The sequence below is a fragment of the Manis javanica genome, chromosome 1 (genome assembly GCF_040802235.1).
Source record: "Manis javanica isolate MJ-LG chromosome 1, MJ_LKY, whole genome shotgun sequence".
NCBI classification, from domain to species: domain Eukaryota; kingdom Metazoa; phylum Chordata; class Mammalia; order Pholidota; family Manidae; genus Manis; species Manis javanica.
In genome coordinates this window covers 3,658,502-3,730,590 of record NC_133156.1, presented here as the reverse complement: position 1 = coordinate 3,730,590, position 72,089 = coordinate 3,658,502, and positions in this window count along the sequence as shown.

Sequence of the window (72,089 nt, the reverse complement as noted above, 5' to 3'; positions counted from 1 at the left end):
ACATACATACATACATACGTAAAATATGAATAATGAAATGCAGCAGCCCAGTTTAGAAAAGACATGTGCACCCATATGTTTGACACTATTTACAAGAGCCAAGCTAAGTGTCTATCAGAGGATGACCAGTGCAATATTATTCAGCCAAAACAAGAGAAAACATCCTACTATTTACAACAACAGGGATGGAGCTACAGGGTAATAAGCGCAGTGAACTAACCCAGGAGCAGAAAGACAAGTATCAAATGATTTCACTATCCTCTCAGAGGGAGAACCAAGAGAAAATGAGTGAGCAGAACAGCACCAGATTCATCGAAGCCAAGAATGGACCTACAGTTACCAAAGGGAAAGGGACTGGAGTGGATCGTTGGGACTGGAAGGGATAAGGGGAGAGGGAAAGAAAGCGTGCATTACGATTAGCATGTACAATGAGGGAGGGCGGTCACACAGAGGGCTGTACATCAAAGAGAAGACAAAGAGTGATTTTACAGCATCTTACTATGCTGATGGACAGTGGCTGTGAAGGGGAATGTGGGGAGATCTTGGTGAACGGGCCAGCCTAGTAAACATAATATCCTTCATGTAACTGCAGATGAATGATACCAAAATAGGAAAACATTGTAAATTGAATTAAGAAATGCAGAAAAGCGAAGAGACGTTTCATAAAAGAAGAGGTACAACTGGCCAATGAGTCCATGGAAAAACATTCAGCAACATTAGTCATCAAGTAAAAGCAAATTGAAATCACATTGTGACATCACAATTACGTTAGAATGATGAAAATAAAAAAAAAAACTGACACTGCCAGACCTCAACTTGGATCAAACTCGTGGGCATGTAAAATGGTATGCCATTTTGGGAAAACGATCTGCCAGTTTGGAGAACCTTAAAAACATACTGAGCTTCTGGCCCAGCAATTCCACTTGTAGGCTTTTCCTCAAATGGAAATGGGTGCTTATGCTTACAAAAAAAAAAGACCTATACACAAACATTCTCAGAGACTTTATTCATAGCAGGCAAAACTAAAAACAGACCTATTAAAAAATCTGTGGTTTATTCATACAAAGAAATACTACTCATCAAAAGAAAGGGCTGAATCAGCAATACAAGATGATTGAATGTCACAGACATACTGTCTCAAAAACCTTGCGCAAACAAAAAAACCTGACAATTGCAGGCGCGCCCGTCCGGCGTAGGCCATGTGCGTGGGGCACGGGCGGGGCCGAGGGCGCCCAGGGGCGGAGCCACTTGGCGGCGAGGGGTGGGCGCGCCGGGCGCGGGGAGCTGTCAGCGGCCGCTCTCACAGGGCCGCCTCGCTGGCTGCACCCTTCCTCCAGGCGAAGGCCTTCAGGGAACATGGGCGGCGGCGGAGGCGGTGGCGGCGCCGGCGGGGCTGGCGGCGCTTCACTGCTTCCTGGGGAGGGAGGAGCGTTCGTCTGAGCGAGGCCAGGCACGAGGCCTACACTCGAGTGCCTCCCGAGCCCGCGCCCACACCCGCACCCGCTGGTCCCCAGCCCGGAGGTTCCTCGAGTTCGCCTCGGAGGCGGGCGGCGGCGGCGGCGGCGGGCCGTGGCGGAAGCGGCTCAGCAGCCAAGCGGCCTCAGGTTGCCCGGGGCCCCTGGGGCCGCCGCGCAGGTGCCCTGGGAAAATGACCCCGTGGTCACCGCGGCGCGCTGCCTGATGGGGAAGGCCGGGGAACCCCTGCGGACCAACCGAGAGAGCTCAGCAGCTTGCAGGGACCTGCGGGATGCCCGCCGGGAGCCCAAGCGGCTGCAACCCACGCCTCCCTTTTTTTTTTTTCCAGGGTTTCACCATTATCTAGTAAGGAATACGCAGGGTTTTTTTCACTATCAATCATCAACAAGTGTAAGAGCAATATTATACTTAGTAGGCTCCCCAGATCATCAAGTTCCCTCCGTACCACATACCCTATTAGAGTCACTATCCATCAGCATAGTACGATTCTATAGATTCACTACCTAAATTCTCTGCACTACACTGACTTCCACGTGGAAACCCTCCCACACTATGGGAGCTAATCTTAATGCCCCTTTTCCACCTTGCGCCTTCCCTTCCCAACCAGCCTTCCTAGAAGCTAACCTTTGCAAAACTGGTGATGGGGGCAGTCTAGGAAACATAATGTTACTCATGTAATTGGAGATTAAGGACAAGTAAGTAAATAAATAAATGATAGAATGGTGTGTGTGCAGGCATCCTCCTAATGGAGGAGGCTAGTAAACATAATGGTACTCATATAATTCTATATTAATGCCAGAAAGATAGACAGAAAGACAGGCAGATAGATGGAGACACAGATAAATGAATGAATGCATGCATGAATAGATAAGTATATAAATACGTACATATAATGGAAGACAAAAAGGAAGTCACATAGAACGAAAGACAGATAGATAATGAATGAATGAATCAATAAGTAAATAAATACATGCATTCACACAGAAATATTAAATAAATAACTTAAAAACGATTAAAAATGATTAAATAAATAAATATATTGATAAATAAACAAACAAAAAACTAAAAAATGAAAGAAAGTAAGGAAGAAAGAAAGCACCAGCCCAGCTGTAAAAAGACACGTGCACCCATACATTTACCACAGCACTATTCATGATAAGCAATCTACAACTATGTGAGCTACATTAGAGTGACTACACGCCCCAGACCATGTCCACTCCACATACCCCGGTACAGTCACTGTCCATCAGCGTAGCAGGATGCTATAGAATCACTACTTGAACTCTCTGTACTATACTGTCTTCCGCGTGGGACCTCCCCATACATTATATCAGCTCATGGTAATGACCCCTGTACACCCTTCTCCGTCCCTTCCCAACCAGCCTTCCTAGTCCCTTACCTTTGGTAACTTGGTGATGGGGGGAGTGTAGTAAACATAATGTTACTCATGTGGTTGTAGAGTAAGGATAAATGAATGGATAACAATTAAGGAAGTATGTAAATGAATACATACATACATATGTACATACATACATACGTAAAATATGAATAATGAAATGCAGCAGCCCAGTTTAGAAAAGACATGTGCACCCATATGTTTGACACTATTTACAAGAGCCAAGCTAAGTGTCCATCAGAGGATGACCAGTGCAATATTATTCAGCCAAAACAAGAGAAAACATCCTACCATTTACAACAACAGGGATGGAGCTACAGGGTAATATGCGTAGTGAACTAACCAGGCGCAGAAAGACAAGTATCAAATGATTTCACTATCCTCTCAGAGGGAGAACCAAGAGAAAATGAGTGAGCAGAACAGCACCAGATATATCGAAGCCAAGAATGGACGAAGAGTTACCAAATGGAAAGGGACTGGTGTGGATAGTTGGGACTGGGAGGGATAAGGGGAGAGGGAAAGAAAGCGTGCATTACGATTAGCATGTACAATGTGGGAGGGGGGTCACAGAGAGGGCTGTACATCACAGAGAAGACAAAGAGTGATTTTACAGCATCTTACTATGCTGATGGACAGTGGCTGTGAAGGGGAATGTGGGGAGATCTTGGTGAAAGGGCGAGCCTAGTAAACATAATATCCTTCATGTAACTGCAGATGAATGATACCATAATAGGAAAACATTGTAAATTGAATTAAGAAATGCAGAAAAGCGAAGAGATGTTTCATAAAAGAAGAGGTACAAATGGCCAATGAGTCCATGGAAAAACATTCAGCAACGTTAGTCATCAAATAGAAGCAAATTGAAATCACATTGTGACATCACAATTACGTTAGAATGATGAAAATAAAAAAAAAAACTGACACTGCCAGACCTCAACTTGGATCAAACTCGTGGGCATGTAAAATGGTATGCCATTTTGGGAAAACGATCTGCCAGTTTGGAGAACCTTAAAAACATACTGAGCTTATGGCCCAGCAATTCCACGTGTAGGCTTTTCCTCAAATGGAAATGGGTGCTTAGGCTTACAAAAAAAAAAGACCTATACACAAACATTCTCAGAGACTTTATTCATAGCAGGCAAAACTAAAAACAGACCTTTTAAAAAATCTGTGGTTTATTCATACAAAGAAATACTACTCATCAAAAGAAAGAGCTGAATCAGCATTACAAGATGATTGAATGTCACAGACATACTGACTCAAAAACCTTACGCAAACAAAAAAAACCTGACAATTGCAGGCGCGCCCTTCCGGCGTAGGCCATGTGCGTGGGGCACGGGCGGGGCCGAGGGCGCCCAGGGGCGGAGCCATTTGGCGGCGAGGGGTGGGCGCGCCGGGCGCGGGGAGCTGTCAGCGGCCGCTGTCACAGGGCCGCCTCGCTGGCTGCACCCTTCCTCCAGGCGAAGGCCTTCAGGGTACATGGGCGGCGGCGGCGGCGGCGGCAGCGCTGGCCGCGGCGGCGGCGCTTCACTGCTTCCTGGGGAGGGAGGAGCGTTCGTCTGAGCGAGGCCAGGCACGAGGACTACACTCGAGTGCCTCCCGAGCCCGCGCCCACACCCGCACCCGCTGGTCCCCAGCCCGGAGGTTCCTCGAGTTCGCCTCGGAGGCGGGCGGCGGCGGCGGCGGCGGGCCCTGGCGGAAGCGGCTCAGCAGCCAAGCGGCCTCAGGTTGCCCGGGGCCCGCGGGGCCGCCGCGCAGGTGCCCTGGGAAAATGACCCCGGGGTCACCGCGGCGCGCTGCCTGATGGGGAAGGCCAGGGAACCCCTGCGGACCAACCGAGAGAGCTCAGCAGCTTGCAGGGACCTGCGGGATGCCCGCCGGGAGCCCAAGCGGCTGCAACCCACGCCTCCCTTTTTTTTTTTTTCCTGGGTTTCATCATTATCTAGTCAGGAATACCCGGGTTTTTTTCACTATCAATTATCAACAAGTGTAAGAGCAATATTAAAGTTAGTAGGCTCCCCAGATCATCAAGTTCCCTCCGTACCACATACCCTATTAGAGTCACTATCCATCAGCATAGTACGATTCTATAGAATCACTACTTGACTTCTCTGCACTACACTGACTTCCACGTGGAAACCCTCCCACACTATGGGAGCTAATCTTAATGCCCTTTTTACACCCTGCCCCTTCCCTTCCTAACCAGCCTTCCTAGACGCTTACCTTTGCAAAACTGGTGATGGGGGGAGTCTAGTAAACATAATGTTACCCATGTAATTGGAGATTAAGGACAAGTAAGTAAATAAATAAATGATAGAATGGAGTGTGTGCACGCATCCTCCTAATGGTGGAGGCTAGTAAACATAATGTGACCCATATAATTCTCTATTAATGACAGAAAGATAGACAGAAAGACAGGCAGATAGATGGAAAGACAGATAAATGAATGAATGCATGCATGAATAAATAAGTATATAAATACGTACATATAATGGAAGACAAAAAGAAAGTTACATAGAACGAAAGACAGATAGATAGATAATGAATGAATGAATGAAAGAGTAAGTAAATAAATACATACATTCACACAGAAATATTAAATAGATAACTTAAAAACGATTAAAAATGATTAAAAAAAATATATATTCATAAATAAACAAAAAACTAAAAAATGAAAGAAAGTAAGGAAGAAAGAAAGCACCAGCCCAGCTGTAAAAAGACACGTGCACCCGTACGTTTACCACACACTATTCATGATAAGCAATCTACAACTATGTGAGCTACATTAGAGTGACAACACGCCCCAGACCATGTCCACTCCACATACCCCGGTACAGTCACTGTCCATCAGCGTAGCAGGATGCTATAGAATCACTACTTGAACTCTCTGTACTATACTGTCTTCCCCGTGGGACCTCCCCATACATTATATCAGCTAAAGGTAATGCCCCCTGTACACCCTTCTCCGTCCCTTCCCAACCAGCCTTCCTAGTCCCTTACCTTTGGTAACTTGCTGATGGGGGGAGTGTAGTAAACATAATGTTACTCATGTGGTTGTAGAGTAAGGATAAATGAATAGATAACAATTAAGGAAGTATGTAAATGAATACATACATACATACATACATACATACATACGTAAAATATGAATAATGAAATGCAGCAGCCCAGTTTAGAAAAGACATGTGCACCCATATGTTTGACACTATTTACAAGAGCCAAGCTAAGTGTCTATCAGAGGATGACCAGTGCAATATTATTCAGCCAAAACAAGAGAAAACATCCTACTATTTACAACAACAGGGATGGAGCTACAGGGTAATAAGCGCAGTGAACTAACCCAGGAGCAGAAAGACAAGTATCAAATGATTTCACTATCCTCTCAGAGGGAGAACCAAGAGAAAATGAGTGAGCAGAACAGCACCAGATTCATCGAAGCCAAGAATGGACCTACAGTTACCAAAGGGAAAGGGACTGGAGTGGATCGTTGGGACTGGAAGGGATAAGGGGAGAGGGAAAGAAAGCGTGCATTACGATTAGCATGTACAATGAGGGAGGGCGGTCACAGAGAGGGCTGTACATCAAAGAGAAGACAAAGAGTGATTTTACAGCATCTTACTATGCTGATGGACAGTGGCTGTGAAGGGGAATGTGGGGAGATCTTGGTGAACGGGCCAGCCTAGTAAACATAATATCCTTCATGTAACTGCAGATGAATGATACCAAAATAGGAAAACATTGTAAATTGAATTAAGAAATGCAGAAAAGCGAAGAGACGTTTCATAAAAGAAGAGGTACAACTGGCCAATGAGTCCATGGAAAAACATTCAGCAACATTAGTCATCAAGTAAAAGCAAATTGAAATCACATTGTGACATCACAATTACGTTAGAATGATGAAAATAAAAAAAAAAACTGACACTGCCAGACCTCAACTTGGATCAAACTCGTGGGCATGTAAAATGGTATGCCATTTTGGGAAAACGATCTGCCAGTTTGGAGAACCTTAAAAACATACTGAGCTTCTGGCCCAGCAATTCCACTTGTAGGCTTTTCCTCAAATGGAAATGGGTGCTTATGCTTACAAAAAAAAAAGACCTATACACAAACATTCTCAGAGACTTTATTCATAGCAGGCAAAACTAAAAACAGACCTATTAAAAAATCTGTGGTTTATTCATACAAAGAAATACTACTCATCAAAAGAAAGGGCTGAATCAGCAATACAAGATGATTGAATGTCACAGACATACTGTCTCAAAAACCTTGCGCAAACAAAAAAACCTGACAATTGCAGGCGCGCCCGTCCGGCGTAGGCCATGTGCGTGGGGCACGGGCGGGGCCGAGGGCGCCCAGGGGCGGAGCCACTTGGCGGCGAGGGGTGGGCGCGCCGGGCGCGGGGAGCTGTCAGCGGCCGCTCTCACAGGGCCGCCTCGCTGGCTGCACCCTTCCTCCAGGCGAAGGCCTTCAGGGAACATGGGCGGCGGCGGAGGCGGTGGCGGCGCCGGCGGGGCTGGCGGCGCTTCACTGCTTCCTGGGGAGGGAGGAGCGTTCGTCTGAGCGAGGCCAGGCACGAGGCCTACACTCGAGTGCCTCCCGAGCCCGCGCCCACACCCGCACCCGCTGGTCCCCAGCCCGGAGGTTCCTCGAGTTCGCCTCGGAGGCGGGCGGCGGCGGCGGCGGCGGGCCGTGGCGGAAGCGGCTCAGCAGCCAAGCGGCCTCAGGTTGCCCGGGGCCCCTGGGGCCGCCGCGCAGGTGCCCTGGGAAAATGACCCCGTGGTCACCGCGGCGCGCTGCCTGATGGGGAAGGCCGGGGAACCCCTGCGGACCAACCGAGAGAGCTCAGCAGCTTGCAGGGACCTGCGGGATGCCCGCCGGGAGCCCAAGCGGCTGCAACCCACGCCTCCCTTTTTTTTTTTTCCAGGGTTTCACCATTATCTAGTAAGGAATACGCAGGGTTTTTTTCACTATCAATCATCAACAAGTGTAAGAGCAATATTATACTTAGTAGGCTCCCCAGATCATCAAGTTCCCTCCGTACCACATACCCTATTAGAGTCACTATCCATCAGCATAGTACGATTCTATAGATTCACTACCTAAATTCTCTGCACTACACTGACTTCCACGTGGAAACCCTCCCACACTATGGGAGCTAATCTTAATGCCCCTTTTCCACCTTGCGCCTTCCCTTCCCAACCAGCCTTCCTAGAAGCTAACCTTTGCAAAACTGGTGATGGGGGCAGTCTAGGAAACATAATGTTACTCATGTAATTGGAGATTAAGGACAAGTAAGTAAATAAATAAATGATAGAATGGTGTGTGTGCAGGCATCCTCCTAATGGAGGAGGCTAGTAAACATAATGGTACTCATATAATTCTATATTAATGCCAGAAAGATAGACAGAAAGACAGGCAGATAGATGGAGACACAGATAAATGAATGAATGCATGCATGAATAGATAAGTATATAAATACGTACATATAATGGAAGACAAAAAGGAAGTCACATAGAACGAAAGACAGATAGATAATGAATGAATGAATCAATAAGTAAATAAATACATGCATTCACACAGAAATATTAAATAAATAACTTAAAAACGATTAAAAATGATTAAATAAATAAATATATTGATAAATAAACAAACAAAAAACTAAAAAATGAAAGAAAGTAAGGAAGAAAGAAAGCACCAGCCCAGCTGTAAAAAGACACGTGCACCCATACATTTACCACAGCACTATTCATGATAAGCAATCTACAACTATGTGAGCTACATTAGAGTGACTACACGCCCCAGACCATGTCCACTCCACATACCCCGGTACAGTCACTGTCCATCAGCGTAGCAGGATGCTATAGAATCACTACTTGAACTCTCTGTACTATACTGTCTTCCGCGTGGGACCTCCCCATACATTATATCAGCTCATGGTAATGACCCCTGTACACCCTTCTCCGTCCCTTCCCAACCAGCCTTCCTAGTCCCTTACCTTTGGTAACTTGGTGATGGGGGGAGTGTAGTAAACATAATGTTACTCATGTGGTTGTAGAGTAAGGATAAATGAATAGATAACAATTAAGGAAGTATGTAAATGAATACATACATACATATGTACATACATACATACGTAAAATATGAATAATGAAATGCAGCAGCCCAGTTTAGAAAAGACATGTGCACCCATATGTTTGACACTATTTACAAGAGCCAAGCTAAGTGTCCATCAGAGGATGACCAGTGCAATATTATTCAGCCAAAACAAGAGAAAACATCCTACCATTTACAACAACAGGGATGGAGCTACAGGGTAATATGCGTAGTGAACTAACCAGGCGCAGAAAGACAAGTATCAAATGATTTCACTATCCTCTCAGAGGGAGAACCAAGAGAAAATGAGTGAGCAGAACAGCACCAGATATATCGAAGCCAAGAATGGACGAACAGTTACCAAATGGAAAGGGACTGGTGTGGATAGTTGGGACTGGGAGGGATAAGGGGAGAGGGAAAGAAAGCGTGCATTACGATTAGCATGTACAATGTGGGAGGGGGGTCACAGAGAGGGCTGTACATCACAGAGAAGACAAAGAGTGATTTTACAGCATCTTACTATGCTGATGGACAGTGGCTGTGAAGGGGAATGTGGGGAGATCTTGGTGAAAGGGCGAGCCTAGTAAACATAATATCCTTCATGTAACTGCAGATGAATGATACCATAATAGGAAAACATTGTAAATTGAATTAAGAAATGCAGAAAAGCGAAGAGATGTTTCATAAAAGAAGAGGTACAAATGGCCAATGAGTCCATGGAAAAACATTCAGCAACGTTAGTCATCAAATAGAAGCAAATTGAAATCACATTGTGACATCACAATTACGTTAGAATGATGAAAATAAAAAAAAAAACTGACACTGCCAGACCTCAACTTGGATCAAACTCGTGGGCATGTAAAATGGTATGCCATTTTGGGAAAACGATCTGCCAGTTTGGAGAACCTTAAAAACATACTGAGCTTATGGCCCAGCAATTCCACGTGTAGGCTTTTCCTCAAATGGAAATGGGTGCTTAGGCTTACAAAAAAAAAAGACCTATACACAAACATTCTCAGAGACTTTATTCATAGCAGGCAAAACTAAAAACAGACCTTTTAAAAAATCTGTGGTTTATTCATACAAAGAAATACTACTCATCAAAAGAAAGAGCTGAATCAGCATTACAAGATGATTGAATGTCACAGACATACTGACTCAAAAACCTTACGCAAACAAAAAAAACCTGACAATTGCAGGCGCGCCCTTCCGGCGTAGGCCATGTGCGTGGGGCACGGGCGGGGCCGAGGGCGCCCAGGGGCGGAGCCATTTGGCGGCGAGGGGTGGGCGCGCCGGGCGCGGGGAGCTGTCAGCGGCCGCTGTCACAGGGCCGCCTCGCTGGCTGCACCCTTCCTCCAGGCGAAGGCCTTCAGGGTACATGGGCGGCGGCGGCGGCGGCGGCAGCGCTGGCCGCGGCGGCGGCGCTTCACTGCTTCCTGGGGAGGGAGGAGCGTTCGTCTGAGCGAGGCCAGGCACGAGGACTACACTCGAGTGCCTCCCGAGCCCGCGCCCACACCCGCACCCGCTGGTCCCCAGCCCGGAGGTTCCTCGAGTTCGCCTCGGAGGCGGGCGGCGGCGGCGGCGGCGGGCCCTGGCGGAAGCGGCTCAGCAGCCAAGCGGCCTCAGGTTGCCCGGGGCCCGCGGGGCCGCCGCGCAGGTGCCCTGGGAAAATGACCCCGGGGTCACCGCGGCGCGCTGCCTGATGGGGAAGGCCAGGGAACCCCTGCGGACCAACCGAGAGAGCTCAGCAGCTTGCAGGGACCTGCGGGATGCCCGCCGGGAGCCCAAGCGGCTGCAACCCACGCCTCCCTTTTTTTTTTTTCCTGGGTTTCATCATTATCTAGTCAGGAATACCCGGGTTTTTTTCACTATCAATTATCAACAAGTGTAAGAGCAATATTAAAGTTAGTAGGCTCCCCAGATCATCAAGTTCCCTCCGTACCACATACCCTATTAGAGTCACTATCCATCAGCATAGTACGATTCTATAGAATCACTACTTGACTTCTCTGCACTACACTGACTTCCACGTGGAAACCCTCCCACACTATGGGAGCTAATCTTAATGCCCTTTTTACACCCTGCCCCTTCCCTTCCTAACCAGCCTTCCTAGACGCTTACCTTTGCAAAACTGGTGATGGGGGGAGTCTAGTAAACATAATGTTACCCATGTAATTGGAGATTAAGGACAAGTAAGTAAATAAATAAATGATAGAATGGAGTGTGTGCACGCATCCTCCTAATGGTGGAGGCTAGTAAACATAATGTGACCCATATAATTCTCTATTAATGACAGAAAGATAGACAGAAAGACAGGCAGATAGATGGAAAGACAGATAAATGAATGAATGCATGCATGAATAAATAAGTATATAAATACGTACATATAATGGAAGACAAAAAGAAAGTTACATAGAACGAAAGACAGATAGATAGATAATGAATGAATGAATGAAAGAGTAAGTAAATAAATACATACATTCACACAGAAATATTAAATAGATAACTTAAAAACGATTAAAAATGATTAAAAAAATATATATTCATAAATAAACAAAAAACTAAAAAATGAAAGAAAGTAAGGAAGAAAGAAAGCACCAGCCCAGCTGTAAAAAGACACGTGCACCCGTACGTTTACCACACACTATTCATGATAAGCAATCTACAACTATGTGAGCTACATTAGAGTGACAACACGCCCCAGACCATGTCCACTCCACATACCCCGGTACAGTCACTGTCCATCAGCGTAGCAGGATGCTATAGAATCACTACTTGAACTCTCTGTACTATACTGTCTTCCCCGTGGGACCTCCCCATACATTATATCAGCTAAAGGTAATGCCCCCTGTACACCCTTCTCCGTCCCTTCCCAACCAGCCTTCCTAGTCCCTTACCTTTGGAAACTTGCTGATGGGGGGAGTGTAGTAAACATAATGTTACTCATGTGGTTGTAGAGTAAGGATAAATGAATAGATAACAATTAAGGAAGTATGTAAATGAATACATACATACATATGTACATACATACATACGTAAAATATGAATAATGAAATGCAGCAGCCCAGTTTAGAAAAGACATGTGCACCCATATGTTTGACACTATTTACAAGAGCCAAGCTAAGTGTCTATCAGAGGATGACCAGTGCAATATTATTCAGCCAAAACAAGAGAAAACATCCTACTATTTACAACAACAGGGATGGAGCTACAGGGTAATAAGCGCAGTGAACTAACCCAGGAGCAGAAAGACAAGTATCAAATGATTTCACTATCCTCTCAGAGGGAGAACCAAGAGAAAATGAGTGAGCAGAACAGCACCAGATTCATCGAAGCCAAGAATGGACCTACAGTTACCAAAGGGAAAGGGACTGGAGTGGATCGTTGGGACTGGAAGGGATAAGGGGAGAGGGAAAGAAAGCGTGCATTACGATTAGCATGTACAATGAGGGAGGGCGGTCACAGAGAGGGCTGTACATCAAAGAGAAGACAAAGAGTGATTTTACAGCATCTTACTATGCTGATGGACAGTGGCTGTGAAGGGGAATGTGGGGAGATCTTGGTGAACGGGCCAGCCTAGTAAACATAATATCCTTCATGTAACTGCAGATGAATGATACCAAAATAGGAAAACATTGTAAATTGAATTAAGAAATGCAGAAAAGCGAAGAGACGTTTCATAAAAGAAGAGGTACAACTGGCCAATGAGTCCATGGAAAAACATTCAGCAACATTAGTCATCAAGTAAAAGCAAATTGAAATCACATTGTGACATCACAATTACGTTAGAATGATGAAAATAAAAAAAAAAAACTGACACTGCCAGACCTCAACTTGGATCAAACTCGTGGGCATGTAAAATGGTATGCCATTTTGGGAAAACGATCTGCCAGTTTGGAGAACCTTAAAAACATACTGAGCTTCTGGCCCAGCAATTCCACTTGTAGGCTTTTCCTCAAATGGAAATGGGTGCTTATGCTTACAAAAAAAAAAGACCTATACACAAACATTCTCAGAGACTTTATTCATAGCAGGCAAAACTAAAAACAGACCTATTAAAAAATCTGTGGTTTATTCATACAAAGAAATACTACTCATCAAAAGAAAGGGCTGAATCAGCAATACAAGATGATTGAATGTCACAGACATACTGTCTCAAAAACCTTGCGCAAACAAAAAAACCTGACAATTGCAGGCGCGCCCGTCCGGCGTAGGCCATGTGCGTGGGGCACGGGCGGGGCCGAGGGCGCCCAGGGGCGGAGCCACTTGGCGGCGAGGGGTGGGCGCGCCGGGCGCGGGGAGCTGTCAGCGGCCGCTCTCACAGGGCCGCCTCGCTGGCTGCACCCTTCCTCCAGGCGAAGGCCTTCAGGGAACATGGGCGGCGGCGGAGGCGGTGGCGGCGCCGGCGGGGCTGGCGGCGCTTCACTGCTTCCTGGGGAGGGAGGAGCGTTCGTCTGAGCGAGGCCAGGCACGAGGCCTACACTCGAGTGCCTCCCGAGCCCGCGCCCACACCCGCACCCGCTGGTCCCCAGCCCGGAGGTTCCTCGAGTTCGCCTCGGAGGCGGGCGGCGGCGGCGGCGGCGGGCCGTGGCGGAAGCGGCTCAGCAGCCAAGCGGCCTCAGGTTGCCCGGGGCCCCTGGGGCCGCCGCGCAGGTGCCCTGGGAAAATGACCCCGTGGTCACCGCGGCGCGCTGCCTGATGGGGAAGGCCGGGGAACCCCTGCGGACCAACCGAGAGAGCTCAGCAGCTTGCAGGGACCTGCGGGATGCCCGCCGGGAGCCCAAGCGGCTGCAACCCACGCCTCCCTTTTTTTTTTTTCCAGGGTTTCACCATTATCTAGTAAGGAATACGCAGGGTTTTTTTCACTATCAATCATCAACAAGTGTAAGAGCAATATTATACTTAGTAGGCTCCCCAGATCATCAAGTTCCCTCCGTACCACATACCCTATTAGAGTCACTATCCATCAGCATAGTACGATTCTATAGATTCACTACCTAAATTCTCTGCACTACACTGACTTCCACGTGGAAACCCTCCCACACTATGGGAGCTAATCTTAATGCCCCTTTTCCACCTTGCGCCTTCCCTTCCCAACCAGCCTTCCTAGAAGCTAACCTTTGCAAAACTGGTGATGGGGGCAGTCTAGGAAACATAATGTTACTCATGTAATTGGAGATTAAGGACAAGTAAGTAAATAAATAAATGATAGAATGGTGTGTGTGCAGGCATCCTCCTAATGGAGGAGGCTAGTAAACATAATGGTACTCATATAATTCTATATTAATGACAGAAAGATAGACAGAAAGACAGGCAGATAGATGGAGACACAGATAAATGAATGAATGCATGCATGAATAGATAAGTATATAAATACGTACATATAATGGAAGACAAAAAGGAAGTCACATAGAACGAAAGACAGATAGATAATGAATGAATGAATCAATAAGTAAATAAATACATGCATTCACACAGAAATATTAAATAAATAACTTAAAAACGATTAAAAATGATTAAATAAATAAATATATTGATAAATAAACAAACAAAAAACTAAAAAATGAAAGAAAGTAAGGAAGAAAGAAAGCACCAGCCCAGCTGTAAAAAGACACGTGCACCCATACATTTACCACAGCACTATTCATGATAAGCAATCTACAACTATGTGAGCTACATTAGAGTGACTACACGCCCCAGACCATGTCCACTCCACATACCCCGGTACAGTCACTGTCCATCAGCGTAGCAGGATGCTATAGAATCACTACTTGAACTCTCTGTACTATACTGTCTTCCGCGTGGGACCTCCCCATACATTATATCAGCTCATGGTAATGACCCCTGTACACCCTTCTCCGTCCCTTCCCAACCAGCCTTCCTAGTCCCTTACCTTTGGTAACTTGCTGATGGGGGGAGTGTAGTAAACATAATGTTACTCATGTGGTTGTAGAGTAAGGATAAATGAATAGATAACAATTAAGGAAGTATGTAAATGAATACATACATACATACATACATACATACATACATACGTAAAATATGAATAATGAAATGCAGCAGCCCAGTTTAGAAAAGACATGTGCACCCATATGTTTGACACTATTTACAAGAGCCAAGCTAAGTGTCTATCAGAGGATGACCAGTGCAATATTATTCAGCCAAAACAAGAGAAAACATCCTACTATTTACAACAACAGGGATGGAGCTACAGGGTAATAAGCGCAGTGAACTAACCCAGGAGCAGAAAGACAAGTATCAAATGATTTCACTATCCTCTCAGAGGGAGAACCAAGAGAAAATGAGTGAGCAGAACAGCACCAGATTCATCGAAGCCAAGAATGGACCTACAGTTACCAAAGGGAAAGGGACTGGAGTGGATCGTTGGGACTGGAAGGGATAAGGGGAGAGGGAAAGAAAGCGTGCATTACGATTAGCATGTACAATGAGGGAGGGCGGTCACAGAGAGGGCTGTACATCAAAGAGAAGACAAAGAGTGATTTTACAGCATCTTACTATGCTGATGGACAGTGGCTGTGAAGGGGAATGTGGGGAGATCTTGGTGAACGGGCCAGCCTAGTAAACATAATATCCTTCATGTAACTGCAGATGAATGATACCAAAATAGGAAAACATTGTAAATTGAATTAAGAAATGCAGAAAAGCGAAGAGACGTTTCATAAAAGAAGAGGTACAACTGGCCAATGAGTCCATGGAAAAACATTCAGCAACATTAGTCATCAAGTAAAAGCAAATTGAAATCACATTGTGACATCACAATTACGTTAGAATGATGAAAATAAAAAAAAAAATGACACTGCCAGACCTCAACTTGGATCAAACTCGTGGGCATGTAAAATGGTATGCCATTTTGGGAAAACGATCTGCCAGTTTGGAGAACCTTAAAAACATACTGAGCTTCTGGCCCAGCAATTCCACTTGTAGGCTTTTCCTCAAATGGAAATGGGTGCTTATGCTTACAAAAAAAAAAGACCTATACACAAACATTCTCAGAGACTTTATTCATAGCAGGCAAAACTAAAAACAGACCTATTAAAAAATCTGTGGTTTATTCATACAAAGAAATACTACTCATCAAAAGAAAGGGCTGAATCAGCAATACAAGATGATTGAATGTCACAGACATACTGTCTCAAAAACCTTGCGCAAACAAAAAAACCTGACAATTGCAGGCGCGCCCGTCCGGCGTAGGCCATGTGCGTGGGGCACGGGCGGGGCCGAGGGCGCCCAGGGGCGGAGCCACTTGGCGGCGAGGGGTGGGCGCGCCGGGCGCGGGGAGCTGTCAGCGGCCGCTCTCACAGGGCCGCCTCGCTGGCTGCACCCTTCCTCCAGGCGAAGGCCTTCAGGGAACATGGGCGGCGGCGGAGGCGGTGGCGGCGCCGGCGGGGCTGGCGGCGCTTCACTGCTTCCTGGGGAGGGAGCAGCGTTCGTCTGAGCGAGGCCAGGCACGAGGCCTACACTCGAGTGCCTCCCGAGCCCGCGCCCACACCCGCACCCGCTGGTCCCCAGCCCGGAGGTTCCTCGAGTTCGCCTCGGAGGCGGGCGGCGGCGGCGGCGGCGGGCCGTGGCGGAAGCGGCTCAGCAGCCAAGCGGCCTCAGGTTGCCCGGGGCCCCTGGGGCCGCCGCGCAGGTGCCCTGGGAAAATGACCCCGTGGTCACCGCGGCGCGCTGCCTGATGGGGAAGGCCGGGGAACCCCTGCGGACCAACCGAGAGAGCTCAGCAGCTTGCAGGGACCTGCGGGATGCCCGCCGGGAGCCCAAGCGGCTGCAACCCACGCCTCCCTTTTTTTTTTTTCCAGGGTTTCACCATTATCTAGTAAGGAATACGCAGGGTTTTTTTCACTATCAATCATCAACAAGTGTAAGAGCAATATTATACTTAGTAGGCTCCCCAGATCATCAAGTTCCCTCCGTACCACATACCCTATTAGTGTCACTATCCATCAGCATAGTACGATTCTATAGATTCACTACCTAAATTCTCTGCACTACACTGACTTCCACGTGGAAACCCTCCCACACTATGGGAGCTTATCTTAATGCCCCTTTTCCACCTTGCGCCTTCCCTTCCCAAGCAGCCTTCCTAGAAGCTAACCTTTGCAAAACTGGTGATGGGGGCAGTCTAGGAAACATAATGTTACTCATGTAATTGGAGATTAAGGACAAGTAAGTAAATAAATAAATGATAGAATGGTGTGTGTGCAGGCATCCTCCTAATGGTGGAGGCTAGTAAACATAATGTGACCCATATAATTCTCTATTAATGACAGAAAGATAGACAGAAAGACAGGCAGATAGATGGAAAGACAGATAAATGAATGAATGCATGCATGAATAAATAAGTATATAAATACGTACATATAATGGAAGACAAAAAGAAAGTTACATAGAACGAAAGACAGATAGATAGATAATGAATGAATGAATGAAAGAGTAAGTAAATAAATACATACATTCACAGAGAAATATTAAATAGATAACTTAAAAACGATTAAAAATGATTAAAAAAATATATATACATAAATAAACAAAAAACTAAAAGATGAAAGATAGTAAGGAAGAAAGAAAGCACCAGCCCAGCTGTAAAAAGACACGTGCACCCGTACGTTTACCACAGCACTATTCATGATAAGCAATCTACAACTATGTGAGCTACATTAGAGTGACTACACGCCCCAGACCATGTCCACTCCACATACCCCGGTACAGTCACTGTCCATCAGCGTAGCAGGATGCTATAGAATCACTACTTGAACTCTCTGTACTATACTGTCTTCCCCGTGGGACCTCCCCATACATTATATCAGCTAAAGGTAATGCCCCCTGTACACCCTTCTCCGTCCCTTCCCAACCAGCCTTCCTAGTCCCTTACCTTTGGAAACTTGCTGATGGGGGGAGTGTAGTAAACATAATGTTACTCATGTGGTTGTAGAGTAAGGATAAATGAATAGATAACAATTAAGGAAGTATGTAAATGAATACATACATACAGACATACATGTATACATACATACGTAAAATATGAATAATGAAATGCAGCAGCCCAGTTTAGAAAAGACATGTGCACCCATATGTTTGACACTATTTACAAGAGCCAAGCTAAGTGTCTATCAGAGGATGACCAGTGCAATATTATTCAGCCAAAACAAGAGAAAACATCCTACTATTTACAACAACAGGGATGGAGCTACAGGGTAATAAGCGCAGTGAACTAACCCAGGAGCAGAAAGACAAGTATCAAATGATTTCACTATCCTCTCAGAGGGAGAACCAAGAGAAAATGAGTGAGCAGAACAGCACCAGATTCATCGAAGCCAAGAATGGACCTACAGTTACCAAAGGGAAAGGGACTGGAGTGGATCGTTGGGACTGGAAGGGATAAGGGGAGAGGGAAAGAAAGCGTGCATTACGATTAGCATGTACAATGAGGGAGGGCGGTCACAGAGAGGGCTGTACATCAAAGAGAAGACAAAGAGTGATTTTACAGCATCTTACTATGCTGATGGACAGTGGCTGTGAAGGGGAATGTGGGGAGATCTTGGTGAACGGGCCAGCCTAGTAAACATAATATCCTTCATGTAACTGCAGATGAATGATACCAAAATAGGAAAACATTGTAAATTGAATTAAGAAATGCAGAAAAGCGAAGAGACGTTTCATAAAAGAAGAGGTACAACTGGCCAATGAGTCCATGGAAAAACATTCAGCAACATTAGTCATCAAGTAAAAGCAAATTGAAATCACATTGTGACATCACAATTACGTTAGAATGATGAAAATAAAAGAAAAAACTGACACTGCCAGACCTCAACTTGGATCAAACTCGTGGGCATGTAAAATGGTATGCCATTTTGGGAAAACGATCTGCCAGTTTGGAGAACCTTAAAAACATACTGAGCTTCTGGCCCAGCAATTCCACTTGTAGGCTTTTCCTCAAATGGAAATGGGTGCTTATGCTTACAAAAAAAAAAGACCTATACACAAACATTCTCAGAGACTTTATTCATAGCAGGCAAAACTAAAAACAGACCTATTAAAAAATCTGTGGTTTATTCATACAAAGAAATACTACTCATCAAAAGAAAGGGCTGAATCAGCAATACAAGATGATTGAATGTCACAGACATACTGTCTCAAAAACCTTGCGCAAACAAAAAAACCTGACAATTGCAGGCGCGCCCGTCCGGCGTAGGGCACGGGCGTGGGGCACGGGCGGGGCCGAGGGCGCCCAGGGGCGGAGCCACTTGGCGGCGAGGGGTGGGCGCGCCGGGCGCGGGGAGCTGTCAGCGGCCGCTCTCACAGGGCCGCCTCGCTGGCTGCACCCTTCCTCCAGGCGAAGGCCTTCAGGGAACATGGGCGGCGGCGGAGGCGGTGGCGGCGCCGGCGGGGCTGGCGGCGCTTCACTGCTTCCTGGGGAGGGAGCAGCGTTCGTCTGAGCGAGGCCAGGCACGAGGCCTACACTCGAGTGCCTCCCGAGCCCGCGCCCACACCCGCACCCGCTGGTCCCCAGCCCGGAGGTTCCTCGAGTTCGCCTCGGAGGCGGGCGGCGGCGGCGGCGGCGGGCCGTGGCGGAAGCGGCTCAGCAGCCAAGCGGCCTCAGGTTGCCCGGGGCCCCTGGGGCCGCCGCGCAGGTGCCCTGGGAAAATGACCCCGTGGTCACCGCGGCGCGCTGCCTGATGGGGAAGGCCGGGGAACCCCTGCGGACCAACCGAGAGAGCTCAGCAGCTTGCAGGGACCTGCGGGATGCCCGCCGGGAGCCCAAGCGGCTGCAACCCACGCCTCCCTTTTTTTTTTTTCCAGGGTTTCACCATTATCTAGTAAGGAATACGCAGGGTTTTTTTCACTATCAATCATCAACAAGTGTAAGAGCAATATTATACTTAGTAGGCTCCCCAGATCATCAAGTTCCCTCCGTACCACATACCCTATTAGAGTCACTATCCATCAGCATAGTACGATTCTATAGATTCACTACCTAAATTCTCTGCACTACACTGACTTCCACGTGGAAACCCTCCCACACTATGGGAGCTAATCTTAATGCCCCTTTTCCACCTTGCGCCTTCCCTTCCCAACCAGCCTTCCTAGAAGCTAACCTTTGCAAAACTGGTGATGGGGGCAGTCTAGGAAACATAATGTTACTCATGTAATTGGAGATTAAGGACAAGTAAGTAAATAAATAAATGATAGAATGGTGTGTGTGCAGGCATCCTCCTAATGGAGGAGGCTAGTAAACATAATGGTACTCATATAATTCTATATTAATGCCAGAAAGATAGACAGAAAGACAGGCAGATAGATGGAGACACAGATAAATGAATGAATGCATGCATGAATAGATAAGTATATAAATACGTACATATAATGGAAGACAAAAAGGAAGTCACATAGAACGAAAGACAGATAGATAATGAATGAATGAATCAATAAGTAAATAAATACATGCATTCACACAGAAATATTAAATAAATAACTTAAAAACGATTAAAAATGATTAAATAAATAAATATATTGATAAATAAACAAACAAAAAACTAAAAAATGAAAGAAAGTAAGGAAGAAAGAAAGCACCAGCCCAGCTGTAAAAAGACACGTGCACCCATACATTTACCACAGCACTATTCATGATAAGCAATCTACAACTATGTGAGCTACATTAGAGTGACTACACGCCCCAGACCATGTCCACTCCACATACCCCGGTACAGTCACTGTCCATCAGCGTAGCAGGATGCTATAGAATCACTACTTGAACTCTCTGTACTATACTGTCTTCCGCGTGGGACCTCCCCATACATTATATCAGCTCATGGTAATGACCCCTGTACACCCTTCTCCGTCCCTTCCCAACCAGCCTTCCTAGTCCCTTACCTTTGGTAACTTGGTGATGGGGGGAGTGTAGTAAACATAATGTTACTCATGTGGTTGTAGAGTAAGGATAAATGAATAGATAACAATTAAGGAAGTATGTAAATGAATACATACATACATATGTACATACATACATACGTAAAATATGAATAATGAAATGCAGCAGCCCAGTTTAGAAAAGACATGTGCACCCATATGTTTGACACTATTTACAAGAGCCAAGCTAAGTGTCCATCAGAGGATGACCAGTGCAATATTATTCAGCCAAAACAAGAGAAAACATCCTACCATTTACAACAACAGGGATGGAGCTACAGGGTAATATGCGTAGTGAACTAACCAGGCGCAGAAAGACAAGTATCAAATGATTTCACTATCCTCTCAGAGGGAGAACCAAGAGAAAATGAGTGAGCAGAACAGCACCAGATATATCGAAGCCAAGAATGGACGAACAGTTACCAAATGGAAAGGGACTGGTGTGGATAGTTGGGACTGGGAGGGATAAGGGGAGAGGGAAAGAAAGCGTGCATTACGATTAGCATGTACAATGTGGGAGGGGGGTCACAGAGAGGGCTGTACATCACAGAGAAGACAAAGAGTGATTTTACAGCATCTTACTATGCTGATGGACAGTGGCTGTGAAGGGGAATGTGGGGAGATCTTGGTGAAAGGGCGAGCCTAGTAAACATAATATCCTTCATGTAACTGCAGATGAATGATACCATAATAGGAAAACATTGTAAATTGAATTAAGAAATGCAGAAAAGCGAAGAGATGTTTCATAAAAGAAGAGGTACAAATGGCCAATGAGTCCATGGAAAAACATTCAGCAACGTTAGTCATCAAATAGAAGCAAATTGAAATCACATTGTGACATCACAATTACGTTAGAATGATGAAAATAAAAAAAAAAAAACTGACACTGCCAGACCTCAACTTGGATCAAACTCGTGGGCATGTAAAATGGTATGCCATTTTGGGAAAACGATCTGCCAGTTTGGAGAACCTTAAAAACATACTGAGCTTATGGCCCAGCAATTCCACGTGTAGGCTTTTCCTCAAATGGAAATGGGTGCTTAGGCTTACAAAAAAAAAAGACCTATACACAAACATTCTCAGAGACTTTATTCATAGCAGGCAAAACTAAAAACAGACCTTTTAAAAAATCTGTGGTTTATTCATACAAAGAAATACTGCTCATCAAAAGAAGGAGCTGAATCAGCATTACAAGATGATTGAATGTCACAGACATACTGACTCAAAAACCTTACGCAAACAAAAAAAACCTGACAATTGCAGGCGCGCCCTTCCGGCGTAGGCCAGGTGCGTGGGGCACGGGCGGGTCCGAGGGCGCCCAGGGGCGGAGCCATTTGGCGGCGAGGGGTGGGCGCGCCGGGCGCGGGGAGCTGTCAGCGGCCGCTCTCACAGGGCCGCCTCGCTGGCTGCACCCTTCCTCCAGGCGAAGGCCTTCAGGGTACATGGGCGGCGGCGGCGGACGCGGCGGCGCTGGCCGCGGCGGCGGCGCTTCACTGCTTCCTGGGGAGGGAGGAGCGTTCGTCTGAGCGAGGCCAGGCACGAGGACTACACTCGAGTGCCTCCCGAGCCCGCGCCCACACCCGCACCCGCTGGTCCCCAGCCCGGAGGTTCCTCGAGTTCGCCTCGGAGGCGGGCGGCGGCGGCGGCGGCGGGCCCTGGCGGAAGCGGCTCAGCAGCCAAGCGCCTCAGGTTGCCCGGGACCCGCGGGGCCGCCGCGCAGGTGCCCTGGGAAAATGACCCCGGGGTCACCGCGACGCGCTGCCTGATGGGGAAGGCCAGGGAACCCCTGCGGACCAACCGAGAGAGCTCAGCAGCTTGCAGGGACCTGCGGGATGCCCGCCGGGAGCCCAAGCGAGTGCAAACCACGCCTCCCTTTTTTTTTTTTCCTGGGTTTCATCATTATCTAGTCAGGAATACCCGGGTTTTTTTTCACTATCAATTATCAACAAGTGTAAGAGCAATATTAAAGTTAGTAGGCTCCCCAGATCATCAAGTTCCCTCCGTACCACATACCCTATTAGAGTCACTATCCATCAGCATAGTACGATTCTATAGAATCACTACTTGACTTCTCTGCACTACACTGACTTCCACGTGGGAACCCTCCCACACTATGGGAGCTAATCTCAATGCCCTTTTTACACCCTGCCCCTTCCCTTCCTAACCAGCCTTCCTAGACGCTTACCTTTGCAAAACTGGTGATGGGGGGAGTCTAGTAAACATAATGTTACCCATGTAATTGGAGATTAAGGACAAGTAAGTAAATAAATAAATGATAGAATGGAGTGTGTGCACGCATCCTCCTAATGGTGGAGGCTAGTAAAAATAATGTGACCCATATAATTCTCTATAAATGACAGAAAGATAGACAGAAAGACAGGCAGATAGATGGAAAGACAGATAAATGAATGAATGCATGCATGAATAGATAAGTATATAAATACGTACATATAATGGAAGACAAAAAGGAAGTCACATAGAACGAAAGACAGATAGATAATGAATGAATGAATCAATAAGTAAATAAATACATGCATTCACACAGAAATATTAAATAAATAACTTAAAAACGATTAAAAATGATTAAATAAATAAATATATTGATAAATAAACAAACAAAAAAGTAAAAAATGAAAGAAAGTAAGGAAGAAAGAAAGCACCAGCCCAGCTGTAAAAAGACACGTGCACCCATACATTTACCACAGCACTATTCATGATAAGCAATCTACAACTATGTGAGCTACATTAGAGTGACTACACGCCCCAGACCATGTCCACTCCACATACCCCGGTACAGTCACTGTCCATCAGCGTAGCAGGATGCTATAGAATCACTACTTGAACTCTCTGTACTATACTGTCTTCCGCGTGGGACCTCCCCATACATTATATCAGCTCATAGTAATGACCCCTGTACACCCTTCTCCGTCCCTTCCCAACCAGCCTTCCTAGTCCCTTACCTTTGGAAATGTGCTGATGGGGGGAGTGTAGTAAACATAATGTTACTCATGTGGTTGTAGAGTAAGGATAAATGAATAGATAACAATTAAGGAAGTATGTAAATGAATACATACATACATACATACATACATACGTAAAATATGAATAATGAAATGCAGCAGCCCAGTTTAGAAAAGACATGTGCACCCATATGTTTGACACTATTTACAAGAGCCAAGCTAAGTGTCTATCAGAGGATGACCAGTGCAATATTATTCAGCCAAAACAAGAGAAAACATCCTACTATTTACAACAACAGGGATGGAGCTACAGGGTAATAAGCGCAGTGAACTAACCCAGGAGCAGAAAGACAAGTATCAAATGATTTCACTATCCTCTCAGAGGGAGAACCAAGAGAAAATGAGTGAGCAGAACAGCACCAGATTCATCGAAGCCAAGAATGGACCTACAGTTACCAAAGGGAAAGGGACTGGAGTGGATCGTTGGGACTGGAAGGGATAAGGGGAGAGGGAAAGAAAGCGTGCATTACGATTAGCATGTACAATGAGGGAGGGCGGTCACAGAGAGGGCTGTACATCAAAGAGAAGACAAAGAGTGATTTTACAGCATCTTACTATGCTGATGGACAGTGGCTGTGAAGGGGAATGTGGGGAGATCTTGGTGAACGGGCCAGCCTAGTAAACATAATATCCTTCATGTAACTGCAGATGAATGATACCAAAATAGGAAAACATTGTAAATTGAATTAAGAAATGCAGAAAAGCGAAGAGACGTTTCATAAAAGAAGAGGTACAACTGGCCAATGAGTCCATGGAAAAACATTCAGCAACATTAGTCATCAAGTAAAAGCAAATTGAAATCACATTGTGACATCACAATTACGTTAGAATGATGAAAATAAAAAAAAAAAATGACACTGCCAGACCTCAACTTGGATCAAACTCGTGGGCATGTAAAATGGTATGCCATTTTGGGAAAACGATCTGCCAGTTTGGAGAACCTTAAAAACATACTGAGCTTCTGGCCCAGCAATTCCACTTGTAGGCTTTTCCTCAAATGGAAATGGGTGCTTATGCTTACAAAAAAAAAAAGACCTATACACAAACATTCTCAGAGACTTTATTCATAGCAGGCAAAACTAAAAACAGACCTTTTAAAAAATCTGTGGTTTATTCATACAAAGAAATACTACTCATCAAAAGAAAGGGCTGAATCAGCAATACAAGATGATTGAATGTCACAGACATACTGTCTCAAAAACCTTGCGCAAACAGAAAAACCTGACAATTGCAGGCGCGCCCGTCCGGCGTAGGCCATGTGCGTGGGGCACGGGCGGGGCCGAGGGCGCCCAGGGGCGGAGCCACTTGGCGGCGAGGGGTGGGCGCGCCGGGCGCGGGGAGCTGTCAGCGGCCGCTCTCACAGGGCCGCCTCGCTGGCTGCACCCTTCCTCCAGGCGAAGGCCTTCAGGGAACATGGGCGGCTGCGGAGGCGGTGGCGGCGAATCACTGCTTCCTGGGGAGGGAGCAGCGTTCGTCTGAGCGAGGCCAGGCACGAGGCCTACACTCGAGTGCCTCCCGAGCCCGCGCCCACACCCGCACCCGCTGGTCCCCAGCCCGGAGGTTCCTCGAGTTCGCCTCGGAGGCGGGCGGCGGCGGCGGCGGCGGGCCGTGGCGGAAGCGGCTCAGCAGCCAAGCGGCCTCAGGTTGCCCGGGGCCCCTGGGGCCGCCGCGCAGGTGCCCTGGGAAAATGACCCCGTGGTCACCGCGGCGCGCTGCCTGATGGGGAAGGCCGGGGAACCCCTGCGGACCAACCGAGAGAGCTCAGCAGCTTGCAGGGACCTGCGGGATGCCCGCCGGGAGCCCAAGCGGCTGCAACCCACGCCTCCCTTTTTTTTTTTTCCAGGGTTTCACCATTATCTAGTAAGGAATACGCAGGGTTTTTTTCACTATCAATCATCAACAAGTGTAAGAGCAATATTATACTTAGTAGGCTCCCCAGATCATCAAGTTCCCTCCGTACCACATACCCTATTAGAGTCACTATCCATCAGCATAGTACGATTCTATAGATTCACTACCTAAATTCTCTGCACTACACTGACTTCCACGTGGAAACCCTCCCACACTATGGGAGCTAATCTTAATGCCCCTTTTCCACCTTGCGCCTTCCCTTCCCAACCAGCCTTCCTAGAAGCTAACCTTTGCAAAACTGGTGATGGGGGCAGTCTAGGAAACATAATGTTACTCATGTAATTGGAGATTAAGGACAAGTAAGTAAATAAATAAATGATAGAATGGTGTGTGTGCAGGCATCCTCCTAATGGAGGAGGCTAGTAAACATAATGGTACTCATATAATTCTATATTAATGCCAGAAAGATAGACAGAAAGACAGGCAGATAGATGGAGACACAGATAAATGAATGAATGCATGCATGAATAGATAAGTATATAAATACGTACATATAATGGAAGACAAAAAGGAAGTCACATAGAACGAAAGACAGATAGATAATGAATGAATGAATCAATAAGTAAATAAATACATGCATTCACACAGAAATATTAAATAAATAACTTAAAAACGATTAAAAATGATTAAATAAATAAATATATTGATAAATAAACAAACAAAAAACTAAAAAATGAAAGAAAGTAAGGAAGAAAGAAAGCACCAGCCCAGCTGTAAAAAGACACGTGCACCCATACATTTACCACAGCACTATTCATGATAAGCAATCTACAACTATGTGAGCTACATTAGAGTGACTACACGCCCCAGACCATGTCCACTCCACATACCCCGGTACAGTCACTGTCCATCAGCGTAGCAGGATGCTATAGAATCACTACTTGAACTCTCTGTACTATACTGTCTTCCGCGTGGGACCTCCCCATACATTATATCAGCTCATGGTAATGACCCCTGTACACCCTTCTCCGTCCCTTCCCAACCAGCCTTCCTAGTCCCTTACCTTTGGTAACTTGGTGATGGGGGGAGTGTAGTAAACATAATGTTACTCATGTGGTTGTAGAGTAAGGATAAATGAATGGATAACAATTAAGGAAGTATGTAAATGAATACATACATACATATGTACATACATACATACGTAAAATATGAATAATGAAATGCAGCAGCCCAGTTTAGAAAAGACATGTGCACCCATATGTTTGACACTATTTACAAGAGCCAAGCTAAGTGTCCATCAGAGGATGACCAGTGCAATATTATTCAGCCAAAACAAGAGAAAACATCCTACCATTTACAACAACAGGGATGGAGCTACAGGGTAATATGCGTAGTGAACTAACCAGGCGCAGAAAGACAAGTATCAAATGATTTCACTATCCTCTCAGAGGGAGAACCAAGAGAAAATGAGTGAGCAGAACAGCACCAGATATATCGAAGCCAAGAATGGACGAAGAGTTACCAAATGGAAAGGGACTGGTGTGGATAGTTGGGACTGGGAGGGATAAGGGGAGAGGGAAAGAAAGCGTGCATTACGATTAGCATGTACAATGTGGGAGGGGGGTCACAGAGAGGGCTGTACATCACAGAGAAGACAAAGAGTGATTTTACAGCATCTTACTATGCTGATGGACAGTGGCTGTGAAGGGGAATGTGGGGAGATCTTGGTGAAAGGGCGAGCCTAGTAAACATAATATCCTTCATGTAACTGCAGATGAATGATACCATAATAGGAAAACATTGTAAATTGAATTAAGAAATGCAGAAAAGCGAAGAGATGTTTCATAAAAGAAGAGGTACAAATGGCCAATGAGTCCATGGAAAAACATTCAGCAACGTTAGTCATCAAATAGAAGCAAATTGAAATCACATTGTGACATCACAATTACGTTAGAATGATGAAAATAAAAAAAAAAACTGACACTGCCAGACCTCAACTTGGATCAAACTCGTGGGCATGTAAAATGGTATGCCATTTTGGGAAAACGATCTGCCAGTTTGGAGAACCTTAAAAACATACTGAGCTTATGGCCCAGCAATTCCACGTGTAGGCTTTTCCTCAAATGGAAATGGGTGCTTAGGCTTACAAAAAAAAAAGACCTATACACAAACATTCTCAGAGACTTTATTCATAGCAGGCAAAACTAAAAACAGACCTTTTAAAAAATCTGTGGTTTATTCATACAAAGAAATACTACTCATCAAAAGAAAGAGCTGAATCAGCATTACAAGATGATTGAATGTCACAGACATACTGACTCAAAAACCTTACGCAAACAAAAAAAACCTGACAATTGCAGGCGCGCCCTTCCGGCGTAGGCCAGGTGCGTGGGGCACGGGCGGGGCCGAGGGCGCCCAGGGGCGGAGCCATTTGGCGGCGAGGGGTGGGCGCGCCGGGCGCGGGGAGCTGTCAGCGGCCGCTCTCACAGGGCCGCCTCGCTGGCTGCACCCTTCCTCCAGGCGAAGGCCTTCAGGGTACATGGGCGGCGGCGGCGGCGGCGGCGGCGCTGGCCGCGGCGGCGGCGCTTCACTGCTTCCTGGGGAGGGAGGAGCGTTCGTCTGAGCGAGGCCAGGCACGAGGACTACACTCGAGTGCCTCCCGAGCCCGCGCCCACACCCGCACCCGCTGGTCCCCAGCCCGGAGGTTCCTCGAGTTCGCCTCGGAGGCGGGCGGCGGCGGCGGCGGCGGGCCGTGGCGGAAGCGGCTCAGCAGCCAAGCGGCCTCAGGTTGCCCGGGGCCCCTGGGGCCGCCGCGCAGGTGCCCTGGGAAAATGACCCCGTGGTCACCGCGGCGCGCTGCCTGATGGGGAAGGCCGGGGAACCCCTGCGGACCAACCGAGAGAGCTCAGCAGCTTGCAGGGACCTGCGGGATGCCCGCCGGGAGCCCAAGCGGCTGCAACCCACGCCTCCCTTTTTTTTTTTTCCAGGGTTTCACCATTATCTAGTAAGGAATACGCAGGGTTTTTTTCACTATCAATCATCAACAAGTGTAAGAGCAATATTATACTTAGTAGGCTCCCCAGATCATCAAGTTCCCTCCGTACCACATACCCTATTAGAGTCACTATCCATCAGCATAGTACGATTCTATAGATTCACTACCTAAATTCTCTGCACTACACTGACTTCCACGTGGAAACCCTCCCACACTATGGGAGCTAATCTTAATGCCCCTTTTCCACCTTGCGCCTTCCCTTCCCAACCAGCCTTCCTAGAAGCTAACCTTTGCAAAACTGGTGATGGGGGCAGTCTAGGAAACATAATGTTACTCATGTAATTGGAGATTAAGGACAAGTAAGTAAATAAATAAATGATAGAATGGTGTGTGTGCAGGCATCCTCCTAATGGAGGAGGCTAGTAAACATAATGGTACTCATATAATTCTATATTAATGCCAGAAAGATAGACAGAAAGACAGGCAGATAGATGGAGACACAGATAAATGAATGAATGCATGCATGAATAGATAAGTATATAAATACGTACATATAATGGAAGACAAAAAGGAAGTCACATAGAACGAAAGACAGATAGATAATGAATGAATGAATCAATAAGTAAATAAATACATGCATTCACACAGAAATATTAAATAAATAACTTAAAAACGATTAAAAATGATTAAATAAATAAATATATTGATAAATAAACAAACAAAAAACTAAAAAATGAAAGAAAGTAAGGAAGAAAGAAAGCACCAGCCCAGCTGTAAAAAGACACGTGCACCCATACATTTACCACAGCACTATTCATGATAAGCAATCTACAACTATGTGAGCTACATTAGAGTGACTACACGCCCCAGACCATGTCCACTCCACATACCCCGGTACAGTCACTGTCCATCAGCGTAGCAGGATGCTATAGAATCACTACTTGAACTCTCTGTACTATACTGTCTTCCGCGTGGGACCTCCCCATACATTATATCAGCTCATGGTAATGACCCCTGTACACCCTTCTCCGTCCCTTCCCAACCAGCCTTCCTAGTCCCTTACCTTTGGTAACTTGGTGATGGGGGGAGTGTAGTAAACATAATGTTACTCATGTGGTTGTAGAGTAAGGATAAATGAATGGATAACAATTAAGGAAGTATGTAAATGAATACATACATACATATGTACATACATACATACGTAAAATATGAATAATGAAATGCAGCAGCCCAGTTTAGAAAAGACATGTGCACCCATATGTTTGACACTATTTACAAGAGCCAAGCTAAGTGTCCATCAGAGGATGACCAGTGCAATATTATTCAGCCAAAACAAGAGAAAACATCCTACCATTTACAACAACAGGGATGGAGCTACAGGGTAATATGCGTAGTGAACTAACCAGGCGCAGAAAGACAAGTATCAAATGATTTCACTATCCTCTCAGAGGGAGAACCAAGAGAAAATGAGTGAGCAGAACAGCACCAGATATATCGAAGCCAAGAATGGACGAAGAGTTACCAAATGGAAAGGGACTGGTGTGGATAGTTGGGACTGGGAGGGATAAGGGGAGAGGGAAAGAAAGCGTGCATTACGATTAGCATGTACAATGTGGGAGGGGGGTCACAGAGAGGGCTGTACATCACAGAGAAGACAAAGAGTGATTTTACAGCATCTTACTATGCTGATGGACAGTGGCTGTGAAGGGGAATGTGGGGAGATCTTGGTGAAAGGGCGAGCCTAGTAAACATAATATCCTTCATGTAACTGCAGATGAATGATACCATAATAGGAAAACATTGTAAATTGAATTAAGAAATGCAGAAAAGCGAAGAGATGTTTCATAAAAGAAGAGGTACAAATGGCCAATGAGTCCATGGAAAAACATTCAGCAACGTTAGTCATCAAATAGAAGCAAATTGAAATCACATTGTGACATCACAATTACGTTAGAATGATGAAAATAAAAAAAAAAACTGACACTGCCAGACCTCAACTTGGATCAAACTCGTGGGCATGTAAAATGGTATGCCATTTTGGGAAAACGATCTGCCAGTTTGGAGAACCTTAAAAACATACTGAGCTTATGGCCCAGCAATTCCACGTGTAGGCTTTTCCTCAAATGGAAATGGGTGCTTAGGCTTACAAAAAAAAAAGACCTATACACAAACATTCTCAGAGACTTTATTCATAGCAGGCAAAACTAAAAACAGACCTTTTAAAAAATCTGTGGTTTATTCATACAAAGAAATACTACTCATCAAAAGAAAGAGCTGAATCAGCATTACAAGATGATTGAATGTCACAGACATACTGACTCAAAAACCTTACGCAAACAAAAAAAACCTGACAATTGCAGGCGCGCCCTTCCGGCGTAGGCCAGGTGCGTGGGGCACGGGCGGGGCCGAGGGCGCCCAGGGGCGGAGCCATTTGGCGGCGAGGGGTGGGCGCGCCGGGCGCGGGGAGCTGTCAGCGGCCGCTCTCACAGGGCCGCCTCGCTGGCTGCACCCTTCCTCCAGGCGAAGGCCTTCAGGGTACATGGGCGGCGGCGGCGGCGGCGGCGGCGCTGGCCGCGGCGGCGGCGCTTCACTGCTTCCTGGGGAGGGAGGAGCGTTCGTCTGAGCGAGGCCAGGCACGAGGACTACACTCGAGTGCCTCCCGAGCCCGCGCCCACACCCGCACCCGCTGGTCCCCAGCCCGGAGGTTCCTCGAGTTCGCCTCGGAGGCGGGCGGCGGCGGCGGCGGCGGGCCGTGGCGGAAGCGGCTCAGCAGCCAAGCGGCCTCAGGTTGCCCGGGGCCCCTGGGGCCGCCGCGCAGGTGCCCTGGGAAAATGACCCCGTGGTCACCGCGGCGCGCTGCCTGATGGGGAAGGCCGGGGAACCCCTGCGGACCAACCGAGAGAGCTCAGCAGCTTGCAGGGACCTGCGGGATGCCCGCCGGGAGCCCAAGCGGCTGCAACCCACGCCTCCCTTTTTTTTTTTTCCAGGGTTTCACCATTATCTAGTAAGGAATACGCAGGGTTTTTTTCACTATCAATCATCAACAAGTGTAAGAGCAATATTATACTTAGTAGGCTCCCCAGATCATCAAGTTCCCTCCGTACCACATACCCTATTAGAGTCACTATCCATCAGCATAGTACGATTCTATAGATTCACTACCTAAATTCTCTGCACTACACTGACTTCCACGTGGAAACCCTCCCACACTATGGGAGCTAATCTTAATGCCCCTTTTCCACCTTGCGCCTTCCCTTCCCAACCAGCCTTCCTAGAAGCTAACCTTTGCAAAACTGGTGATGGGGGCAGTCTAGGAAACATAATGTTACTCATGTAATTGGAGATTAAGGACAAGTAAGTAAATAAATAAATGATAGAATGGTGTGTGTGCAGGCATCCTCCTAATGGAGGAGGCTAGTAAACATAATGGTACTCATATAATTCTATATTAATGCCAGAAAGATAGACAGAAAGACAGGCAGATAGATGGAGACACAGATAAATGAATGAATGCATGCATGAATAGATAAGTATATAAATACGTACATATAATGGAAGACAAAAAGGAAGTCACATAGAACGAAAGACAGATAGATAATGAATGAATGAATCAATAAGTAAATAAATACATGCATTCACACAGAAATATTAAATAAATAACTTAAAAACGATTAAAAATGATTAAATAAATAAATATATTGATAAATAAACAAACAAAAAACTAAAAAATGAAAGAAAGTAAGGAAGAAAGAAAGCACCAGCCCAGCTGTAAAAAGACACGTGCACCCATACATTTACCACAGCACTATTCATGATAAGCAATCTACAACTATGTGAGCTACATTAGAGTGACTACACGCCCCAGACCATGTCCACTCCACATACCCCGGTACAGTCACTGTCCATCAGCGTAGCAGGATGCTATAGAATCACTACTTGAACTCTCTGTACTATACTGTCTTCCGCGTGGGACCTCCCCATACATTATATCAGCTCATGGTAATGACCCCTGTACACCCTTCTCCGTCCCTTCCCAACCAGCCTTCCTAGTCCCTTACCTTTGGTAACTTGGTGATGGGGGGAGTGTAGTAAACATAATGTTACTCATGTGGTTGTAGAGTAAGGATAAATGAATGGATAACAATTAAGGAAGTATGTAAATGAATACATACATACATATGTACATACATACATACGTAAAATATGAATAATGAAATGCAGCAGCCCAGTTTAGAAAAGACATGTGCACCCATATGTTTGACACTATTTACAAGAGCCAAGCTAAGTGTCCATCAGAGGATGACCAGTGCAATATTATTCAGCCAAAACAAGAGAAAACATCCTACCATTTACAACAACAGGGATGGAGCTACAGGGTAATATGCGTAGTGAACTAACCAGGCGCAGAAAGACAAGTATCAAATGATTTCACTATCCTCTCAGAGGGAGAACCAAGAGAAAATGAGTGAGCAGAACAGCACCAGATATATCGAAGCCAAGAATGGACGAAGAGTTACCAAATGGAAAGGGACTGGTGTGGATAGTTGGGACTGGGAGGGATAAGGGGAGAGGGAAAGAAAGCGTGCATTACGATTAGCATGTACAATGTGGGAGGGGGGTCACAGAGAGGGCTGTACATCACAGAGAAGACAAAGAGTGATTTTACAGCATCTTACTATGCTGATGGACAGTGGCTGTGAAGGGGAATGTGGGGAGATCTTGGTGAAAGGGCGAGCCTAGTAAACATAATATCCTTCATGTAACTGCAGATGAATGATACCATAATAGGAAAACATTGTAAATTGAATTAAGAAATGCAGAAAAGCGAAGAGATGTTTCATAAAAGAAGAGGTACAAATGGCCAATGAGTCCATGGAAAAACATTCAGCAACGTTAGTCATCAAATAGAAGCAAATTGAAATCACATTGTGACATCACAATTACGTTAGAATGATGAAAATAAAAAAAAAAAACTGACACTGCCAGACCTCAACTTGGATCAAACTCGTGGGCATGTAAAATGGTATGCCATTTTGGGAAAACGATCTGCCAGTTTGGAGAACCTTAAAAACATACTGAGCTTATGGCCCAGCAATTCCACGTGTAGGCTTTTCCTCAAATGGAAATGGGTGCTTAGGCTTACAAAAAAAAAAGACCTATACACAAACATTCTCAGAGACTTTATTCATAGCAGGCAAAACTAAAAACAGACCTTTTAAAAAATCTGTGGTTTATTCATACAAAGAAATACTACTCATCAAAAGAAAGAGCTGAATCAGCATTACAAGATGATTGAATGTCACAGACATACTGACTCAAAAACCTTACGCAAACAAAAAAAACCTGACAATTGCAGGCGCGCCCTTCCGGCGTAGGCCATGTGCGTGGGGCACGGGCGGGGCCGAGGGCGCCCAGGGGCGGAGCCATTTGGCGGCGAGGGGTGGGCGCGCCGGGCGCGGGGAGCTGTCAGCGGCCGCTGTCACAGGGCCGCCTCGCTGGCTGCACCCTTCCTCCAGGCGAAGGCCTTCAGGGTACATGGGCGGCGGCGGCGGCGGCGGCAGCGCTGGCCGCGGCGGCGGCGCTTCACTGCTTCCTGGGGAGGGAGGAGCGTTCGTCTGAGCGAGGCCAGGCACGAGGACTACACTCGAGTGCCTCCCGAGCCCGCGCCCACACCCGCACCCGCTGGTCCCCAGCCCGGAGGTTCCTCGAGTTCGCCTCGGAGGCGGGCGGCGGCGGCGGCGGCGGGCCGTGGCGGAAGCGGCTCAGCAGCCAAGCGGCCTCAGGTTGCCCGGGGCCCCTGGGGCCGCCGCGCAGGTGCCCTGGGAAAATGACCCCGTGGTCACCGCGGCGCGCTGCCTGATGGGGAAGGCCGGGGAACCCCTGCGGACCAACCGAGAGAGCTCAGCAGCTTGCAGGGACCTGCGGGATGCCCGCCGGGAGCCCAAGCGGCTGCAACCCACGCCTCCCTTTTTTTTTTTTCCTGGGTTTCATCATTATCTAGTCAGGAATACCCGGGTTTTTTTTCACTATCAATTATCAACAAGTGTAAGAGCAATATTAAAGTTAGTAGGCTCCCCAGATCATCAAGTTCCCTCCGTACCACATACCCTATTAGAGTCACTATCCATCAGCATAGTACGATTCTATAGAATCACTACTTGACTTCTCTGCACTACACTGACTTCCACGTGGAAACCCTCCCACACTATGGGAGCTAATCTTAATGCCCTTTTTACACCCTGCCCCTTCCTTTCCTAACCAGCTTTCCTAGACGCTTACCTTTGCAAAACTGGTGATGGGGGCAGTCTAGTAAACATAAGGTTACCCATGTAATTGGAGATTAAGGACAAGTAAGTAAATAAATAAATGATAGAATGGAGTGTGTGCACGCATCCTCCTAATGGTGGAGGCTAGTAAACATAATGTGACCCATATAATTCTCTATTAATGACAGAAAGATAGACAGAAAGACAGGCAGATAGATGGAAAGACAGATAAATGAATGAATGCATGCATGAATAAATAAGTATATAAATACGTACATATAATGGAAGACAAAAAGAAAGTTACATAGAACGAAAGACAGATAGATAGATAATGAATGAATGAATGAATAAGTAAATAAATACATACATTCACACAGAAATATTAAATAGATAACTTAAAAACGATTAAAAATGATTAAATAAATAAATATTAATAAATAAAAAAAAAAAAAAAAAATGAAAGAAAGTAAGGAAGAAAGAAAGCACCAGCCCAGCTGTAAAAGGACACGTGCACCCGTACGTTTACCACACACTATTCATGATAAGCAATCTACAACTATGTGAGCTACATTAGAGTGACTACACGCCCCAGACCATGTCCACTCCACATACCCCGGTACAGTCACTGTCCATCAGCGTAGCAGGATGCTATAGAATCACTACTTGAACTCTCTGTACTATACTGTCTTCCGCGTGGGACCTCCCCATACATTATATCAGCTCATGGTAATGACCCCTGTACACCCTTCTCCGTCCCTTCCCAACCAGCCTTCCTAGTCCCTTACCTTTGGTAACTTGGTGATGGGGGGAGTGTAGTAAACATAATGTTACTCATGTGGTTGTAGAGTAAGGATAAATGAATAGATAACAATTAAGGAAGTATGTAAATGAATACATACATACATACGTACATACATACATACGTAAAATATGAATAATGAAATGCAGCAGCCCAGTTTAGAAAAGACATGTGCACCCATATGTTTGACACTATTTACAAGAGCCAAGCTAAGTGTCCATCAGAGGATGACCAGTGCAATATTATTCAGCCAAAACAAGAGAAAACATCCTACCATTTACAACAACAGGGATGGAGCTACAGGGTAATATGCGTAGTGAACTAACCAGGCGCAGAAAGACAAGTATCAAATGATTTCACTATCCTCTCAGAGGGAGAACCAAGAGAAAATGAGTGAGCAGAACAGCACCAGATATATCGAAGCCAAGAATGGACGAAGAGTTACCAAATGGAAAGGGACTGGTGTGGATAGTTGGGACTGGGAGGGATAAGGGGAGAGGGAAAGAAAGCGTGCATTACGATTAGCATGTACAATGTGGGAGGGGGGTCACAGAGAGGGCTGTACATCACAGAGAAGACAAAGAGTGATTTTACAGCATCTTACTATGCTGATGGACAGTGGCTGTGAAGGGGAATGTGGGGAGATCTTGGTGAAAGGGCGAGCCTAGTAAACATAATATCCTTCATGTAACTGCAGATGAATGATACCATAATAGGAAAACATTGTAAATTGAATTAAGAAATGCAGAAAAGCGAAGAGATGTTTCATAAAAGAAGAGGTACAAATGGCCAATGAGTCCATGGAAAAACATTCAGCAACGTTAGTCATCAAATAGAAGCAAATTGAAATCACATTGTGACATCACAATTACGTTAGAATGATGAAAATAAAAAAAAAAACTGACACTGCCAGACCTCAACTTGGATCAAACTCGTGGGCATGTAAAATGGTATGCCATTTTGGGAAAACGATCTGCCAGTTTGGAGAACCTTAAAAACATACTGAGCTTATGGCCCAGCAATTCCACGTGTAGGCTTTTCCTCAAATGGAAATGGGTGCTTAGGCTTACAAAAAAAAAAGACCTATACACAAACATTCTCAGAGACTTTATTCATAGCAGGCAAAACTAAAAACAGACCTTTTAAAAAATCTGTGGTTTATTCATACAAAGAAATACTACTCATCAAAAGAAAGAGCTGAATCAGCATTACAAGATGATTGAATGTCACAGACATACTGACTCAAAAACCTTACGCAAACAAAAAAAACCTGACAATTGCAGGCGCGCCCTTCCGGCGTAGGCCATGTGCGTGGGGCACGGGCGGGGCCGAGGGCGCCCAGGGGCGGAGCCATTTGGCGGCGAGGGGTGGGCGCGCCGGGCGCGGGGAGCTGTCAGCGGCCGCTGTCACAGGGCCGCCTCGCTGGCTGCACCCTTCCTCCAGGCGAAGGCCTTCAGGGTACATGGGCGGCGGCGGCGGCGGCGGCAGCGCTGGCCGCGGCGGCGGCGCTTCACTGCTTCCTGGGGAGGGAGGAGCGTTCGTCTGAGCGAGGCCAGGCACGAGGACTACACTCGAGTGCCTCCCGAGCCCGCGCCCACACCCGCACCCGCTGGTCCCCAGCCCGGAGGTTCCTCGAGTTCGCCTCGGAGGCGGGCGGCGGCGGCGGCGGCGGGCCCTGGCGGAAGCGGCTCAGCAGCCAAGCGGCCTCAGGTTGCCCGGGGCCCGCGGGGCCGCCGCGCAGGTGCCCTGGGAAAATGACCCCGGGGTCACCGCGGCGCGCTGCCTGATGGGGAAGGCCAGGGAACCCCTGCGGACCAACCGAGAGAGCTCAGCAGCTTGCAGGGACCTGCGGGATGCCCGCCGGGAGCCCAAGCGGCTGCAACCCACGCCTCCCTTTTTTTTTTTTCCTGGGTTTCATCATTATCTAGTCAGGAATACCCGGGTTTTTTTCACTATCAATTATCAACAAGTGTAAGAGCAATATTAAAGTTAGTAGGCTCCCCAGATCATCAAGTTCCCTCCGTACCACATACCCTATTAGAGTCACTATCCATCAGCATAGTACGATTCTATAGAATCACTACTTGACTTCTCTGCACTACACTGACTTCCACGTGGAAACCCTCCCACACTATGGGAGCTAATCTTAATGCCCTTTTTACACCCTGCCCCTTCCCTTCCTAACCAGCCTTCCTAGACGCTTACCTTTGCAAAACTGGTGATGGGGGGAGTCTAGTAAACATAATGTTACCCATGTAATTGGAGATTAAGGACAAGTAAGTAAATAAATAAATGATAGAATGGAGTGTGTGCACGCATCCTCCTAATGGTGGAGGCTAGTAAACATAATGTGACCCATATAATTCTCTATTAATGACAGAAAGATAGACAGAAAGACAGGCAGATAGATGGAAAGACAGATAAATGAATGAATGCATGCATGAATAAATAAGTATATAAATACGTACATATAATGGAAGACAAAAAGAAAGTTACATAGAACGAAAGACAGATAGATAGATAATGAATGAATGAATGAAAGAGTAAGTAAATAAATACATACATTCACACAGAAATATTAAATAGATAACTTAAAAACGATTAAAAATGATTAAAAAAATATATATTCATAAATAAACAAAAAACTAAAAAATGAAAGAAAGTAAGGAAGAAAGAAAGCACCAGCCCAGCTGTAAAAAGACACGTGCACCCGTACGTTTACCACACACTATTCATGATAAGCAATCTACAACTATGTGAGCTACATTAGAGTGACAACACGCCCCAGACCATGTCCACTCCACATACCCCGGTACAGTCACTGTCCATCAGCGTAGCAGGATGCTATAGAATCACTACTTGAACTCTCTGTACTATACTGTCTTCCCCGTGGGACCTCCCCATACATTATATCAGCTAAAGGTAATGCCCCCTGTACACCCTTCTCCGTCCCTTCCCAACCAGCCTTCCTAGTCCCTTACCTTTGGTAACTTGCTGATGGGGGGAGTGTAGTAAACATAATGTTACTCATGTGGTTGTAGAGTAAGGATAAATGAATAGATAACAATTAAGGAAGTATGTAAATGAATACATACATACATACATACATACATACATACATACGTAAAATATGAATAATGAAATGCAGCAGCCCAGTTTAGAAAAGACATGTGCACCCATATGTTTGACACTATTTACAAGAGCCAAGCTAAGTGTCTATCAGAGGATGACCAGTGCAATATTATTCAGCCAAAACAAGAGAAAACATCCTACTATTTACAACAACAGGGATGGAGCTACAGGGTAATAAGCGCAGTGAACTAACCCAGGAGCAGAAAGACAAGTATCAAATGATTTCACTATCCTCTCAGAGGGAGAACCAAGAGAAAATGAGTGAGCAGAACAGCACCAGATTCATCGAAGCCAAGAATGGACCTACAGTTACCAAAGGGAAAGGGACTGGAGTGGATCGTTGGGACTGGAAGGGATAAGGGGAGAGGGAAAGAAAGCGTGCATTACGATTAGCATGTACAATGAGGGAGGGCGGTCACAGAGAGGGCTGTACATCAAAGAGAAGACAAAGAGTGATTTTACAGCATCTTACTATGCTGATGGACAGTGGCTGTGAAGGGGAATGTGGGGAGATCTTGGTGAACGGGCCAGCCTAGTAAACATAATATCCTTCATGTAACTGCAGATGAATGATACCAAAATAGGAAAACATTGTAAATTGAATTAAGAAATGCAGAAAAGCGAAGAGACGTTTCATAAAAGAAGAGGTACAACTGGCCAATGAGTCCATGGAAAAACATTCAGCAACATTAGTCATCAAGTAAAAGCAAATTGAAATCACATTGTGACATCACAATTACGTTAGAATGATGAAAATAAAAAAAAAAATGACACTGCCAGACCTCAACTTGGATCAAACTCGTGGGCATGTAAAATGGTATGCCATTTTGGGAAAACGATCTGCCAGTTTGGAGAACCTTAAAAACATACTGAGCTTATGGCCCAGCAATTCCACGTGTAGGCTTTTCCTCAAATGGAAATGGGTGCTTAGGCTTACAAAAAAAAAAGACCTATACACAAACATTCTCAGAGACTTTATTCATAGCAGGCAAAACTAAAAACAGACCTTTTAAAAAATCTGTGGTTTATTCATACAAAGAAATACTACTCATCAAAAGAAAGAGCTGAATCAGCATTACAAGATGATTGAATGTCACAGACATACTGACTCAAAAACCTTACGCAAACAAAAAAAACCTGACAATTGCAGGCGCGCCCTTCCGGCGTAGGCCATGTGCGTGGGGCACGGGCGGGGCCGAGGGCGCCCAGGGGCGGAGCCACTTGGCGGCGAGGGGTGGGCGCGCCGGGCGCGGGGAGCTGTCAGCGGCCGCTCTCACAGGGCCGCCTCGCTGGCTGCACCCTTCCTCCAGGCGAAGGCCTTCAGGGAACATGGGCGGCGGCGGAGGCGGTGGCGGCGCCGGCGGGGCTGGCGGCGCTTCACTGCTTCCTGGGGAGGGAGCAGCGTTCGTCTGAGCGAGGCCAGGCACGAGGCCTACACTCGAGTGCCTCCCGAGCCCGCGCCCACACCCGCACCCGCTGGTCCCCAGCCCGGAGGTTCCTCGAGTTCGCCTCGGAGGCGGGCGGCGGCGGCGGCGGCGGGCCGTGGCGGAAGCGGCTCAGCAGCCAAGCGGCCTCAGGTTGCCCGGGGCCCCTGGGGCCGCCGCGCAGGTGCCCTGGGAAAATGACCCCGTGGTCACCGCGGCGCGCTGCCTGATGGGGAAGGCCAGGGAACCCCTGCGGACCAACCGAGAGAGCTCAGCAGCTTGCAGGGACCTGCGGGATGCCCGCCGGGAGCCCAAGCGGCTGCAACCCACGCCTCCCTTTTTTTTTTTTCCAGGGTTTCACCATTATCTAGTAAGGAATACGCAGGGTTTTTTTCACTATCAATCATCAACAAGTGTAAGAGCAATATTATACTTAGTAGGCTCCCCAGATCATCAAGTTCCCTCCGTACCACATACCCTATTAGAGTCACTATCCATCAGCATAGTACGATTCTATAGATTCACTACCTAAATTCTCTGCACTACACTGACTTCCACGTGGAAACCCTCCCACACTATGGGAGCTAATCTTAATGCCCCTTTTCCACCTTGCGCCTTCCCTTCCCAACCAGCCTTCCTAGAAGCTAACCTTTGCAAAACTGGTGATGGGGGCAGTCTAGGAAACATAATGTTACTCATGTAATTGGAGATTAAGGACAAGTAAGTAAATAAATAAATGATAGAATGGTGTGTGTGCAGGCATCCTCCTAATGGAGGAGGCTAGTAAACATAATGGTACTCATATAATTCTATATTAATGCCAGAAAGATAGACAGAAAGACAGGCAGATAGATGGAGACACAGATAAATGAATGAATGCATGCATGAATAGATAAGTATATAAATACGTACATATAATGGAAGACAAAAAGGAAGTCACATAGAACGAAAGACAGATAGATAATGAATGAATGAATCAATAAGTAAATAAATACATGCATTCACACAGAAATATTAAATAAATAACTTAAAAACGATTAAAAATGATTAAATAAATAAATATATTGATAAATAAACAAACAAAAAACTAAAAAATGAAAGAAAGTAAGGAAGAAAGAAAGCACCAGCCCAGCTGTAAAAAGACACGTGCACCCGTACGTTTACCACACACTATTCATGATAAGCAATCTACAACTATGTGAGCTACATTAGAGTGACAACACGCCCCAGACCATGTCCACTCCACATACCCCGGTACAGTCACTGTCCATCAGCGTAGCAGGATGCTATAGAATCACTACTTGAACTCTCTGTACTATACTGTCTTCCCCGTGGGACCTCCCCATACATTATATCAGCTAAAGGTAATGCCCCCTGTACACCCTTCTCCGTCCCTTCCCAACCAGACTTCCTAGTCCCTTACCTTTGGTAACTTGCTGATGGGGGGTGTGTAGTAAACATAATGTTACTCATGTGGTTGTAGAGTAAGGATAAATGAATCGATAACAATTAAGGAAGTATGTAAATGAATATATACATACATACATATCTACATACATACATACGTAAAATATGAATAATGAAATGCAGCAGCCCAGTTTAGAAAAGACATGTGCACCCATATGTTTGACACTATTTACAAGAGCCAAGCTAAGTGTCTATCAGAGGATGACCAGTGCAATATTATTCAGCCAAAACAAGAGAAAACATCCTACTATTTACAACAACAGGGATGGAGCTACAGGGTAATATGCGTAGTGAACTAACCAGGCGCAGAAAGACAAGTATCAAATGATTTCACTATCCTCTCAGAGGGGAAACCAAGAGAAAATGAGTGAGCAGAACAGCACCAGATATATCGAAGCCAAGAATGGACGAAAAGTTACCAAATGGAAAGGGACTGGAGTGGATAGTTGGGACTGGGAGGGATAAGGGGAGAGGGAAAGAAAGCGTGCATTACGATTAGCATGTACAATGTGGGAGGGGGGTCACAGAGAGGGCTGTACATCACAGAGAAGACAAAGAGTGATTTTACAGCATCTTACTATGCTGATGGACAGTGGCTGTGAAGGGGAATGTGGGGAGATCTTGGTGAAAGGGCGAGCCTAGTAAACATAATATCCTTCATGTAACTGCAGATGAATGATACCATAATAGGAAAACATTGTAAATTGAATTAAGAAATGCAGAAAAGCGAAGAGATGTTTCATAAAAGAAGAGGTACAAATGGCCAATGAGTCCATGGAAAAACATTCAGCAACGTTAGTCATCAAATAGAAGCAAATTGAAATCACATTGTGACATCACAATTACGTTAGAATGATGAAAATAAAAAAAAAAAACTGACACTGCCAGACCTCAACTTGGATCAAACTCGTGGGCATGTAAAATGGTATGCCATTTTGGGAAAACGATCTGCCAGTTTGGAGAACCTTAAAAACATACTGAGCTTATGGCCCAGCAATTCCACGTGTAGGCTTTTCCTCAAATGGAAATGGGTGCTTAGGCTTACAAAAAAAAAAGACCTATACACAAACATTCTCAGAGACTTTATTCATAGCAGGCAAAACTAAAAACAGACCTTTTAAAAAATCTGTGGTTTATTCATACAAAGAAATACTACTCATCAAAAGAAAGAGCTGAATCAGCAATACAAGATGATTGAATGTCACAGACATACTGTCTCAAAAACCTTGCGCAAACAAAAAAACCTGACAATTGCAGGCGCGCCCGTCCGGCGTAGGCCATGTGCGTGGGGCACGGGCGGGGCCGAGGGCGCCCAGGGGCGGAGCCACTTGGCGGCGAGGGGTGGGCGCGCCGGGCGCGGGGAGCTGTCAGCGGCCGCTGTCACAGGGCCGCCTCGCTGGCTGCACCCTTCCTCCAGGCGAAGGCCTTCAGGGAACATGGGCGGCGGCGGAGGCGGTGGCGGCGCCGGCGGGGCTGGCGGCGCTTCACTGCTTCCTGGGGAGGGAGGAGCGTTCGTCTGAGCGAGGCCAGGCACAAGGCCTACACTCGAGTGCCTCCCGAGCCCGCGCCCACACCCGCACCCGCTGGTCCCCAGCCCGGAGGTTCCTCGAGTTCGCCTCGGAGGCGGGCGGCGGCGGCGGCGGCGGGCCGTGGCGGAAGCGGCTCAGCAGCCAAGCGGCCTCAGGTTGCCCGGGGCCCCTGGGGCCGCCGCGCAGGTGCCCTGGGAAAATGACCCCGTGGTCACCGCGGCGCGCTGCCTGATGGGGAAGGCCGGGGAACCCCTGCGGACCAACCGAGAGAGCTCAGCAGCTTGCAGGGACCTGCGGGATGCCCGCCGGGAGCCCAAGCGGCTGCAACCCACGCCTCCCTTTTTTTTTTTTCCAGGGTTTCACCATTATCTAGTAAGGAATACGCAGGGTTTTTTTCACTATCAATCATCAACAAGTGTAAGAGCAATATTATACTTAGTAGGCTCCCCAGATCATCAAGTTCCCTCCGTACCACATACCCTATTAGAGTCACTATCCATCAGCATAGTACGATTCTATAGATTCACTACCTAAATTCTCTGCACTACACTGACTTCCACGTGGAAACCCTCCCACACTATGGGAGCTAATCTTAATGCCCCTTTTCCACCTTGCGCCTTCCCTTCCCAACCAGCCTTCCTAGAAGCTAACCTTTGCAAAACTGGTGATGGGGGCAGTCTAGGAAACATAATGTTACTCATGTAATTGGAGATTAAGGACAAGTAAGTAAATAAATAAATGATAGAATGGTGTGTGTGCAGGCATCCTCCTAATGGAGGAGGCTAGTAAACATAATGGTACTCATATAATTCTATATTAATGCCAGAAAGATAGACAGAAAGACAGGCAGATAGATGGAGACACAGATAAATGAATGAATGCATGCATGAATAGATAAGTATATAAATACGTACATATAATGGAAGACAAAAAGGAAGTCACATAGAACGAAAGACAGATAGATAATGAATGAATGAATCAATAAGTAAATAAATACATGCATTCACACAGAAATATTAAATAAATAACTTAAAAACGATTAAAAATGATTAAATAAATAAATATATTGATAAATAAACAAACAAAAAACTAAAAAATGAAAGAAAGTAAGGAAGAAAGAAAGCACCAGCCCAGCTGTAAAAAGACACGTGCACCCATACATTTACCACAGCACTATTCATGATAAGCAATCTACAACTATGTGAGCTACATTAGAGTGACTACACGCCCCAGACCATGTCCACTCCACATACCCCGGTACAGTCACTGTCCATCAGCGTAGCAGGATGCTATAGAATCACTACTTGAACTCTCTGTACTATACTGTCTTCCGCGTGGGACCTCCCCATACATTATATCAGCTCATGGTAATGACCCCTGTACACCCTTCTCCGTCCCTTCCCAACCAGCCTTCCTAGTCCCTTACCTTTGGTAACTTGGTGATGGGGGGAGTGTAGTAAACATAATGTTACTCATGTGGTTGTAGAGTAAGGATAAATGAATAGATAACAATTAAGGAAGTATGTAAATGAATACATACATACATATGTACATACATACATACGTAAAATATGAATAATGAAATGCAGCAGCCCAGTTTAGAAAAGACATGTGCACCCATATGTTTGACACTATTTACAAGAGCCAAGCTAAGTGTCCATCAGAGGATGACCAGTGCAATATTATTCAGCCAAAACAAGAGAAAACATCCTACCATTTACAACAACAGGGATGGAGCTACAGGGTAATATGCGTAGTGAACTAACCAGGCGCAGAAAGACAAGTATCAAATGATTTCACTATCCTCTCAGAGGGAGAACCAAGAGAAAATGAGTGAGCAGAACAGCACCAGATATATCGAAGCCAAGAATGGACGAACAGTTACCAAATGGAAAGGGACTGGTGTGCATAGTTGGGACTGGGAGGGATAAGGGGAGAGGGAAAGAAAGCGTGCATTACGATTAGCATGTACAATGTGGGAGGGGGGTCACAGAGAGGGCTGTACATCACAGAGAAGACAAAGAGTGATTTTACAGCATCTTACTATGCTGATGGACAGTGGCTGTGAAGGGGAATGTGGGGAGATCTTGGTGAAAGGGCGAGCCTAGTAAACATAATATCCTTCATGTAACTGCAGATGAATGATACCATAATAGGAAAACATTGTAAATTGAATTAAGAAATGCAGAAAAGCGAAGAGATGTTTCATAAAAGAAGAGGTACAAATGGCCAATGAGTCCATGGAAAAACATTCAGCAACGTTAGTCATCAAATAGAAGCAAATTGAAATCACATTGTGACATCACAATTACGTTAGAATGATGAAAATAAAAAAAAAAACTGACACTGCCAGACCTCAACTTGGATCAAACTCGTGGGCATGTAAAATGGTATGCCATTTTGGGAAAACGATCTGCCAGTTTGGAGAACCTTAAAAACATACTGAGCTTATGGCCCAGCAATTCCACGTGTAGGCTTTTCCTCAAATGGAAATGGGTGCTTAGGCTTACAAAAAAAAAAGACCTATACACAAACATTCTCAGAGACTTTATTCATAGCCGTCAAAACTAAAAACAGACCTTTTAAAAAATCTGTGGTTTATTCATACAAAGAAATACTACTCATCAAAAGAAAGAGCTGAATCAGCATTACAAGATGATTGAATGTCACAGACATACTGACTCAAAAACCTTACGCAAACAAAAAAAACCTGACAATTGCAGGCGCGCCCTTCCGGCGTAGGCCAGGTGCGTGGGGCACGGGCGGGGCCGAGGGCGCCCAGGGGCGGAGCCATTTGGCGGCGAGGGGTGGGCGCGCCGGGCGCGGGGAGCTGTCAGCGGCCGCTGTCACAGGGCCGCCTCGCTGGCTGCACCCTTCCTCCAGGCGAAGGCCTTCAGGGTACATGGGCGGCGGCGGCGGAGGCGGCGGCGCTGGCCGCGGCGGCGGCGCTTCACTGCTTCCTGGGGAGGGAGGAGCGTTCGTCTGAGCGAGGCCAGGCACGAGGACTACACTCGAGTGCCTCCCGAGCCCGCGCCCACACCCTCACCCGCTGTTCCCCAGCCCGGAGGTTCCTCGAGTTCGCCTCGGAGGCGGGCGGCGGCGGCGGCGGCGGGCCCTGGCGGAAGCGGCTCAGCAGCCAAGCGGCCTCAGGTTGCACGGGGCCCGCGGGGCCGCCGCGCAGGTGCCCTGGGAAAATGACCCCGGGGTCACCGCGGCGCGCTGCCTGATGGGGAAGGCCGGGGAACCCCTGCGGACCAACCGAGAGAGCTCAGCAGCTTGCAGGGACCTGCGGGATGCCCGCCGGGAGCCCAAGCGGCTGCAACCCACCCTTCCCTTTTTTTTTTTTTTTCCTGGGTTTCATCATTATCCAGTCAGGAATACCCGGGTTTTTTTCACTATCAATTATCAACAAGTGTAAGAGCAATATTAAAGTTAGTAGGCTCCCCAGATCATCAAGTTCCCTCCGTACCACATACCCTATTAGAGTCACTATCCATCAGCATAGTACGATTCTATAGAATCACTACTTGACTTCTCTGCACTACACTGACTTCCACGTGGAAACCCTCCCACACTATGGGAGCTAATCTCAATGCCCTTTTTACACCCTGCCCCTTCCCTTCCTAACCAGCCTTCCTAGACGCTTACCTTTGCAAAACTGGTGATGGGGGGAGTCTAGTAAACATAATGTTACCCATGTAATTGGAGATTAAGGACAAGTAAGTAAATAAATAAATGATAGAATGGAGTGTGTGCACGCATCCTCCTAATGGTGGAGGCTAGTAAACATAATGTGACCCATATAATTCTCTATTAATGACAGAAAGATAGACAGAAAGACAGGCAGATAAATGGAAAGACAGATAAATGAATGAATGCATGCATGAATAAATAAGTATATAAATACGTACATATAATGGAAGACAAAAAGAAAGTTACATAGAACGAAAGACAGATAGATAGATAATGAATGAATGAATGAAAGAGTAAGTAAATAAATACATACATTCACACAGAAAAATTAAATAGATAACTTAAAAACGATTAAAAATGATTTAAAAAAATATATATTCATAAATAAACAAAAAACTAAAAAATGAAAGAAAGTAAGGAAGAAAGAAAGCACCAGCCCAGCTGTAAAAAGACACGTGCACCCGTACGTTTACCACACACTATTCATGATAAGCAATCTACAACTATGTGAGCTACATTAGAGTGACAACACGCCCCAGACCATGTCCACTCCACATACCCCGGTACAGTCACTGTCCATCAGCGTAGCAGGATGCTATAGAATCACTACTTGAACTCTCTGTACTATACTGTCTTCCCCGTGGGACCTCCCCATACATTATATCAGCTAAAGGTAATGCCCCCTGTACACCCTTCCCCGTCCCTTCCCAACCAGCCTTCCTAGTCCCTTACCTTTGGTAACTTGCTGATGGGGGGAGTGTAGTAAACATAATGTTACTCTTGTGGTTGTAGAGTAAGGATAAATGAATAGATAACAATTAAGGAAGTATGAAAATGAATACGTACATACATACATACATACATACATACGTAAAATATGAATAATGAAATGCAGCAGCCCAGTTTAGAAAAGACATGTGCACCCATATGTTTGACACTATTTACAAGAGCCAAGCTAAGTGTCTATTAGAGGATGACCAGTGCAATATTATTCAGCCAAAACAAGAGAAAACATCCTACTATTTACAACAACAGGGATGGAGCTACAGGGTAATAAGCGCAGTGAACTAACCCAGGAGCAGAAAGACAAGTATCAAATGATTTCACTATCCTCTCAGAGGGAGAACCAAGAGAAAATGAGTGAGCAGAACAGCACCAGATTCATCGAAGCCAATAATGGACCTACAGTTACCAAAGGGAAAGGGACTGGAGTGGATCGTTGGGACTGGAAGGGATAAGGGGAGAGGGAAAGAAAGCGTGCATTACGATTAGCATGTACAATGAGGGAGGGCGGTCACAGAGAGGGCTGTACATCAAAGAGAAGACAAAGAGTGATTTTACAGCATCTTACTATGCTGATGGACAGTGGCTGTGAAGGGGAATGTGGGGAGATCTTGGTGAACGGGCCAGCCTAGTAAACATAATATCCTTCATGTAACTGCAGATGAATGATACCAAAATAGGAAAACATTGTAAATTGAATTAAGAAATGCAGAAAAGCGAAGAGACGTTTCATAAAAGAAGAGGTACAACTGGCCAATGAGTCCATGGAAAAACATTCAGCAACATTAGTCATCAAGTAAAAGCAAATTGAAATCACATTGTGACATCACAATTACGTTAGAATGATGAAAATAAAAGAAAAAATGACACTGCCAGACCTCAACTTGGATCAAACTCGTGGGCATGTAAAATGGTATGCCATTTTGGGAAAACGATCTGCCAGTTTGGAGAACCTTAAAAACATACTGAGCTTATGGCCCAGCAATTCCACGTGTAGGCTTTTCCTCAAATGGAAATGGGTGCTTAGGCTTACAAAAAAAAAAGACCTATACACAAACATTCTCAGAGACTTTATTCATAGCCGTCAAAACTAAAAACAGACCTTTTAAAAAATCTGTGGTTTATTCATACAAAGAAATACTACTCATCAAAAGAAAGAGCTGAATCAGCATTACAAGATGATTGAATGTCACAGACATACTGACTCAAAAACCTTACGCAAACAAAAAAAACCTGACAATTGCAGGCGCGCCCTTCCGGCGTAGGCCAGGTGAGTGGGGCACGGGCGGGGCCGAGGGCGCCCAGGGGCGGAGCCATTTGGCGGCGAGGGGTGGGCGCGCCGGGCGCGGGGAGCTGTCAGCGGCCGCTGTCACAGGGCCGCCTCGCTGGCTGCACCCTTCCTCCAGGCGAAGGCCTTCAGGGTACATGGGCGGCGGCGGCGGCGGCGGCAGCGCTGGCCGCGGCGGCGGCGCTTCACTCCTTCCTGGGGAGGGAGGAGCATTCGTCTGAGCGAGGCCAGGCACGAGGACTACACTCGAGTGCCTCCCGAGCCCGCGCCCACACCCGCACCCGCTGGTCCCCAGCCCGGAGGTTCCTCGAGTTCGCCTCGGAGGCGGGCGGCGGCGGCGGCGGCGGGCCCTGGCGGAAGCGGCTCAGCAGCCAAGCGGCCTCAGGTTGCCCGGGGCCCGCGGGGCCGCCGCGCAGGTGCCCTGGGAAAATGACCCCGGGGTCACCGCGGCGCGCTGCCTGATGGGGAAGGCCAGGGAACCCCTGCGGACCAACCGAGAGAGCTCAGCAGCTTGCAGGGACCTGCGGGATGCCCGCCGGGAGCCCAAGCGGCTGCAACCCACGCCTCCTTTTTTTTTTTTCCTATGTTTCATCATTATCTAGTCAGGAATACCCGGGTTTTTTTCACTATCAATTATCAACACGTGTAAGAGCAATATTAAAGTTAGTAGGCTCCCCAGATCATCAAGTTCCCTCCGTACCACATACCCTATTAGAGTCACTATCCATCAGCATAGTACGATTCTATAGAATCACTACTTGACTTCTCTGCACTACACTGACTTCCACGTGGAAACCCTCCCACACTATGGGAGCTAACCTTAATGCCCTTTTTACACCCTGCCCCTTCCCTTCCTAACCAGCCTTCCTAGACGCTTACCTTTGCGAAACTGGTGATGGGGGGAGTCTAGTAAACATAATGTTACCCATGTAATTGGAGATTAAGGACAAGTAAGTAAATAAATAAATGATAGAATGGAGTGTGTGCACGCATCCTCCTAATGGTGGAGGCTAGTAAACATAATGTGACCCATATAATTCTCTATTAATGACAGAAAGATAGACAGAAAGACAGGCAGATAGATGGAAAGACAGATAAATGAATGAATGCATGCATGAATAAATAAGTATATAAATACGTACATATAATGGAAGACAAAAAGAAAGTTACATAGAACGAAAGACAGATAGATAGATAATGAATGAATGAATGAAAGAGTAAGTAAATAAATACATACATTCACACAGAAATATTAAATAGATAACTTAAAAACGATTAAAAATGATTTAAAAAAATATATATATTCATAAATAAACAAAAAACTAAAAAATGAAAGAAAGTAGGGAAGAAAGAAAGCACCAGCCCAGCTGTAAAAAGACACGTGCACCCGTACGTTTACCACACACTATTCATGATAAGCAATCTACAACTATGTGAGCTACATTAGAGTGACAACACGCCCCAGACCATGTCCACTCCACATACCCCGGTACAGTCACTGTCCATCAGCGTAGCAGGATGCTATAGAATCACTACTTGAACTCTCTGTACTATACTGTCTTCCCGTGGGACCACTGCATACATTATATCAGCTAAAGGTAATGCCCCCTGTACACCCTTCTCCGTCCCTTCCCAACCAGCCTTCCTAGTCCCTTCCCTTTGGAAACGTGCTGATGGGGGGAGTGTAGTAAACATAATGTTACTCATGTGGTTGTAGAGTAAGGATAAATGAATAGATAACAATTAAGGAAGTATGTAAATGAATACATACATACATACATATCTACATACATACATACGTAAAATATGAATAATGAAATGCAGCAGCCCAGTTTAGAAAAGACATGTGCACCCATATGTTTGACACTATTTACAAGAGCCAAGCTAAGTGTCTATCAGAGGATGACCAGTGCAATATTATTCAGCCAAAACAAGAGAAAACATCCTACTATTTACAACAACAGGGATGGAGCAACAGGGTAATAAGCACAGTGAACTAACCCAGGAGCAGAAAGACAAGTATCAAATGATTTCACTATCCTCTCAGAGGGAGAACCAAGAGAAAATGAGTGAGCAGAACAGCACCAGATTCATCGAAGCCAAGAATGGACCTACAGTTATCAAAGGGAAAGGGACTGGAGTGGATCGTTGGGACTGGAAGGGATAAGGGGAGAGGGAAAGAAAGCGTGCATTACGATTAGCATGTACAATGAGGGAGGGCGGTCACAGAGAGGGCTGTACATCAAAGAGAAGACAAAGAGTGATTTTACAGCATCTTACTATGCTGATGGACAGTGGCTGTGAAGGGGAATGTGGGGAGATCTTGGTGAACGGGCCAGCCTAGTAAACATAATATCCTTCATGTAACTGCAGATGAATGATACCAAAATAGGAAAACATTGTAAATTGAATTAAGAAATGCAGAAATGCGAAGAGACGTTTCATAAAAGAAGAGGTACAACTGGCCAATGAGTCCATGGAAAAACATTCAGCAACATTAGTCATCAAGTAAAAGCAAATTGAAATCACATTGTGACATCACAATTACGTTAGAATGATGAAAATAAAAGAAAAAATGACACTGCCAGACCTCAACTTGGATCAAACTCGTGGGCATGTAAAATGGTATGCCATTTTGGGAAAACGATCTGCCAGTTTGGAGAACCTTAAAAACATACTGAGCTTCTGGCCCAGCAATTCCACTTGTAGGCTTTTCCTCAAATGGAAATGGGTGCTTATGCTTACAAAAAAAAAAGACCTATACACAAACATTCTCAGAGACTTTATTCATAGCAGGCAAAACTAAAAACAGACCTATTAAAAAATCTGTGGTTTATTCATACAAAGAAATACTACTCATCAAAAGAAAGCGCTGAATCAGCAATACAAGATGATTGAATGTCACAGACATACTGTGTCAAAAACCTTGCGCAAACAAAAAAACCTGACAATTGCAGGCGCGCCCGTCCGGCGTAGGGCACGGGCGTGGGGCACGGGCGGGGCCGAGGGCGCCCAGGGGCGGAGCCACTTGGCGGCGAGGGGTGGGCGCGCCGGGCGCGGGGAGCTGTCAGCGGCCGCTCTCACAGGGCCGCCTCGCTGGCTGCACCCTTCCTCCAGGCGAAGGCCTTCAGGGAACATGGGCGGCGGCGGAGGCGGTGGCGGCGCCGGCGGGGCTGGCGGCGCTTCACTGCTTCCTGGGGAGGGAGGAGCGTTCGTCTGAGCGAGGCCAGGCACAAGGCCTACACTCGAGTGCCTCCCGAGCCCGCGCCCACACCCGCACCCGCTGGTCCCCAGCCCGGAGGTTCCTCGAGTTCGCCTCGGAGGCGGGCGGCGGCGGCGGCGGCGGGCCGTGGCGGAAGCGGCTCAGCAGCCAAGCGGCCTCAGGTTGCCCGGGGCCCCTGGGGCCGCCGCGCAGGTGCCCTGGGAAAATGACCCCGTGGTCACCGCGGCGCGCTGCCTGATGGGGAAGGCCGGGGAACCCCTGCGGACCAACCGAGAGAGCTCAGCAGCTTGCAGGGACCTGCGGGATGCCCGCCGGGAGCCCAAGCGGCTGCAACCCACGCCTCCCTTTTTTTTTTTTCCAGGGTTTCACCATTATCTAGTAAGGAATACGCAGGGTTTTTTTCACTATCAATCATCAACAAGTGTAAGAGCAATATTATACTTAGTAGGCTCCCCAGATCATCAAGTTCCCTCCGTACCACATACCCTATTAGAGTCACTATCCATCAGCATAGTACGATTCTATAGATTCACTACCTAAATTCTCTGCACTACACTGACTTCCACGTGGAAACCCTCCCACACTATGGGAGCTAATCTTAATGCCCCTTTTCCACCTTGCGCCTTCCCTTCCCAACCAGCCTTCCTAGAAGCTAACCTTTGCAAAACTGGTGATGGGGGCAGTCTAGGAAACATAATGTTACTCATGTAATTGGAGATTAAGGACAAGTAAGTAAATAAATAAATGATAGAATGGTGTGTGTGCAGGCATCCTCCTAATGGAGGAGGCTAGTAAACATAATGGTACTCATATAATTCTATATTAATGCCAGAAAGATAGACAGAAAGACAGGCAGATAGATGGAGACACAGATAAATGAATGAATGCATGCATGAATAGATAAGTATATAAATACGTACATATAATGGAAGACAAAAAGGAAGTCACATAGAACGAAAGACAGATAGATAATGAATGAATGAATCAATAAGTAAATAAATACATGCATTCACACAGAAATATTAAATAAATAACTTAAAAACGATTAAAAATGATTAAATAAATAAATATATTGATAAATAAACAAACAAAAAACTAAAAAATGAAAGAAAGTAAGGAAGAAAGAAAGCACCAGCCCAGCTGTAAAAAGACACGTGCACCCATACATTTACCACAGCACTATTCATGATAAGCAATCTACAACTATGTGAGCTACATTAGAGTGACTACACGCCCCAGACCATGTCCACTCCACATACCCCGGTACAGTCACTGTCCATCAGCGTAGCAGGATGCTATAGAATCACTACTTGAACTCTCTGTACTATACTGTCTTCCGCGTGGGACCTCCCCATACATTATATCAGCTCATGGTAATGACCCCTGTACACCCTTCTCCGTCCCTTCCCAACCAGCCTTCCTAGTCCCTTACCTTTGGTAACTTGGTGATGGGGGGAGTGTAGTAAACATAATGTTACTCATGTGGTTGTAGAGTAAGGATAAATGAATAGATAACAATTAAGGAAGTATGTAAATGAATACATACATACATATGTACATACATACATACGTAAAATATGAATAATGAAATGCAGCAGCCCAGTTTAGAAAAGACATGTGCACCCATATGTTTGACACTATTTACAAGAGCCAAGCTAAGTGTCCATCAGAGGATGACCAGTGCAATATTATTCAGCCAAAACAAGAGAAAACATCCTACCATTTACAACAACAGGGATGGAGCTACAGGGTAATATGCGTAGTGAACTAACCAGGCGCAGAAAGACAAGTATCAAATGATTTCACTATCCTCTCAGAGGGAGAACCAAGAGAAAATGAGTGAGCAGAACAGCACCAGATATATCGAAGCCAAGAATGGACGAACAGTTACCAAATGGAAAGGGACTGGTGTGGATAGTTGGGACTGGGAGGGATAAGGGGAGAGGGAAAGAAAGCGTGCATTACGATTAGCATGTACAATGTGGGAGGGGGGTCACAGAGAGGGCTGTACATCACAGAGAAGACAAAGAGTGATTTTACAGCATCTTACTATGCTGATGGACAGTGGCTGTGAAGGGGAATGTGGGGAGATCTTGGTGAAAGGGCGAGCCTAGTAAACATAATATCCTTCATGTAACTGCAGATGAATGATACCATAATAGGAAAACATTGTAAATTGAATTAAGAAATGCAGAAAAGCGAAGAGATGTTTCATAAAAGAAGAGGTACAAATGGCCAATGAGTCCATGGAAAAACATTCAGCAACGTTAGTCATCAAATAGAAGCAAATTGAAATCACATTGTGACATCACAATTACGTTAGAATGATGAAAATAAAAAAAAAAAAACTGACACTGCCAGACCTCAACTTGGATCAAACTCGTGGGCATGTAAAATGGTATGCCATTTTGGGAAAACGATCTGCCAGTTTGGAGAACCTTAAAAACATACTGAGCTTATGGCCCAGCAATTCCACGTGTAGGCTTTTCCTCAAATGGAAATGGGTGCTTAGGCTTACAAAAAAAAAAGACCTATACACAAACATTCTCAGAGACTTTATTCATAGCAGGCAAAACTAAAAACAGACCTTTTAAAAAATCTGTGGTTTATTCATACAAAGAAATACTACTCATCAAAAGAAAGAGCTGAATCAGCATTACAAGATGATTGAATGTCACAGACATACTGACTCAAAAACCTTACGCAAACAAAAAAAACCTGACAATTGCAGGCGCGCCCTTCCGGCGTAGGCCAGGTGCGTGGGGCACGGGCGGGGCCGAGGGCGCCCAGGGGCGGAGCCATTTGGCGGCGAGGGGTGGGCGCGCCGGGCGCGGGGAGCTGTCAGCGGCCGCTGTCACAGGGCCGCCTCGCTGGCTGCACCCTTCCTCCAGGCGAAGGCCTTCAGGGTACATGGGCGGCGGCGGCGGCGGCGGCGGCGCTGGCCGCGGCGGCGGCGCTTCACTGCTTCCTGGGGAGGGAGGAGCGTTCGTCTGAGCGAGGCCAGGCACGAGGACTACACTCGAGTGCCTCCCGAGCCCGCGCCCACACCCGCACCCGCTGGTCCCCAGCCCGGAGGTTCCTCGAGTTCGCCTCGGAGGCGGGCGGCGGCGGCGGCGGCGGGCCCTGGCGGAAGCGGCTCAGCAGCCAAGCGGCCTCAGGTTGCCCGGGGCCCGCGGGGCCGCCGCGCAGGTGCCCTGGGAAAATGACCCCGGGGTCACCGCGGCGCGCTGCCTGATGGGGAAGGCCAGGGAACCCCTGCGGACCAACCGAGAGAGCTCAGCAGCTTGCAGGGACCTGCGGGATGCCCGCCGGGAGCCCAAGCGGCTGCAACCCACCCCTCCCTTTTTTTTTTTTTCCTGGGTTTCATCATTATCTAGTCAGGAATACCCGGGTTTTTTTCACTATCAATTATCAACAAGTGTAAGAGCAATATTAAAGTTAGTAGGCTCCCCAGATCATCAAGTTCCCTCCGTACCACATACCCTATTAGAGTCACTATCCATCAGCATAGTACGATTCTATAGAATCACTACTTGACTTCTCTGCACTACACTGACTTCCACGTGGAAACCCTCCCACACTATGGGAGCTAATCTTAATGCCCTTTTTACACCCTGCCCCTTCCCTTCCTAACCAGCCTTCCTAGACGCTTACCTTTGCAAAACTGGTGATGGGGGGAGTCTAGTAAACATAATGTTACCCATGTAATTGGAGATTAAGGACAAGTAAGTAAATAAATAAATGATAGAATGGAGTGTGTGCACGCATCCTCCTAATGGTGGAGGCTAGTAAACATAATGTGACCCATATAATTCTCTATTAATGACAGAAAGATAGACAGAAAGACAGGCAGATAGATGGAAAGACAGATAAATGAATGAATGCATGCATGAATAAATAAGTATATAAATACGTACATATAATGGAAGACAAAAAGAAAGTTACATAGAACGAAAGACAGATAGATAGATAATGAATGAATGAATGAAAGAGTAAGTAAATAAATACATACATTCACACAGAAATATTAAATAGATAACTTAAAAACGATTAAAAATGATTAAAAAAATATATATTCATAAATAAACAAAAAACTAAAAAATGAAAGAAAGTAAGGAAGAAAGAAAGCACCAGCCCAGCTGTAAAAAGACACGTGCACCCGTACGTTTACCACACACTATTCATGATAAGCAATCTACAACTATGTGAGCTACATTAGAGTGACAACACGCCCCAGACCATGTCCACTCCACATACCCCGGTACAGTCACTGTCCATCAGCGTAGCAGGATGCTATAGAATCACTACTTGAACTCTCTGTACTATACTGTCTTCCCCGTGGGACCTCCCCATACATTATATCAGCTAAAGGTAATGCCCCCTGTACACCCTTCTCCGTCCCTTCCCAACCAGCCTTCCTAGTCCCTTACCTTTGGAAACTTGCTGATGGGGGGAGTGTAGTAAACATAATGTTACTCATGTGGTTGTAGAGTAAGGATAAATGAATAGATAACAATTAAGGAAGTATGTAAATGAATACATACATACATACATACATACATACATACATACGTAAAATATGAATAATGAAATGCAGCAGCCCAGTTTAGAAAAGACATGTGCACCCATATGTTTGACACTATTTACAAGAGCCAAGCTAAGTGTCTATCAGAGGATGACCAGTGCAATATTATTCAGCCAAAACAAGAGAAAACATCCTACTATTTACAACAACAGGGATGGAGCTACAGGGTAATAAGCGCAGTGAACTAACCCAGGAGCAGAAAGACAAGTATCAAATGATTTCACTATCCTCTCAGAGGGAGAACCAAGAGAAAATGAGTGAGCAGAACAGCACCAGATTCATCGAAGCCAAGAATGGACCTACAGTTACCAAAGGGAAAGGGACTGGAGTGGATCGTTGGGACTGGAAGGGATAAGGGGAGAGGGAAAGAAAGCGTGCATTACGATTAGCATGTACAATGAGGGAGGGCGGTCACAGAGAGGGCTGTACATCAAAGAGAAGACAAAGAGTGATTTTACAGCATCTTACTATGCTGATGGACAGTGGCTGTGAAGGGGAATGTGGGGAGATCTTGGTGAACGGGCCAGCCTAGTAAACATAATATCCTTCATGTAACTGCAGATGAATGATACCAAAATAGGAAAACATTGTAAATTGAATTAAGAAATGCAGAAAAGCGAAGAGACGTTTCATAAAAGAAGAGGTACAACTGGCCAATGAGTCCATGGAAAAACATTCAGCAACATTAGTCATCAAGTAAAAGCAAATTGAAATCACATTGTGACATCACAATTACGTTAGAATGATGAAAATAAAAGAAAAAATGACACTGCCAGACCTCAACTTGGATCAAACTCGTGGGCATGTAAAATGGTATGCCATTTTGGGAAAACGATCTGCCAGTTTGGAGAACCTTAAAAACATACTGAGCTTCTGGCCCAGCAATTCCACTTGTAGGCTTTTCCTCAAATGGAAATGGGTGCTTAGGCTTACAAAAAAAAAAGACCTATACACAAACATTCTCAGAGACTTTATTCATAGCAGGCAAAACTAAAAACAGACCTATTAAAAAATCTGTGGTTTATTCATACAAAGAAATACTACTCATCAAAAGAAAGAGCTGAATCAGCATTACAAGATGATTGAATGTCACAGACATACTGACTCAAAAACCTTACGCAAACAAAAAAAACCTGACAATTGCAGGCGCGCCCTTCCGGCGTAGGCCAGGTGCGTGGGGCACGGGCGGGGCCGAGGGCGCCCAGGGGCGGAGCCATTTGGCGGCGAGGGGTGGGCGCGCCGGGCGCGGGGAGCTGTCAGCGGCCGCTGTCACAGGGCCGCCTCGCTGGCTGCACCCTTCCTCCAGGCGAAGGCCTTCAGGGTACATGGGCGGCGGCGGCGGCGGCGGCAGCGCTGGCCGCGGCGGCGGCGCTTCACTGCTTCCTGGGGAGGGAGGAGCGTTCGTCTGAGCGAGGCCAGGCACGAGGACTACACTCGAGTGCCTCCCGAGCCCGCGCCCACACCCGCACCCGCTGGTCCCCAGCCCGGAGGTTCCTCGAGTTCGCCTCGGAGGCGGGCGGCGGCGGCGGCGGCGGGCCCTGGCGGAAGCGGCTCAGCAGCCAAGCGGCCTCAGGTTGCCCGGGGCCCGCGGGGCCGCCGCGCAGGTGCCCTGGGAAAATGACCCCGGGGTCACCGCGGCGCGCTGCCTGATGGGGAAGGCCAGGGAACCCCTGCGGACCAACCGAGAGAGCTCAGCAGCTTGCAGGGACCTGCGGGATGCCCGCCGGGAGCCCAAGCGGCTGCAACCCACGCCTCCCTTTTTTTTTTTTCCTGGGTTTCATCATTATCTAGTCAGGAATACCCGGGTTTTTTTCACTATCAATTATCAACAAGTGTAAGAGCAATATTAAAGTTAGTAGGCTCCCCAGATCATCAAGTTCCCTCCGTACCACATACCCTATTAGAGTCACTATCCATCAGCATAGTACGATTCTATAGAATCACTACTTGACTTCTCTGCACTACACTGACTTCCACGTGGAAACCCTCCCACACTATGGGAGCTAATCTTAATGCCCTTTTTACACCCTGCCCCTTCCCTTCCTAACCAGCCTTCCTAGACGCTTACCTTTGCAAAACTGGTGATGGGGGGAGTCTAGTAAACATAATGTTACCCATGTAATTGGAGATTAAGGACAAGTAAGTAAATAAATAAATGATAGAATGGAGTGTGTGCACGCATCCTCCTAATGGTGGAGGCTAGTAAACATAATGTGACCCATATAATTCTCTATTAATGACAGAAAGATAGACAGAAAGACAGGCAGATAGATGGAAAGACAGATAAATGAATGAATGCATGCATGAATAAATAAGTATATAAATACGTACATATAATGGAAGACAAAAAGAAAGTTACATAGAACGAAAGACAGATAGATAGATAATGAATGAATGAATGAAAGAGTAAGTAAATAAATACATACATTCACACAGAAATATTAAATAGATAACTTAAAAACGATTAAAAATGATTAAAAAAAATATATATTCATAAATAAACAAAAAACTAAAAAATGAAAGAAAGTAAGGAAGAAAGAAAGCACCAGCCCAGCTGTAAAAAGACACGTGCACCCGTACGTTTACCACACACTATTCATGATAAGCAATCTACAACTATGTGAGCTACATTAGAGTGACAACACGCCCCAGACCATGTCCACTCCACATACCCCGGTACAGTCACTGTCCATCAGCGTAGCAGGATGCTATAGAATCACTACTTGAACTCTCTGTACTATACTGTCTTCCCCGTGGGACCTCCCCATACATTATATCAGCTAAAGGTAATGCCCCCTGTACACCCTTCTCCGTCCCTTCCCAACCAGCCTTCCTAGTCCCTTACCTTTGGTAACTTGCTGATGGGGGGAGTGTAGTAAACATAATGTTACTCATGTGGTTGTAGAGTAAGGATAAATGAATAGATAACAATTAAGGAAGTATGTAAATGAATACATACATACATACATACATACATACATACATACGTAAAATATGAATAATGAAATGCAGCAGCCCAGTTTAGAAAAGACATGTGCACCCATATGTTTGACACTATTTACAAGAGCCAAGCTAAGTGTCTATCAGAGGATGACCAGTGCAATATTATTCAGCCAAAACAAGAGAAAACATCCTACTATTTACAACAACAGGGATGGAGCTACAGGGTAATAAGCGCAGTGAACTAACCCAGGAGCAGAAAGACAAGTATCAAATGATTTCACTATCCTCTCAGAGGGAGAACCAAGAGAAAATGAGTGAGCAGAACAGCACCAGATTCATCGAAGCCAAGAATGGACCTACAGTTACCAAAGGGAAAGGGACTGGAGTGGATCGTTGGGACTGGAAGGGATAAGGGGAGAGGGAAAGAAAGCGTGCATTACGATTAGCATGTACAATGAGGGAGGGCGGTCACAGAGAGGGCTGTACATCAAAGAGAAGACAAAGAGTGATTTTACAGCATCTTACTATGCTGATGGACAGTGGCTGTGAAGGGGAATGTGGGGAGATCTTGGTGAACGGGCCAGCCTAGTAAACATAATATCCTTCATGTAACTGCAGATGAATGATACCAAAATAGGAAAACATTGTAAATTGAATTAAGAAATGCAGAAAAGCGAAGAGACGTTTCATAAAAGAAGAGGTACAACTGGCCAATGAGTCCATGGAAAAACATTCAGCAACATTAGTCATCAAGTAAAAGCAAATTGAAATCACATTGTGACATCACAATTACGTTAGAATGATGAAAATAAAAAAAAAAAACTGACACTGCCAGACCTCAACTTGGATCAAACTCGTGGGCATGTAAAATGGTATGCCATTTTGGGAAAACGATCTGCCAGTTTGGAGAACCTTAAAAACATACTGAGCTTCTGGCCCAGCAATTCCACTTGTAGGCTTTTCCTCAAATGGAAATGGGTGCTTAGGCTTACAAAAAAAAAAGACCTATACACAAACATTCTCAGAGACTTTATTCATAGCAGGCAAAACTAAAAACAGACCTATTAAAAAATCTGTGGTTTATTCATACAAAGAAATACTACTCATCAAAAGAAAGGGCTGAATCAGCAATACAAGATGATTGAATGTCACAGACATACTGTCTCAAAAACCTTGCGCAAACAGAAAAACCTGACAATTGCAGGCGCGCCCGTCCGGCGTAGGCCATGTGCGTGGGGCACGGGCGGGGCCGAGGGCGCCCAGGGGCGGAGCCACTTGGCGGCGAGGGGTGGGCGCGCCGGGCGCGGGGAGCTGTCAGCGGCCGCTCTCACAGGGCCGCCTCGCTGGCTGCACCCTTCCTCCAGGCGAAGGCCTTCAGGGAACATGGGCGGCGGCGGAGGCGGTGGCGGCGCCGGCGGGGCTGGCGGCGCTTCACTGCTTCCTGGGGAGGGAGGAGCGTTCGTCTGAGCGAGGCCAGGCACAAGGCCTACACTCGAGTGCCTCCCGAGCCCGCGCCCACACCCGCACCCGCTGGTCCCCAGCCCGGAGGTTCCTCGAGTTCGCCTCGGAGGCGGGCGGCGGCGGCGGCGGCGGGCCGTGGCGGAAGCGGCTCAGCAGCCAAGCGGCCTCAGGTTGCCCGGGGCCCCTGGGGCCGCCGCGCAGGTGCCCTGGGAAAATGACCCCGTGGTCACCGCGGCGCGCTGCCTGATGGGGAAGGCCGGGGAACCCCTGCGGACCAACCGAGAGAGCTCAGCAGCTTGCAGGGACCTGCGGGATGCCCGCCGGGAGCCCAAGCGGCTGCAACCCACGCCTCCCTTTTTTTTTTTTCCAGGGTTTCACCATTATCTAGTAAGGAATACGCAGGGTTTTTTTCACTATCAATCATCAACAAGTGTAAGAGCAATATTATACTTAGTAGGCTCCCCAGATCATCAAGTTCCCTCCGTACCACATACCCTATTAGAGTCACTATCCATCAGCATAGTACGATTCTATAGATTCACTACCTAAATTCTCTGCACTACACTGACTTCCACGTGGAAACCCTCCCACACTATGGGAGCTAATCTTAATGCCCCTTTTCCACCTTGCGCCTTCCCTTCCCAACCAGCCTTCCTAGAAGCTAACCTTTGCAAAACTGGTGATGGGGGCAGTCTAGGAAACATAATGTTACTCATGTAATTGGAGATTAAGGACAAGTAAGTAAATAAATAAATGATAGAATGGTGTGTGTGCAGGCATCCTCCTAATGGAGGAGGCTAGTAAACATAATGGTACTCATATAATTCTATATTAATGCCAGAAAGATAGACAGAAAGACAGGCAGATAGATGGAGACACAGATAAATGAATGAATGCATGCATGAATAGATAAGTATATAAATACGTACATATAATGGAAGACAAAAAGGAAGTCACATAGAACGAAAGACAGATAGATAATGAATGAATGAATCAATAAGTAAATAAATACATGCATTCACACAGAAATATTAAATAAATAACTTAAAAACGATTAAAAATGATTAAATAAATAAATATATTGATAAATAAACAAACAAAAAACTAAAAAATGAAAGAAAGTAAGGAAGAAAGAAAGCACCAGCCCAGCTGTAAAAAGACACGTGCACCCATACATTTACCACAGCACTATTCATGATAAGCAATCTACAACTATGTGAGCTACATTAGAGTGACTACACGCCCCAGACCATGTCCACTCCACATACCCCGGTACAGTCACTGTCCATCAGCGTAGCAGGATGCTATAGAATCACTACTTGAACTCTCTGTACTATACTGTCTTCCGCGTGGGACCTCCCCATACATTATATCAGCTCATGGTAATGACCCCTGTACACCCTTCTCCGTCCCTTCCCAACCAGCCTTCCTAGTCCCTTACCTTTGGTAACTTGGTGATGGGGGGAGTGTAGTAAACATAATGTTACTCATGTGGTTGTAGAGTAAGGATAAATGAATAGATAACAATTAAGGAAGTATGTAAATGAATACATACATACATATGTACATACATACATACGTAAAATATGAATAATGAAATGCAGCAGCCCAGTTTAGAAAAGACATGTGCACCCATATGTTTGACACTATTTACAAGAGCCAAGCTAAGTGTCCATCAGAGGATGACCAGTGCAATATTATTCAGCCAAAACAAGAGAAAACATCCTACCATTTACAACAACAGGGATGGAGCTACAGGGTAATATGCGTAGTGAACTAACCAGGCGCAGAAAGACAAGTATCAAATGATTTCACTATCCTCTCAGAGGGAGAACCAAGAGAAAATGAGTGAGCAGAACAGCACCAGATATATCGAAGCCAAGAATGGACGAACAGTTACCAAATGGAAAGGGACTGGTGTGGATAGTTGGGACTGGGAGGGATAAGGGGAGAGGGAAAGAAAGCGTGCATTACGATTAGCATGTACAATGTGGGAGGGGGGTCACAGAGAGGGCTGTACATCACAGAGAAGACAAAGAGTGATTTTACAGCATCTTACTATGCTGATGGACAGTGGCTGTGAAGGGGAATGTGGGGAGATCTTGGTGAAAGGGCGAGCCTAGTAAACATAATATCCTTCATGTAACTGCAGATGAATGATACCATAATAGGAAAACATTGTAAATTGAATTAAGAAATGCAGAAAAGCGAAGAGATGTTTCATAAAAGAAGAGGTACAAATGGCCAATGAGTCCATGGAAAAACATTCAGCAACGTTAGTCATCAAATAGAAGCAAATTGAAATCACATTGTGACATCACAATTACGTTAGAATGATGAAAATAAAAAAAAAAACTGACACTGCCAGACCTCAACTTGGATCAAACTCGTGGGCATGTAAAATGGTATGCCATTTTGGGAAAACGATCTGCCAGTTTGGAGAACCTTAAAAACATACTGAGCTTATGGCCCAGCAATTCCACGTGTAGGCTTTTCCTCAAATGGAAATGGGTGCTTAGGCTTACAAAAAAAAAAGACCTATACACAAACATTCTCAGAGACTTTATTCATAGCAGGCAAAACTAAAAACAGACCTTTTAAAAAATCTGTGGTTTATTCATACAAAGAAATACTACTCATCAAAAGAAAGAGCTGAATCAGCATTACAAGATGATTGAATGTCACAGACATACTGACTCAAAAACCTTACGCAAACAAAAAAAACCTGACAATTGCAGGCGCGCCCTTCCGGCGTAGGCCAGGTGCGTGGGGCACGGGCGGGGCCGAGGGCGCCCAGGGGCGGAGCCATTTGGCGGCGAGGGGTGGGCGCGCCGGGCGCGGGGAGCTGTCAGCGGCCGCTGTCACAGGGCCGCCTCGCTGGCTGCACCCTTCCTCCAGGCGAAGGCCTTCAGGGTACATGGGCGGCGGCGGCGGCGGCGGCGGCGCTGGCCGCGGCGGCGGCGCTTCACTGCTTCCTGGGGAGGGAGGAGCGTTCGTCTGAGCGAGGCCAGGCACGAGGACTACACTCGAGTGCCTCCCGAGCCCGCGCCCACACCCGCACCCGCTGGTCCCCAGCCCGGAGGTTCCTCGAGTTCGCCTCGGAGGCGGGCGGCGGCGGCGGCGGCGGGCCCTGGCGGAAGCGGCTCAGCAGCCAAGCGGCCTCAGGTTGCCCGGGGCCCGCGGGGCCGCCGCGCAGGTGCCCTGGGAAAATGACCCCGGGGTCACCGCGGCGCGCTGCCTGATGGGGAAGGCCAGGGAACCCCTGCGGACCAACCGAGAGAGCTCAGCAGCTTGCAGGGACCTGCGGGATGCCCGCCGGGAGCCCAAGCGGCTGCAACCCACCCCTCCCTTTTTTTTTTTTTCCTGGGTTTCATCATTATCTAGTCAGGAATACCCGGGTTTTTTTCACTATCAATTATCAACAAGTGTAAGAGCAATATTAAAGTTAGTAGGCTCCCCAGATCATCAAGTTCCCTCCGTACCACATACCCTATTAGAGTCACTATCCATCAGCATAGTACGATTCTATAGAATCACTACTTGACTTCTCTGCACTACACTGACTTCCACGTGGAAACCCTCCCACACTATGGGAGCTAATCTCAATGCCCTTTTTACACCCTGCCCCTTCCCTTCCTAACCAGCCTTCCTAGACGCTTACCTTTGCAAAACTGGTGATGGGGGGAGTCTAGTAAACATAATGTTACCCATGTAATTGGAGATTAAGGACAAGTAAGTAAATAAATAAATGATAGAATGGAGTGTGTGCACGCATCCTCCTAATGGTGGAGGCTAGTAAACATAATGTGACCCATATAATTCTCTATTAATGACAGAAAGATAGACAGAAAGACAGGCAGATAGATGGAAAGACAGATAAATGAATGAATGCATGCATGAATAAATAAGTATATAAATACGTACATATAATGGAAGACAAAAAGAAAGTTACATAGAACGAAAGACAGATAGATAGATAATGAATGAATGAATGAAAGAGTAAGTAAATAAATACATACATTCACACAGAAATATTAAATAGATAACTTAAAAACGATTAAAAATGATTTAAAAAAATATATATTCATAAATAAACAAAAAACTAAAAAATGAAAGAAAGTAAGGAAGAAAGAAAGCACCAGCCCAGCTGTAAAAAGACACGTGCACCCGTACGTTTACCACACACTATTCATGATAAGCAATCTACAACTATGTGAGCTACATTAGAGTGACAACACGCCCCAGACCATGTCCACTCCACATACCCCGGTACAGTCACTGTCCATCAGCGTAGCAGGATGCTATAGAATCACTACTTGAACTCTCTGTACTATACTGTCTTCCCCGTGGGACCTCCCCATACATTATATCAGCTAAAGGTAATGCCCCCTGTACACCCTTCCCCGTCCCTTCCCAACCAGCCTTCCTAGTCCCTTACCTTTGGTAACTTGCTGATGGGGGGAGTGTAGTAAACATAATGTTACTCATGTGGTTGTAGAGTAAGGATAAATGAATAGATAACAATTAAGGAAGTATGTAAATGAATACATACATACATACATACATACATACATACGTAAAATATGAATAATGAAATGCAGCAGCCCAGTTTAGAAAAGACATGTGCACCCATATGTTTGACACTATTTACAAGAGCCAAGCTAAGTGTCTATCAGAGGATGACCAGTGCAATATTATTCAGCCAAAACAAGAGAAAACATCCTACTATTTACAACAACAGGGATGGAGCTACAGGGTAATAAGCGCAGTGAACTAACCCAGGAGCAGAAAGACAAGTATCAAATGATTTCACTATCCTCTCAGAGGGAGAACCAAGAGAAAATGAGTGAGCAGAACAGCACCAGATTCATCGAAGCCAAGAATGGACCTACAGTTACCAAAGGGAAAGGGACTGGAGTGGATCGTTGGGACTGGAAGGGATAAGGGGAGAGGGAAAGAAAGCGTGCATTACGATTAGCATGTACAATGAGGGAGGGCGGTCACAGAGAGGGCTGTACATCAAAGAGAAGACAAAGAGTGATTTTACAGCATCTTACTATGCTGATGGACAGTGGCTGTGAAGGGGAATGTGGGGAGATCTTGGTGAACGGGCCAGCCTAGTAAACATAATATCCTTCATGTAACTGCAGATGAATGATACCAAAATAGGAAAACATTGTAAATTGAATTAAGAAATGCAGAAAAGCGAAGAGACGTTTCATAAAAGAAGAGGTACAACTGGCCAATGAGTCCATGGAAAAACATTCAGCAACATTAGTCATCAAGTAAAAGCAAATTGAAATCACATTGTGACATCACAATTACGTTAGAATGATGAAAATAAAAGAAAAAATGACACTGCCAGACCTCAACTTGGATCAAACTCGTGGGCATGTAAAATGGTATGCCATTTTGGGAAAACGATCTGCCAGTTTGGAGAACCTTAAAAACATACTGAGCTTCTGGCCCAGCAATTCCACTTGTAGGCTTTTCCTCAAATGGAAATGGGTGCTTAGGCTTACAAAAAAAAAAGACCTATACACAAACATTCTCAGAGACTTTATTCATAGCAGGCAAAACTAAAAACAGACCTTTTAAAAAATCTGTGGTTTATTCATACAAAGAAATACTACTCATCAAAAGAAAGAGCTGAATCAGCATTACAAGATGATTGAATGTCACAGACATACTGACTCAAAAACCTTACGCAAACAAAAAAAACCTGACAATTGCAGGCGCGCCCTTCCGGCGTAGGCCAGGTGCGTGGGGCACGGGCGGGGCCGAGGGCGCCCAGGGGCGGAGCCATTTGGCGGCGAGGGGTGGGCGCGCCGGGCGCGGGGAGCTGTCAGCGGCCGCTGTCACAGGGCCGCCTCGCTGGCTGCACCCTTCCTCCAGGCGAAGGCCTTCAGGGTACATGGGCGGCGGCGGCGGCGGCGGCAGCGCTGGCCGCGGCGGCGGCGCTTCACTGCTTCCTGGGGAGGGAGGAGCATTCGTCTGAGCGAGGCCAGGCACGAGGACTACACTCGAGTGCCTCCCGAGCCCGCGCCCACACCCGCACCCGCTGGTCCCCAGCCCGGAGGTTCCTCGAGTTCGCCTCGGAGGCGGGCGGCGGCGGCGGCGGCGGGCCGTGGCGGAAGCGGCTCAGCAGCCAAGCGGCCTCAGGTTGCCCGGGGCCCGCGGGGCCGCCGCGCAGGTGCCCTGGGAAAATGACCCCGGGGTCACCGCGGCGCGCTGCCTGATGGGGAAGGCCAGGGAACCCCTGCGGACCAACCGAGAGAGCTCAGCAGCTTGCAGGGACCTGCGGGATGCCCGCCGGGAGCCCAAGCGGCTGCAACCCACGCCTCCTTTTTTTTTTTTTCCTATGTTTCATCATTATCTAGTCAGGAATACCCGGGTTTTTTTCACTATCAATTATCAACACGTGTAAGAGCAATATTAAAGTTAGTAGGCTCCCCAGATCATCAAGTTCCCTCCGTACCACATACCCTATTAGAGTCACTATCCATCAGCATAGTACGATTCTATAGAATCACTACTTGACTTCTCTGCACGACACTGACTTCCACGTGGAAACCCTCCCACACTATGGGAGCTAACCTTAATGCCCTTTTTACACCCTGCCCCTTCCCTTCCTAACCAGCCTTCCTAGACGCTTACCTTTGCGAAACTGGTGATGGGGGGAGTCTAGTAAACATAATGTTACCCATGTAATTGGAGATTAAGGACAAGTAAGTAAATAAATAAATGATAGAATGGAGTGTGTGCACGCATCCTCCTAATGGTGGAGGCTAGTAAACATAATGTGACCCATATAATTCTCTATTAATGACAGAAAGATAGACAGAAAGACAGGCAGATAGATGGAAAGACAGATAAATGAATGAATGCATGCATGAATAAATAAGTATATAAATACGTACATATAATGGAAGACAAAAAGAAAGTTACATAGAACGAAAGACAGATAGATAGATAATGAATGAATGAATGAAAGAGTAAGTAAATAAATACATACATTCACACAGAAATATTAAATAGATAACTTAAAAACGATTAAAAATGATTTAAAAAAATATATATATTCATAAATAAACAAAAAACTAAAAAATGAAAGAAAGTAGGGAAGAAAGAAAGCACCAGCCCAGCTGTAAAAAGACACGTGCACCCGTACGTTTACCACACACTATTCATGATAAGCAATCTACAACTATGTGAGCTACATTAGAGTGACAACACGCCCCAGACCATGTCCACTCCACATACCCCGGTACAGTCACTGTCCATCAGCGTAGCAGGATGCTATAGAATCACTACTTGAACTCTCTGTACTATACTGTCTTCCCCGTGGGACCTCCCCATACATTATATCAGCTAAAGGTAATGCCCCCTGTACACCCTTCCCCGTCCCTTCCCAACCAGACTTCCTAGTCCCTTACCTTTGGTAACTTGCTGATGGGGGGAGTGTAGTAAACATAATGTTACTCATGTGGTTGTAGAGTAAGGATAAATGAATAGATAACAATTAAGGAAGTATGTAAATGAATACATACATACATACATATCTACATACATACATACGTAAAATATGAATAATGAAATGCAGCAGCCCAGTTTAGAAAAGACATGTGCACCCATATGTTTGACACTATTTACAAGAGCCAAGCTAAGTGTCTATCAGAGGATGACCAGTGCAATATTATTCAGCCAAAACAAGAGAAAACATCCTACTATTTACAACAACAGGGATGGAGCAACAGGGTAATAAGCACAGTGAACTAACCCAGGAGCAGAAAGACAAGTATCAAATGATTTCACTATCCTCTCAGAGGGAGAACCAAGAGAAAATGAGTGAGCAGAACAGCACCAGATTCATCGAAGCCAAGAATGGACCTACAGTTATCAAAGGGAAAGGGACTGGAGTGGATCGTTGGGACTGGAAGGGATAAGGGGAGAGGGAAAGAAAGCGTGCATTACGATTAGCATGTACAATGAGGGAGGGCGGTCACAGAGAGGGCTGTACATCAAAGAGAAGACAAAGAGTGATTTTACAGCATCTTACTATGCTGATGGACAGTGGCTGTGAAGGGGAATGTGGGGAGATCTTGGTGAACGGGCCAGCCTAGTAAACATAATATCCTTCATGTAACTGCAGATGAATGATACCAAAATAGGAAAACATTGTAAATTGAATTAAGAAATGCAGAAATGCGAAGAGACGTTTCATAAAAGAAGAGGTACAACTGGCCAATGAGTCCATGGAAAAACATTCAGCAACATTAGTCATCAAGTAAAAGCAAATTGAAATCACATTGTGACATCACAATTACGTTAGAATGATGAAAATAAAAGAAAAAATGACACTGCCAGACCTCAACTTGGATCAAACTCGTGGGCATGTAAAATGGTATGCCATTTTGGGAAAACGATCTGCCAGTTTGGAGAACCTTAAAAACATACTGAGCTTCTGGCCCAGCAATTCCACTTGTAGGCTTTTCCTCAAATGGAAATGGGTGCTTATGCTTACAAAAAAAAAAGACCTATACACAAACATTCTCAGAGACTTTATTCATAGCAGGCAAAACTAAAAACAGACCTATTAAAAAATCTGTGGTTTATTCATACAAAGAAATACTACTCATCAAAAGAAAGCGCTGAATCAGCAATACAAGATGATTGAATGTCACAGACATACTGTGTCAAAAACCTTGCGCAAACAAAAAAACCTGACAATTGCAGGCGCGCCCGTCCGGCGTAGGGCACGGGCGTGGGGCACGGGCGGGGCCGAGGGCGCCCAGGGGCGGAGCCACTTGGCGGCGAGGGGTGGGCGCGCCGGGCGCGGGGAGCTGTCAGCGGCCGCTCTCACAGGGCCGCCTCGCTGGCTGCACCCTTCCTCCAGGCGAAGGCCTTCAGGGAACATGGGCGGCGGCGGAGGCGGTGGCGGCGCCGGCGGGGCTGGCGGCGCTTCACTGCTTCCTGGGGAGGGAGGAGCGTTCGTCTGAGCGAGGCCAGGCACAAGGCCTACACTCGAGTGCCTCCCGAGCCCGCGCCCACACCCGCACCCGCTGGTCCCCAGCCCGGAGGTTCCTCGAGTTCTCCTCGGAGGCGGGCGGCGGCGGCGGCGGCGGGCCGTGGCGGAAGCGGCTCAGCAGCCAAGCGGTCTCAGGTTGCCCGGGGCCCCTGGGGCCGCCGCGCAGGTGCCCTGGGAAAATTACCCCGTGGTCACCGCGGCGTGCTGCCTGATGGGGAAGGCCGGGGAACCCCTGCGGACCAACCGAGAGAGCTCAGCAGCTTGCAGGGACCTGCGGGATGCCCGCCGGGAGCCCAAGCGGCTGCAACCCACGCCTCCCTTTTTTTTTTTTCCAGGGTTTCACCATTATCTAGTAAGGAATACGCAGGGTTTTTTTCACTATCAATCATCAACAAATGTAAGAGCAATATTATACTTAGTAGGCTCCCCAGATCATCAAGTTCCCTCCGTACCACATACCCTATTAGAGTCACTATCCATCAGCATAGTACGATTCTATAGATTCACTACCTAAATTCTCTGCACTACACTGACTTCCACGTGGAAACCCTCCCACACTATGGGAGCTAATCTTAATGCCCCTTTTCCACCTTGCGCCTTCCCTTCCCAACCAGCCTTCCTAGAAGCTAACCTTTGCAAAACTGGTGATGGGGGCAGTCTAGGAAACATAATGTTACTCATGTAATTGGAGATTAAGGACAAGTAAGTAAATAAATAAATGATAGAATGGTGTGTGTGCAGGCATCCTCCTAATGGAGGAGGCTAGTGAACATAATGGTAGTCATATAATTCTATATTAATGCCAGAAAGATAGACAGAAATACAGGCAGATAGATGGAGACACAGATAAATGAATGAATGCATGCATGAATAGATAAGTATATAAATACGTACATATAATGGAAGACAAAAAGGAAGTCACATAGAACGAAAGACAGATAGATAATGAATGAATGAATCAATAAGTAAATAAATACATGCATTCACACAGAAATATTAAATAAATAACTTAAAAACGATTAAAAATGATTAAATAAATAAATATATTGATAAATAAACAAACAAAAAACTAAAAAATGAAAGAAAGTAAGGAAGAAAGAAAGCACCAGCCCAGCTGTAAAAAGACACGTGCACCCATACATTTACCACAGCACTATTCATGATAAGCAATCTACAACTATGTGAGCTACATTAGAGTGACTACACGCCCCAGACCATGTCCACTCCACATACCCCGGTACAGTCACTGTCCATCAGCGTAGCAGGATGCTATAGAATCACTACTTGAACTCTCTGTACTATACTGTCTTCCGCGTGGGACCTCCCCTTACATTATATCAGCTCATGGTAATGACCCCTGTACACCCTTCTCCGTCCCTTCCCAACCAGCCTTCCTAGTCCCTTACCTTTGGTAACTTGGTGATGGGGGGAGTGTAGTAAACATAATGTTACTCATGTGGTTGTAGAGTAAGGATAAATGAATAGATAACAATTAAGGAAGTATGTAAATGAATACATACATACATACATATCTATATACATACATACGTAAAATATGAATAATGAAATGCAGCAGCCCAGTTTAGAAAAGACATGTGCACCCATATGTTTGACACTATTTACAAGAGCCAAGCTAAGTGTCTATCAGAGGATGACCAGTGCAATATTATTCAGCCAAAACAAGAGAAAACATCCTACTATTTACAACA